This window comes from Cyprinus carpio, chromosome B12 (assembly GCF_018340385.1).
Source record: "Cyprinus carpio isolate SPL01 chromosome B12, ASM1834038v1, whole genome shotgun sequence".
In the NCBI taxonomy this organism is placed as follows: domain Eukaryota; kingdom Metazoa; phylum Chordata; class Actinopteri; order Cypriniformes; family Cyprinidae; genus Cyprinus; species Cyprinus carpio.
Genome location: NC_056608.1, coordinates 10,267,366 through 10,339,454, shown reverse-complemented (window position 1 = coordinate 10,339,454; position 72,089 = coordinate 10,267,366). Strand labels below are relative to the sequence as shown.

At 35.7% G+C, this 72,089-nt stretch overlaps 6 protein-coding genes and 1 long non-coding RNA gene across 8 annotated transcripts; 4 read left to right on the top strand and 3 right to left on the bottom strand.

Annotated features, from left to right (window-relative positions):
* Positions 1-18,750: 18,750 nt before the first annotated feature.
* On the bottom strand, positions 18,751-20,205 carry LOC109099486 (cholesterol 25-hydroxylase-like protein). Its single transcript, XM_019113007.2, has one exon. It carries the CDS (start codon positions 19,873-19,875, stop codon positions 19,114-19,116), a length of 762 nt encoding a protein of 253 aa, XP_018968552.1. The 5' UTR covers positions 19,876-20,205; the 3' UTR covers positions 18,751-19,113.
* A 1,064-nt stretch (positions 20,206-21,269) lies between these two features.
* LOC109099481 (interferon-induced protein with tetratricopeptide repeats 5-like) lies at positions 21,270-23,365 on the top strand. Its single transcript, XM_019113003.2, has 2 exons — positions 21,270-21,373; positions 21,710-23,365. Exons 1-2 carry the CDS (start codon positions 21,369-21,371, stop codon positions 23,127-23,129), a joined length of 1,425 nt encoding a protein of 474 aa, XP_018968548.1. The 5' UTR covers positions 21,270-21,368; the 3' UTR covers positions 23,130-23,365.
* A 1,556-nt stretch (positions 23,366-24,921) lies between these two features.
* On the top strand, positions 24,922-30,365 carry LOC109099490 (interferon-induced protein with tetratricopeptide repeats 5-like). Its single transcript, XM_042735275.1, has 2 exons — positions 24,922-25,798; positions 27,568-30,365. Exons 1-2 carry the CDS (start codon positions 25,704-25,706, stop codon positions 28,985-28,987), a joined length of 1,515 nt encoding a protein of 504 aa, XP_042591209.1. The 5' UTR covers positions 24,922-25,703; the 3' UTR covers positions 28,988-30,365.
* A 3,747-nt stretch (positions 30,366-34,112) lies between these two features.
* Positions 34,113-35,534, top strand: LOC122139085. Its single transcript, XR_006155985.1, has 3 exons — positions 34,113-34,270; positions 35,055-35,120; positions 35,385-35,534. It is a non-coding gene; the product is annotated as an uncharacterized LOC122139085 (long non-coding RNA).
* A 4,113-nt stretch (positions 35,535-39,647) lies between these two features.
* Positions 39,648-42,486, top strand: LOC109074532 (interferon-induced protein with tetratricopeptide repeats 5-like). Its single transcript, XM_019090552.2, has 2 exons — positions 39,648-40,000; positions 40,561-42,486. Exons 1-2 carry the CDS (start codon positions 39,987-39,989, stop codon positions 41,387-41,389), a joined length of 843 nt encoding a protein of 280 aa, XP_018946097.1. The 5' UTR covers positions 39,648-39,986; the 3' UTR covers positions 41,390-42,486.
* Positions 42,450-54,684, bottom strand: LOC109062472 (monocarboxylate transporter 12-B). Of its 2 annotated transcripts, none has more exons than XM_042735273.1 (7): positions 54,384-54,684; positions 53,133-53,373; positions 50,867-50,970; positions 47,895-48,038; positions 47,208-47,793; positions 43,186-43,445; positions 42,450-42,822 (listed from the first exon to the last, which is right to left on the bottom strand). In XM_042735273.1, the coding sequence occupies exons 2-7, from the start codon at positions 53,240-53,242 to the stop codon at positions 42,590-42,592; spliced, it is 1,437 nt and encodes a 478-aa protein (XP_042591207.1). In that variant the 5' UTR covers positions 53,243-53,373; positions 54,384-54,684; the 3' UTR covers positions 42,450-42,589. The 2 variants fall into 2 exon arrangements, with proteins under 2 accessions (XP_042591207.1, XP_042591208.1); XM_042735274.1 differs by having other exon boundaries at positions 53,133-53,370.
* Positions 54,685-56,754: 2,070 nt separating this feature from the next.
* LOC109081885 (pantothenate kinase 3-like) lies at positions 56,755-70,151 on the bottom strand. Its single transcript, XM_042735272.1, has 7 exons — positions 69,626-70,151; positions 67,409-67,761; positions 66,949-67,202; positions 64,533-64,729; positions 64,352-64,464; positions 63,791-63,916; positions 56,755-59,693 (listed from the first exon to the last, which is right to left on the bottom strand). The coding sequence occupies exons 1-7, from the start codon at positions 69,885-69,887 to the stop codon at positions 59,634-59,636; spliced, it is 1,365 nt and encodes a 454-aa protein (XP_042591206.1). The 5' UTR covers positions 69,888-70,151; the 3' UTR covers positions 56,755-59,633.
* Positions 70,152-72,089: the final 1,938 nt, after the last annotated feature.

Below are 72,089 nucleotides of genomic sequence, written 5' to 3'. Positions count from 1 at the left end.
ATTTTGCATTTAGTGAATGAACAAATTCAAAATGGCAAAACCAAGTAATGTTACTTAGTACAATTTTTATAATACCTGAATGTAAAAGTGTGAATGCATCAAGATGTCTTGGATTTAAAAAAAAATTCAACAATATATATATATATTTTTTTACAGTGCTGAGAATGAAAATTCAGGGTTAACAATGACTTTGAGAAGAGTTCTGAATGCCATTGTTTTAGAGACCAAATCAATTAAAAAAAGGACTTTAAATATAAACACAAAACTATAGTCTGTATAGGATAAAGTGAGTTTTGGTAAAAACTCAAGTAAATGTAAAGGTCCATATCAAAGAGTCTGAGTAGCAATATATTTCATCAAACTATTTACTCTCGTGTTAATTTCTCTCTTCCTCTCACAGTTTCTTCATGTGACCACATTTTACCTTCAAATGAAATTAATGCGAACTTGTCTATTTAAAACAATTTGACTCATTTCTATGGGGTCTCTTTGAATTAATAACAGGCTGTTTCAGGGACAGATTCAGTTCCTCATAGCTGAGATAAAGTTCAAGTACACGTCTGTGTGGCAATTATTTAACTCAGTAATATTAAGTGTGTGATAGCATAAAACAAATGGGGAAATGAGAATAATTAGAAAGAAATTAATATAGTGACACACATATAATTTGAGGATATATTCAAATAAGCATTTTTAACATACAAGGGTTGCTGAGTGTTTAGAGATGTATGAATTCAACATAACCAGACGGAAAGTCAGAGTGAGCTGGTGGAGAGAGTATGCTTGGAGTAGCAGTGGGGTTAGCAGCAGACATTGGTTAGTTCATATCTTCTCTGGAAATCAGCAGTCTAACATAGTATTGGAAAGTCTGATTCATTTGAGCCATTCTTTTCAATTAAAAAATTATTTTCAAAAGTCTCCATAAATTACTGTAGAGTAAAATCTAGTGTGTTAGTTTAGGCTTGCTGCTTTCAACCCTAATTAATCCCCCACAAGTAATGGAATTTTTCAAACTGATAATTAGAAACATGACAAATAAGTTGTTTGTTTAAATGACTAATACCTTTCACAATCATGCAAAATATGATTCAGCTAGTTCAATTTTCCACAGTTCAAGTTGCCCTAAAGGCTGACTGAAAAAAGCAGAAGTAAAGCTTTTAATGTACGTCTTTGGCCTGGGTGACGTTTCATAAACTCTATCACACCCTTCATTCACATTTTGTACTAAAATAAAAGCCTTTTGAGTCGCCTGACTGCCGCTTTGACATGACTGACGGTTTGACACTTCTTAATTTTCCAAGTTTATCTAAGGTTTATTGCAGGATTAAACCTTATTCTATGTATTACATGTTTTTCCCCTGAGGTCTTTAGGTTATGTTTCTACAAAAAAAGTCTAAATATTCAAGGCTTGGTATGCACTGACATTTGTGACAGGGCACATAACCAGTTACAGGGGATTATCATGAGCTTTTATCATTACACATGCCAATCTCATACATATGTCAGACAGGAAGTGAAAACATAGCTACAATAAAGGCCCAGGGGTACAGGGTGATACAGAGAGGCCCATCACCAATGACAGAAATGTCTGATTACAGCCCTTGGAGTATGAACAGTACGGACCCTGATGGATAATTGGTCAGAGGCCCTTTCATGACATGATCCAACACTGAAATTATTTTTCTTCTTGGAGTGAGTTTACAGTAAGCATCACACCTCAGTAAATAGTACAGTGATTATTCTCTGTGAGAGTAAAAAAAAAAAAAAAAAATTGCATAATATTTAAGTGCTGAAAAAGGTAGCACTCAGTATACAGTATGTCAGTTAGGGTGTGTTTCAGATATTTCTTTTAATTTTTTTGTTAGTGTTTTATTGTTGCATCATGTGTATGTATTGATCTGATTTTATTTCTCATTGACCAAAAATAACACACCTTAATTAAACTGGGTGTAATCTCCTGGAGTCACCCACAGTATATTTATAGATTCCATTGTGGTTTGGAACCTTAGGGCTGTTCCACCTCAAACACTCATTGTTTTCCATTTTCACTTGTGGTTTTCTAGTCATTAGGTTCCTCAGTTTGAATTTCCTTCTTTTAAGGGAGCTCCTAATCTAGTGAACAAACAGGTTCATGATTTATTACTTTAAAGATGTAAAAGTTTTTCTTTTTTTTTTTAAAGTCCATTAAATGTCTTGATTTAATATTAACCATAAAAAGTTTATAAAAATCACTAAAGATCCAAGATCAAAGAGTTTAGATACAAGATGAGTGATGCAAAATGAACGGGAAATACACAGACTTTACATTTACATTTAAGCATTTAGTAGACGCTTTTATCCGAATCGACTTACAAATGAGGACAATAGAAGCAATCAAACTAAAGAGCAGCAATATGCAAGTGCTGTGACAAGTTAGTCTAGTCTAATGCAGTGAAAAGTTAGGTTAGTCTAATGCAGTACACATAGCAATTTTCTTTCTTTCTAAATTATAAATAAAAATAATAAATAAGTAGATAGGATAGAATAGAAATAGAATGAAGAGAGCTAGTGATGGAGGGTCAAGTTATTATTATTTGTTATAATAAATAAAAGGAAAACAAGTAGATAGAATAGAAAAAGAATATAGAATAGTGTATAGAGGGTGTTAGAGGGTTAGAGTTTTTTATAGTTTTTATAAATAAATATAAATAAAATAAAAATGTAGATAGAATAGAAATAGAAAAAAGAGTAATAGTGTTAGAGGGTTAATTTTTTATTTTTTTTTTAATAAAAAGAGAAGTAGATAGAATAGAAATAGAACAGAGAGTAGTGTTAGACAGTCAAGTTTTTGTACAGTATATAATACATAAAAGAAAGCATGTAGATGTAATAGAAATAGAATAGAGAGTGTTAGTTTTAGAAGGTAAAGATTTTTTATAATAATAAGAAAACAAGTGGATACAATACAGAGTGCAAGTGCTAGAGGGTAAAGTTTTATTTTGTAATAAAAAGAAAACAAGTTGATAAAATAGAAATAGAATAGAGAGTGCTAATGTTAGAGGGTCAAGTGTAGATGGAAGATGAAGATGGCTAAAGACTAAAGAGTTGGGCAGGTAACAGTTAAGGTAACAGTCTGTGAAAGTGATTTTGTACCTCTTTGGGATGGCACTATAATTTGACGTTCACTTGCAGTACACAAGCTTCTGGAGGGCGCATAAGTCTGAAGTAGTGAATTTAGGTAAAGGAGTGCAGAGTCAGCAGTTGTTTCGTAGGCAAACATCAATGCTATGAATTTTATGTGAATGGCTATTGGTAGCCAGTGCAAACTGATGAACAGAGGTGTGACATGTGCTCTTTTCTTGTTAAAGCTCTTTTTTTTTGCTCTTTTCTTGCTGCTGCACTTTAATGGACACTAGGAAACTACTACACATTCACATAAACGTAGATGTTAATGCAGAATTCTGAACTGAGGAAACAGGGGACTTAAATACACTGAGACAGGCAATCAAAGAAACAGGGAACAGGTAAGCAACTAATTATAAACCTTGGTAACAAATGAACAAAAACTCAGCCAAAGTCAGAGACAAAGACAATATGCCATAGAAGAACCTTTTTGTCTAAATAGTTCCATAAAGAACCTTTAACAGATTCTTCAGATTATAAAAAGGTAAGAAAGTGATGGTTCTTTAAAAAACCTTTGACTGAGTGGTTCAGTTCAGGAGTTCAGCTCCAACCTCAGGCAAACACACCTGTACCAGCTAATATGGTGTTCACTGTTAATTGGAATAATTACAGGCAGGTGTATTTGAGCGGGACTGGATCTAAAGTGAACTGACGTGCAATTATTTTTAGGAAAATGGAACACAAGTCTAAAGTAGTCTGTGAAAGCGATTTTGTACCTCTTTGGGATGGCACTATAATTTGACGTTCACTTGCAGTACACAAGCTTCTGGAGGGCGCATAAGTCTGAAGTAGTGAATTTAGGTAAAGGAGTGCAGAGTCAGCAGTTGTTTCGTAGGCAAACATCAATGCTATGAATTTTATGTGAATGGCTATTGGTAGCCAGTGCAAACTGATGAACAGAGGTGTGACGTGCTCTTTTCTTGTTAAAGCTCTTTTTTTTTTGCTCTTTTCTTGCTGCTGCACTTTAATGGACACTAGGAAACTACTACACATTCACATAAACATAGATGTTAATGCAGAATTCTGAACTGAGGAAACAGAGGACTTAAATACACTGAGACAGGCAATCAAAGAAACAGGGAACAGGTAAGCAACTAATTATAAACCTTGGTAACAAATGAACAAAAACTCAGCCAAAGTCAGAGACAAAGACAATATGCCATAGAAGAACCTTTTTGTCTAAATAGTTCCATAAAGAACCTTTAACAGATTCTTCAGAATATAAAAAGGTAAGAAAGTGATGGTTCTTTAAAAAACCTTTGACTGAGTGGTTCAGTTCAGGAGTTCAGCTCCAACCTCAGGCAAACACACCTGAACCAGCTAATATGGTGTTCACTGTTAATTGGTATAATTACAGACAGGTGTATTTGAGCGGGACTGGATCTAAAGTGAACTGAAGTGCAATTATTTTTAGGAAAATGGAACACAAGTCTAAAGTAGTTCTAGGCAAGTCTTCACTGCATTCCTTGCTTAATGATTTCAGTTATTTCAAAGCATTTTAAGCATATGAAAATACAGAATATAATTACATCGCCAAAGTAATAATATAAAAGAAAAGGGAAACAACAACAACAAAAGGGGGGAAAGTAGACAGTATCTCTATCCTAGTAATAATTATAAACAATTACAACTGTATACAATAAAGATGTTAAATAAAGCAAACAAACACAATGGATGAACCATTTTGTATGGTGTATACACATAACATCTCTCTATGTCTCTCTCTGTCTAATAACTGTATTTTTCGAACATGAAGAAAAATTTACAGATTGTTCTGTCACTGAGCGATAATGATTATTTGTCCCACAACTTCATGATTTGAAGTGATTTGTGAAGTCTTTTTGAATGCAACTTCCCCAAAAACTGCATCCCCTAATTTAAAATGCAGTTGGCTAGCTAGGAAAAAAAGTAGATGGGGAAATTTCAAACACAGCCATTGAAGTAACCCCCACCCCCCTTTTTCTCTGATAGATACTTTATGGCGTTAAGCTGTAAATCTGTGATGCATAAATGTTGCCATACCCAAGAAACTCGAAAGCTTTACAGAGTTCATCTGCTGCATGGATTTCATTAAGGATTTAGCATGGCTCATATCCTGTCTAGTAATGACATATCTTTTTTAGGCCTACATTTACCAAAGAATCATGGAATCATGGTGTAAAAGTGCTCACTAAGGATGAAAAATGGACATGGTGGGCTCAGATATATGTGTGAATACTTTCAAGGCATGCAGTCTGTTTTGATATGGCTTAACAGATCCTTTCTACAATACTCAAATGTATTTAAGGGGTCAAATATTTCTCAAGAAAGTTTCCTGTGAAAAGTGTTTTTCACAATACAGACTCTGAGTGACAATGAAATAAGTTTAAACATTTTACAGTTGATGCCTATTTCTGTATTAATCAGTAATGAAACTGTAATATGCTTGTAGCAACTTGATTTGCTGTTCCTGATATGCTGCCAATAAAGCAAATGAAATATCCTTGGGCCTGGAAATGAATAGAACATTTGTGTGCGTGTTCAGGGCACTTTTGATTAAGATGAAGTCTTTTGGCAGATTCATGTTTTTTCTGTACAGAAGCATGATCATTGTTCACGTCACAAGTTCCTCATTTCATATTAAGAAACTGATGTCAGCACAGGCAGATGATGATAATTGTCTCTAAACAGAACTTGTATTTTCCTTGGAGGACTAAACCTGGTTCAGTCTATCCATTTTATTTTATTTTATTTTATTTTATTTTTTACATTATCATTTTACCATGAATGTGCAAGGCTTCTGGTCAGCCACTTCCAGTTATTTTATCTGTACAAAAACAGCCTTTCATGCTGCATGATACTGCAAACTTGTATTTGTTATTGGGAAATGAATCAGATCTCTCACACATTTACAGGAAATACTGTAGCTTTCATTAAATCTGTTTTGAAATATATGGTGAATAGGACATTGGTGTGTACTGTATAAACCATTAAATGCCTGATGTGAGTTAGTCCTGACTCTGGAAACCCCCTTGCACAAGGATAGTACACACGCATTAAACATTTCTGTCGATTATTACTTCAAATATCCCATAAAAAAAACTGCTGTTCAAATTCTGTCTTTATTTTCCTATTTACTATATACCAGAGTTTTAATATACAAATTTTGGGTTTGTAATATGAATTTTGTAACAAAGTTTGCAGTATGTTTATTGCATAAATTCAGTGTGATACGTGTTACCATAATGCCATTTGTATTTGGGTAATGCTGTACTTTTTTGTTATTACTAATCATCATTGATGGAGGCCCTAATCTGATGAACTTTAGTCCTTTCGTTATGTTATTAGTAGCATATTCTACAGCAAAACAGATTGCAATAGCTCAAAGAAGTTAGCAAATTAACATAAAATCATTAAATGCCATACAGTATACAGGTTCACAATGCTTGTATTTTTATAGCAGTATTTTATCACAATTTAACCTACTTTATAACCCATTACATGCCTGAGGTGAGTTGGCCCTTACTGGAAACCCCCTGCGCATGGACATTACATACACATTATACATTTTTCATTGAATTTTACTTGTCTGATGAGAAATACCCCATTTTTGTTGTGAAATTAAAACCGAAACTGTTATAATCCTGTCTTTATTTTCTTCAAGTATTTACTATATACCAGTATTTAATAAACAATTTCTGGGTTTGTGTTTTTGTCAGATCATACCACTGTTTAGTTGAGCACCAGTGTTTTCCCCCTGAGGTCTAAGAAATGTTTCCTGCCCACAACAAAACCCCAGTATACTCAAGAATTTTGCATTGACATTTGGTACAGTTCACATAATCAGTTACAGGGGACTATCTACCCATTATCTATTGATCACTATCATGCAGTGGAAAGTGTGAAAGATGCACTTTCAGCATCACTGTTCACATTATACCAGGGGTCCCCAACCTTTATCAAGTAAAAGTCCTCCTTATAGAGATAGAGCAGCATGTTACGTTACATTTTGGCCTATAATATCATATGTAGTTTTATATATATGTATTTACATTATCAAGATGATTACATTGCAAAGTCATTATTTGAAATAAAATATTTTAATTATAAGGGACAAGAGACATTTAGCTGAATTTTACCTTTTTATCATTGTTTCTTAGAATTAGCTTAGGTTAAACCTAATATTGCAGACCTTCTGTCTGACTGATCTTGGTTAGTATTAACATTGCTTGTACATGCACTTGGTAATGCAATGCAGTTTTAAAATGTCTAAATGTCAAAATCTTAAAGTCTTTATCATGAAATCTAAAAGTCTCATATCCTCAGATTGGAACCATATTGCGTAGAAGCCAGATCTCCTTTTACAAAACTGTCTGTCTGAACTTGTACAGGAAGTTGCACAATACGTTGTTTTGATTCAATCTCCCCAAAGGCAAGATCAAAATCCAACATTTTTCTCTCTGAGTATTATGCAAGCTTCATGATTAAGGAGGATGTGAGTGGTTAAATTTTTTACTTAGAGGAAATGAATTTTAAGCATACTTTCACTTTTGCTGTTTCTTCTTGTTCTTTTTCCTTTTTCACTTCTGTGGTTAAGAATAGCTGTCCTTGTCTGTCTGACTTTTGAAATTTCTCCTGTAGAAAAGCAGTTGCGACTCAGTGATTGTTTTTGCTTTAAAACATCTAAGTTTTCACATGCTTTTCAGGTCACTGGCAAATAAATTTTACAGTTTAATATTCTCTGATATGACACGATTTTCATCAGAACTGATTTTATCTCTTTTTTTTTTTTTTCAAAAAGCTTTGGGTTTTGTCTGTTAAAAAGGATGTGTGACCTCACGTCGGAGTCCCCCATACTCCTGGAAACCACATACAGATAGCAGACATGGTATTAGTGGTGGAAAAGTACTAAGAATTTGTACTTAAGTAAAAGTATTGCTACTTAAGGAATAATTAACTTGAGTACAAGTAAAAGTACTGAAAAATAATATGACTCAAGTAAGAGTAAAAAGGTAGTTTGCTGAAAAACTACTCAAGTTACAGAGTTACAAAGAACTTAAGCATATTTTTTTTTACCCAAAATGAGACAAAGTGAGCATCATGGAGCAGGGTTAACTCTAACCCTAACACTCATGTAATGTCTGTTTCACAAGTGAGACCCAGGAACTCCCTTATACAGACGAATGCATCAGATATCACTACAGCTGAATAACATGCAGATAGAGATGCTTTAACTGATGAAATGTGTAAGACAATAAACACACATTTGCAATGCAAAACTAATTGACATAGCTTGTATCACAGTAAAGATTTTTATAAAAAAAAAAATTTCTGTCTCACTGTGATAAGAAGCAACGTGGAACCACAGAAGCTAACTGTTTCAAACACAACTGATGTTATATAGTGATTTTGGAGCAAAAAATTATATTAGTCTCATAAATTGTCATGTTTGACACTATGTTAAGCAAACATACTACCTATCCCTGTTGACAGGAGCAACTGTTTTATAACTAATTTTGAAAAGTACATTCACGTATAAGATTATGTGGTTGTTTTTAAGAAGGGCAAAAGAAAAGGAGGGTAAGTGAGGGTTTAAAAGAAAAGAAAGGGTCTAAAACAATGTGAACTGAAATGTGCCTGTAAAAAATAATGTGGGGTATGAGTAAGGTTGGACATCGTTTTTGATTCTGATTCTTGTTGATTCCTAATTTCGATTCCAATAAGGTAAAATAAAATAAATAAATAAAGAATAAAAAATCTTAGATATCATTCACATTTATTCTAACTCTTATTGCAAACATTTCATTGCTAGCTGAATACTAATGAAAATCAACAGGCTAAAGAATACTTACACAAGGATGTGTGTGCAGCAGAGAAAACAGCACACGAGTCTTTTTGACCTGAATGGTTTAAAATCACATTGAAAGTGTAGTTTGTAATAATAACAAAGGTGGACTCCAGGCACATTTTCTGTAGGACAAAAAAGATCATTTTATTTAACATTTTAACACATACCTAGGCTTGGGAATCCAAAATCTATTCCAATTCTGGAATATGATGCTTCAGGTCAGGAATCGTCTAGACTCTAGTTGTTATAAAATTAAAATGTAGATTCCTCTTATCGATTCTTTTGTGCACATTTTAATATGACTTTAAACCATTCAAGCACAAGAAGACTAATGCATTGTTTTATGTACTGCACACATAGGGGCATAGCCATCATTTCAGAAATGAGGTGTACAGAAATGAAAAAAAAAAAAGGAAAAAAGAGAAAAAGTTTGACTTTGGTCTAGCTGACAGGCTTTAATTTTATGTTTTAATTGTATAAGAAATCAATTACACTGCTGGATGATAACCAATAATCTTTATTCTATAATATTTTATATATTTATAATATTTTATATATTTTTGTTTCTGTATTTTCCTAATGACAACTTTAGGATTGGTTTATACAAACACATAATAAGGCAGTTTCTATGCTCTATGCTGTAACATCTATGATGTTAAATGTTATGTCAATTAGCACTGCATTATTCATATACTATATTTATTACCTCGAAATTTGTGCATATTAGGGATTTCCTGCATGTCATAAATTATTACTTCTACTGAGCCATTTTGGAATTTCTGCGCTAGAGCGGCCTCAGGCTTCGAGTATGAATGAAACATGCACATAAATATATATATATATATATATATATATATATATATGATATAAATATATATATATATATATATATATATATATATATATATATATATATATATATATATATATATATATATATATATAAATCGTCCAGTCATTCATAGACTATCTTGTTTCTTGGCTCATGTGCTCACCGCACACATCCAATTCTAAAACTGTTCCCTCGGTTTAACAAACCGTGCCCACGAATTTCCAATCCGTGAGCTCAGATTTTGTAAACCGTACCTTCGGTTTTTGAATCCGTACCCACGAATTCATAATCCGTGCGCACGCTTTCGCAATCCGTTCCCTCGGATTTGTAAACTCACGGATTTGTGGCTCCGCCCCCACCGGCAGATTCATTTCTGTTTATTAAACATCATTTCTCATAGTATCCTATGAGACCATGACCCGCACTCACAAAATAGTCTTCTTTAAAAAGAAGAATATTCCCTGAATTTTCTCAAAAAAATAAAATAAATAAATAAATAAAAAAAGGTAAAAAGCAATGTTACAATAGGCCTAATTATTTAATAATAACATTAACAGTGAAGCATGCATCTAACTCTGGGGGGAAAAGTTTATTATTATAAAATCACCAAAATAAGTCTTCATGTTAAAAAAGAATATTACACAAACACATTTCCAAAACTGTAAAAGGTTATTTAAAAATAAAGCATTCATTAATTATTTTATGACAAACATTTTTACTGTCTTAAGTGCACTCATTTATTTAGCCTATAAATTAAAATAATAATAATAAAAATAACTATTATTTTTATTATTATTATTATTACATATCATTATACAGGTTATGCATAATAAACTTTTATCCAAAACGACTTACAAAAGAGGAACAAATTACTCCAAATTACTTGTGACTGACTCTGGAGTAATTTGTTCCTCTTTTGTAAGTCGTTTTGGATAAAAGTTTCTTATGCATAACCTGTATAATAATATATGATAGGCCTAATGATAAAAATAATAGTTATTTTTATTATTATTATTTTAATTAATAGGCTAAATAAATGAGTGCACTTAATACAGTAAAATGTTTGTCATAAAATAATTAATGAATGCTTTATTTTTAAATAAATTTAAATAACCTTTTACAGTTTTGGAAATGTTTGTGTACTATTCTTTATTAACACTAAGTGTAAAGGAGTTTTGAGAGGGATATACAGGTGGCTGTCTTGAGACCAGTGGAGGTGTCGGTAAGAACAGTCCAGTCCAGTCATTTCAATTACACAGCTTCTTTCTTTATTAAGTATGTACAGTGTATATGTGAGTGTGTGTGTGTGGTTTATAGTTCAATAACGCACACAAGGCAGGAGACACGGCATTTCCAGCAGCAACACACTAAATCCTCCATGTGGCATGAACAAAAAGGATGAGGCTGTGTATACAGGTGCTGCCTAATAAAGTCTGTGGCTGATTGAGGCTAATTAATTGAAGGTGTGGTGAACTGCATGGGAACTGAGTGACAAAGAAAACTGGAACATGGCAACTGCAGGACAGAGAGAAAAAAAACTTCCAAACAGCCGCAACAAAATTTGACTTGCAAATTTGCTAGAGTGAGAGGTCATGGGGGTTCAGGTAGGGCAGGGAGTGGGATGAGGCGGGCAACAGGTCTTGTATACTGTTTGTCCCCCACCTGGACATCTGCAACCCTACAACGGCCGTCCTTGCCGAGATGGAGGGAAATCACTTTACCTACTGGCCAGAGGGATCGGGGGAACTGAGGGTCAATAATGAGAACAACAGTATTTAGTTGGAGGTTAGAATTGTCAGTGCGCCACTTCTGTCTAGACTGGAGAGAAGGAAGATAATTTCTGAGGAAGTGGGCCCAAAAATGATCTGAAAGAATCTGACTATGACGCCACTGACAGCGGCTGCACAGCTCAGAGTCAGGATACGTTATTAAGGAAAGGGAAGAGTCATGCCGCCCCATGAGCAACAGGTTTGGCGTCACTGGATCAGGATCCGCAATGTCAGAAGACACATAACCTAAGGGCTTTGAATTGAGGATACCTTCGATTTCAATCATCACTGTGCGTAGCACCTCTTCAGTGACAGCTTGGGCACCTAGGGTGGTCTGCAGGGCAATCTTGATGGAACGTATTTCACGCTCCCACATTCCGCCGAAGTGGGGTGCATGTGGGGGTTTGAACTTGAAGGAGATCCTCTGTTTGGCCAGAACTGCCTGGAGATCAGGGGTCAGAGATCGGTAGACTTCCTGTAGCTCTCGGTTGCCTCCGATGAAGTTGGTACCTCTGTCAGAAAGCAGCTTGAAAGGTTTGCCTCTATGAGCTATAAAGCGCCTTAGTGCCATTAAAAAGGAATCTGTATCCATATGACTGAGTAGATCTAGATGTACACACCTAGTTGTTAGGCATTTGAAAATAATTCCCCACCTTTTCTCAACTCGCCTTCCAACTTTCACAGTGTAGGGCCCGAAACAATCTATCTCGGTGGAATAGAAGGGAGGTTTGCAGAGGCGTAGGCGAGCAGGAGGGAGATCGGCCATTTGGGGAATAAGGGGTTTGGCACGGGACTGCTGGCACTTAGCACACCTGTGCTGATGTTTCCTGAAAGCTTCACGACCCCTCAGGATCCTGAATCGTCTCCTCAGCTCAGCAAATAGCCTCTCTGGACCAGAATGATGTAGGTGGTCATCGCAATCTTTAATTATAAGTTTTGTGATCGGAATAACAGAGTCCAGGACAACTGGATGTATGGCATCAGGAGGCAGGTCACTGCTTTGTCGTAACCTTGCACCTACTCTAATGAGACCTGACACTGGGTCTAATTCCGGAGCAAGGGAGAGAAGATGACTGGAATGTGGAAGAGGCTTGTGGGTCTGAAGGAATGCCAGATCATTTCCAAAGGAATCCAGTTGGGTCTGTCTTAGGATATCAATCTCTGCATTAAGGTAAGTTGCCGCCGATGGTGTTGCAGGAGGCTCTGCCACCCAATTATGGGAGGCAGCAGTAGAGTCAAGGAGATCCTGAAAGGTGGTGAATTGAGTAGGGTCAAAGATGGAGGGATTTTGGCCAAGAAATACGGCACCACAGAACCTGGGCTTACGCAGCTCTACAGGATCTTCGGCCTGATCTATTGTGGGGTTAATTGGCCACAGATCAGGGGGTTTCAGGAGGAAGGCAGGTCCTTGGTTCCACCTGCAAGGCTTACTTAGATCAGACTGCTGCTTCCCTCTAGTCAGATCGTCAGCTGGGTTGTTCTTGGAATCCACATATCGCCATTCCTGGCTTTTGGTAAGTTCCTGGATTTCTCTGGTATAGGTCACCGCCTGTGGTGGGGTTTGAAGCAATTGCCTCTCACAGCTGCGAAGACGTGACATAACTGCTTCCTTAGGGGCCTTTAGGGGGAGCCAGGGATCTGCTCGGAGGAGAGGTGTGGCATACCGTAGGACGTCATCAACAGGAATTCGGATGGTTTGAGTCTCCAGCTGGTGAATTGCATCTTGGTCCTGTTTAGAGCAGACAGCCATTTTTGTGTTCCTCAGAGGTACTCTGTCCAGCTGCCACAGTTTTTGCACATTATGGTGGATGTCATCAGGTGGGCATTTAAAGGAAATATAATGACACTTGGTGGAGGGAGAGCTAACAATATCTCTAGCAGGGCCCTGTAACGTCCAGCCAAGACGGGTTTTAATTGCTACAGGGGCTCCCGGTGGCCCTAACTTTACAGGCAGTGTTGGAGTGATCAGGTGGGTATGATCAGCTCCTATGAGTTGAAGGGGGCTTACGTTATCATGCTGCTTCAAGGGAATCTGCCGGAAATGAGTGTAGCGTCACTGGAGGGATTTCACAGGATGAGAATGTTCGGACAAAGAAAGCTGATCAGCAGTGAAGGCATGCCTGATTGCATAGGATTTCTCTGGATGGGCCTTTGGAATAAGGGTGAAGGACACGGCGGTACCATTTAGAGTCTGGACATCCTGTCTCACCCTCCTCAGCTTCAGACTCTCAGACTCTCCTACCAACTGGAGTTTCTGGGCGGCAGGATACAGAAGGATCGTACGTTCTGACCCATCATCCAATATGGCATATGTATCTAAGGACTTGTTTCCATTACACAGGGTCACTTTAACTACCTTCAGCAGCACTTTATTGCAATCGCTAGGATGATCTAGGTAGAAATTCTGCACTTGCCTATGGTTGATGTTGCATAGGACCTGCAGATGTTTCCCATTGCATTGGTTGCAGTGTCCCTTCAGATCACACTGGTTTGGAAAGTGGTCTCGTGCACATCGCCAGCAGCATTTCTGTCCTGTGATCCAACTAATTCTCTGATCTTCAGTGAGCTGGTGAAAGTCATCACATTTACTGACATGATGTTCAGGGGAGTTACAGTAAGCACATACTGGACAGCGTGTGGATGTTGTGTTAGGGGGAAGCTGACTTGCACTATGATGAGCTATCTGGACTTTAGGGGAGGTCACTTTGGAAGTATTGCTACCATGGAGTATAGCTGTAGCTCTAAATGGGCTCCCATAACGCTCATCTAGGGCCTGAATAGCTTGAGTATAGGGATCTTGGGCATAAACATAAGCTAAGGCAAGCAGCTTCGCCTGATCTACCTTTAAGTGATCCAGTAAGATGTGATATTTATACTGCTCCGACTCTCCTGGGTCCAACAGGTTGGATAGGGCCATCTTTAACATCATATACTGACTTTCATCCTCTCTAGTAAGATCAGGGAATGAGGGACCTTCTATCTTGCTATATGACTGCAGCCGGCCTGAAGGGGAAGCTAAATGGCTTGATGGAGCTACAGAAGTAAGATGGTGAGGATGCACATTACGGGGCTGGGATGCTGGCGGGGCAGAATGGATCATAGGTCTAAGCGAAATTTGAGGTGGCGACATATGGGCTGGGAGCAAAGGATTACGTGAGACTGGGACTTGACAAGTAGCAGGGAACTGACTATGATCAGAAGGATTTGTGTGCTGCCAGGACTGAGCTAAGGGCTGAATGGCAGGGGCACAGCTTACAGGAGGTGGATAAGAAGACTGCTCTCGAGGTAGTGAAGAAAAGGGCTTATAATCACTTGTGGTAGCCTGGGGTAGCTTTGTAGCATGCTGGGCTTGTGATGCTACTAACTGAGGGCCAAGATTTTCAGAGGATAGTACTAAACAAGACTGTGAGGAGTGGCCTTTACCAAGCATACAGCGCTGGATTAGTCTACCTTGATTTCTTACTTCTTCTAGTAAACGCTGTAAGAGCTCAGTTTGAGGGTCAGGAATTGGGGCTACATGAGGGTCATGTGGGTATTCAGGGGCTAGGGCTCTTGCATAAGAGACAGATGAAGGAGGGTATGTTGCTGGCTCCAGCTCTTCCGGTGGTTCCGGCTCTTCCTCTTCCTCCTCCTCATTGGGTAGTTGAGGTGGCTCTTCCTCCTCCTCAGACTCATACTGTGGTTGATACTGAGGTCCAACGCCACAGATGTCTGCCGAATGAAGCGGTGGTGGCTCTACTGCTGCAGCAGAAGGTCATGGCCGCCGACCATAATCCATGACGTAGTCATCATAGCGTACAGGATGCGGGGCTTGGCGGTGAGGATGCTGAAGTAATGAAGGCAAGGAGTGACTGGACATCTCCACTGGTCATCAATGGTTCCGGCTCGAAGGACCATGTAAAGGAGTTTTGAGAGGCATATACAGGTGGCTGGCTTGAGACCAGTGGAGGTGTCGGTAAGAACAGTCCAGTGCAGTCACTTCAATTACACAACTTCTTTCATTATTAAGTATGGATATGTGAGTGTGTGTGGTTTATAGTTTAATAACGCACACAAGGCAGGAGACACGGCATTTCCAGCACCAACACACTAGGATTCCTCCATGTGGCATGAACAAAAAGGATGAGGCTGTCTGGAACGTGGCAACTGCAGGACAGAGAGAAAAAATTGAGGCTAATTAATTGAAAAAAAAACTAACAAAAACTAAAACTAATAATAAAGAAAACTGGAACGTAGCAACTGCAGGACAGAGAGAAAAAAAAACTTCCAAACACTATTATACTATGCAACTGCGGCTGGAGAGCAATTGCGCTCGACTGCTCAGTCCAACACAGCCGCCTCGCCGTCGCGAGAGTTTTTTGGCACACGTCAGCATGATATCAGCGCAAGTCGGACGTAACTCGGACACTTTTCTAACTGGCATGCATCTCGCGGTGATCACCGGTAATCGGATCCGCGCAGATTTTGCTCATCTCAAATAAGCCTGTTGACAGTCAAAGCATAGCGCGGTTTTGAACGGCCACCCCCGCAGTAAAACTGGAAGTTTTAATTGGTTTTGCAACCGAGTCAAACCTGTCTGTTATTGGCTGAAGCGCAGGGCTCCACCCCAGCAGTTTGAAAAGTGCCCATCAAACGTCGGCTCACTCTGTTTCTCCATCGGCGCCTTCTTTGTCCATTTATTTATTTATTTATTTGTTTATTTTTGTACTTTGTACTTTTGGTGAAAAATAAATGTACTCAAGTACTGTAACGAAAGTATTTGTTATTAGTTACTTTCCACCTACATGGTATACAAGCACTTATCTGTCTTTGCACTGTCTTTGCTTTTACATTGCTAACTTCTTTATATATATACATATATATACAGGTATTCAAAATTTACTGCAGAAAACTGACACAAAAATGCAATTTCAAACCATGCCATTTTCAAATATTATATTGATTTTTGAATGTTGTTGTATATTGAAATGCAGCAAAGAACTATACTGTGATTGTTAGTGATTTAAACTGAAAACAAATGTATAAAGTGATATTATCATATAGTACAGTATGGTAAACATATCTTAAAAGACTTAAAAAATATATTATTTAAATGTAAAATATTTGTTACCACTTAAGAGTATGCATTATACTTAAGAAAGCAATACATTGTCAGTAAAATATTTTCAAATATATTTTAAGTAAAAAAGTTTGAATTCCCTTATAATTAATGGGGAGAAGGACATTCCTATAATTCCGAGCATAAGTCATCACATTCATTTAGAATAAAAATAAAAAATAAAAAATTGTTATAATTTAAGTAAATTTTAGTGTTTTCTGTTGTAATCAGGGGTGTCGCTATATGGTTTTTGCGCTCCCACGTTCCAGGGGAGGGGGATGTTTTGGTCTCCCTCGGCAGAACTCACATTACCCCCTTGGGGGCCCCCTCTATCGCCGGGCCCTTGAAATCGTCCTAACCTCCCCAACAACCCCCAAACACCCCCCCCCCCACTTCCCCACCCCAACGATGCCCCTGTTTGTAATACACATTCAGTTTATGTTTATTGCATTCATTTAGTGTGATACATGTTATGACATGATGGTGTTTTTTATTTGTGTGAGTAACCCTGTGCTTTTTTTTGTTATTATTGGCCACCAATGAGAGAGGCCTTAATGTGATGAACTTTAGTCATTCCATTATGTTATTAATAGCACATCTTACAGCAAAACAGATGGTAACAGCTCAAATATGTTAGCATATTAACATTAAATCATTTAATGACATAAACAGGTCCACCAAAATGATATAATGCTTGTATTTTTGTATGATAAACAAAAATATGTACAAGTGTATTTGAGATTGAGACTGAATGCAGATATTATTAACATAGTGATGATAATTGACAGCTGTGCATTTAAATCTGTTACTTCCTCTTAAATTCAGAGGTTAGTGACTGTCATTAAAGCATACAATTTCTTCCCACACATGAAACTCAAACTAAGGTGTATATTAAGATTTTAAGATTACTTCACAAACTGCTATAAGTGGTAAGGGCAGAAAAACACGTATGAAGATAAACAGGTTTCACAAGGATGATTGGAAATTCTGCTGATTTTCATTGTTGGAAAAATTTGTCAGCTTATACACATAAGATGTATAAGCTGTCACACACACACACACACACACACACACACACACATGAATGAATGAATAAAGAACATTATAATGGTCTTCATAAAAGTAAATATGAACTAGAGAGTTCACAATAATAACGTGTCTATGTACAGTGGCCCTAGAAAAGCTATTTGGAAACTTTAGAAGTCTATGAATATCTGGGTTAAGTGTGCAAAGGTCTCCAAATACTGTTTGGGGCCATCCACAGTAGATTTGATCAAATACTAAATATGAACTCAATCACCATAATAATCAGAGCAAAGAAAAAAACATGCTTGGATTTCAATTAGTGATTGACGGGAATTATGGCAATTCTGGGAATTCTCACATGACTTGGGAAATTCTCCATTGTGTTTTACAGGATATCCGTTGTTATAACACATGCACACACTCTCTCTAGAGACATGAGCTACTGGAACTGTGAGTTAATAATACCAAATGACAACCCAGTCACTGATTATTATTATTTTACAAATAATATTATAAAATTTAAAATCTTAATCTTTTTATTTATTCTCCCCCACCCACCCCCATGAGCCACAATTGCTAGACCTGAGCCCACAACATAGTCATATTTCATTATTTGTAAAGCATGATTTAAAAAGATTGCAGTGCATGTAATTTTGACTGTTATTTGGTATGGTTTCATAATGTATCTGCACATACTGTATGTGATTCAATAACTTTTTACTTTAATAAGATAAATAATATACCCATGTATAATTTCAGTGTCTTATGTTAGTCATTTAATTGTTGGTTAAATACATTAATTATTGAATACAATTTTAATAAATATGGGAAAGAATTAATTTTATGTGCCATTAATATTGGGTTATATATATATATATATATGTGTGTGTGTGTGTGTGTGTGTATTTACCTAACTTCCCCAAATAAATTTATTCAGACTTTATTCTGAGAAAAAATTGTAACATAAGTCATGATATAGTTACATCATTTTCTTTTCACTATCCTTAATATGCGAAATGAAAACACAAACATAGAGTAATTATTTACTTCATAGCTTTATTGCCATTAGTTAGATTTGTTCTTCATGTTCCTGCTTAACACATTCAGTATCAAAACAGGCTTATAAATAAATAAAAAATATTAGGTTAAAATTAACAAATATACTTCACATACACCTTAGATATTGCAGTCATATCTCTGATAACTTTTCTTAGTCACACTTAAATACAGACATTAAATAAATATTACATTAATTTAACATGAATTAAAAAGCAACTTTAAAAAAGTTTACTTTTACTTTTAGAGTCAAAAGTATTCATTCATAGAATGGTAATGCAATTTTTTTTTTACAAAAAAGACAGATGAAATCAGTTCATGTAGTTTGTTCCATTTGCTCAGTTCATTCTGAGTGCAGTGTCCCAAAGAGCTTGTCCCAGTGAGTGAAGTATGGAGCATAGTTGGACTTGAACTTCTGATGGTGGACATCATGGTGCGGAGCTCCTCCATACAGACCAAAAGGCACCAGTCTGTGTGTCGCCCATGGCAGGTCATAGCCACAGTGGTCCTCAACTGACAGCCACATGTTCAGCATATGGAAAAGCATCTCTGTCATAGGATGAACCCCCAGTAACATAGGATTCACAGCAGCAAAGAAACCCAACGACAGAATCTCCCAAGCCCCTGAGTACTCAGTGGCCAGAGCAAAGGTGGATGTGTATTTGTGATGCACCTTATGGAAAGTGCGGTAGAGCCAAGGTACTTTGTGATGGAGAAGATGCCATACAAAGTACTGGAAGTCAAACAGAAGCAGGCAGGCAGCAAGGTCCCAGATGACTCGCAGGAGCCCAGGTGCCATCGCAGGGTAGCTGACAGGTCTCCAGTACCAGTGCAGGACACTCAGTGGGAAAATGTACATGGCATGGTTGTAGAGCGAGAGTGCGAGGCAGCTCCACATCATCGTCCAAGACACACTGGTCTTCTGTTGAATCTTGTATCTCCTTATCAGTGCTACCCTAGGAGATAGGACATCCAGAACGACAAAAGGCAGGCAGAAGCTGAGGTAGACGGTAATTGAGAAGAGAACTGGGAAATATGGAGACCGTAGCATTGCCTCGTACTGCAGAATGCTGTCCCAGATGTACTGTAGTCCAAACATTGTCATTTCTTTTCAGTTCTGTTTTCTGAATGGGAGCACATGTTCATTTGTGCCGCTTATAAAGCAAATAGCCCGCCCCTTTCCACTTGCATGCGCTTCAACTACCCTAAAATGGTTCTTCCTGTTGGAATTTCCAGAATACTTTGCAACAGTGTTCTCAGAGAGTAGCCTATCTTTTATAATTTTAATCGGATAGGTAACTATATAAATCCATAAATATAAAAATCCTGCAATAGACTACTATAGAGACAGAAAATTGTTTATTAGCCTACAAAAATACTATAATATAAACGATGATGGAAAGACAGTGCGTTAAATCACACATGCAGCGATAAAAGCGTGAGGTAAGATTCCGAACTTGTAAACGAACTTACCAATAGGAAATGGCACTGTGTTTTTCTGTAAAGATAGCAGCTCAAGCAGTTAATCTCGCCCAGTCCCACTCGAAATTGCTATTCCACATTCCGATTTTTTAAACCTGACAAAATATATATTAATCCGACAAAATTTCCGTGCGTCACTTTTAACTTCTCCAAGAGTATCTCCAGGAACAGCAATGAGACGGGCAGTGGAACAGTTATTCCAGTTTTATCAAGTAAACACCGCCGTCTGCTGTTATTAAGAGGCAAGTGCTGCTGTGAAACTCGAGCTCTCAAGATTTTTGTATTTGTTTGACACGTTCTATTATATATGCATACAAACATGGAATATACATTTTCTTTCCAACTAATTCATTTTCTAAATACCCCACATCATTAGGCACATATCAAACTTGATAGTTCCCTCTCTAACTATAATAGTACGTCTCAAAATTTAGAATGAAAAGTATGATAATACTAACCATTTTCTGCATCACTATTAAAGAGACCTGAATGATGTCACATATGTGTGGAGACTAAATTATTATGGGCATAAAATAGTGTGACAGGGTTTAGTTCACACTAAGGGACATATTTTTCACAAGAAAGGAACACAAATAAATGCTTACATTACTAAAAAAAAAAAAAAAAAAAATCATAGAAACGATGCACAGTTAATAAATGTCTAACTCAGTGAAGTGCCTCAGGGACATGACAAAATGCTTGGTTTAAGACAGTATTATATGTTAAAAATGATTAAAATTCAATAATTATTTTTACACACACACACTTTTATTTTATATATATATATATATATATATATATATATATATATACACACACACACAGCCCCTGCTTTATAAATGCTCTATTTGCTAATTTATTTGTTTGTTTGTTATTGTATTTATTTATCAAATATGAAACCCGGCGTATACAATAAAAACTGACAATAATATACTTTCATACATTATGGGTTTATGACAAACAAAAATCAAAAGTAATGTGAATTTAGATCAACACGTCTCCTTTCACAGCGTATCACGAAAGCGAAACCTATCTTTCTGCCTTTTTAGTTTCGTTTTCGTGACATCGAATCTTTCTATACGCAGACCGAAGGGAAAGAACGCATCCTGAAATAAAATGAGGTAGGAGTGAATATAACATACTGCAAATAACACATTTAACCAAACGTGCAGTTTAAATGTAGCCTATTGACTCCGCATGTGCTGACTAATCTTAAGCAAACTTGTCTAAAACACGCCTAAATCACCCTGTAGTCAATAGGTAATCTGCATGTTCGTTGATGTAGGCTGTATCTCGTAGTAGTCATATTTTTTCATAACATATCTATCTAATCTTTCAATCTACATTTGTTTTGCAAAATAATGTGCAGTACTGTGGTTATTTATAAAAAATATACTTCCAGTCCTACCTTGAGTATGTTATACAAAACAGATCATTTCTTTTCCTCATGTCTCCAGCAACAAAGACATGGAAGCTAAGCTCAGGCAGCTGGAGTGTCTTTTTACATGGGGAGTAGAAAAATCTGACATAAGGGATTTGAACAGCTTACCAGACAGACTCCATGATAGGATCAGATTTTGTCCACAAAAGAATCATGCTACATATTTCAACCTTCTGGCTTTTATCAGCCACCTGGAGGGTAAAACTGAGAGTGCACTGGATTACCTTCAAAAGGCTGAATTGGCATTAAGGGAAGACCAACGAAAGAAAGCGGAGTTCCTTGTGACGTTCTCCAGTTTTGCATGGGTACACTATCACCTGCAGAGGTTAAATGATGTGGAAGATTACTTGAACACCATTAAAAGTATATGGAAGGACATACCAGGTTCATCAGATTACTCCTGCAGCTTGCCCGTAGTACATGGTGAGAAAGGCTGGAGCTTTCTGAGACTTGGAGGAACGTTCTATAAACAAGCAAAAGAAAGTTTCTCTAAGGCTCTTGAGGCAGAGCCACACAACATGTTTTTTAATGTAGGCTATGCAATAGTGCTTTACAGGATAGATGGCATGAACAAAGCAGAAGAGACTGGAACAGCTACTGAACAGCTAAGAAAGGCTCTCAGCCTGGAGCCCACGAACACTGAGATCATGGTACTTTTGGCTCTGAAACTCCAGAGGTCAAGGAGACAGGAAGCCCAGAACCTAATAAAAGAGGCCCTCAGGTTGTCTCCTGACATCCCACAAGTCACCAGATATGTGGCTAAATATTTCAGGGCAGAGGGCTCCATTAAAGAATCACTGTCTGTCCTCACTAGGGTAGTGGAACAGGCCCCAAATTCCTCCTTCCTGCACCATCAAATCGGCCTTTGCCATAAACAGCTGCTTAATCAGATGTTTGAGGAGAGGAGGCCCGGTAGACGCGTTCCTGCTGCTCAGAAATCTGCTAAGGTGGCTGAATGTATCCAGCACTTCTCAAAGGCTGTAGAGCTGAAGCCTAGCAATATTTATGCTAAAGTAAATTTAGCAGAGGCCTATGGGGAGGACCGGCAACTTGAACAGGCCGAGAAGATTTTCTGCAGCCTGATAGATGACAAGGCTCTCAGCGAGTCTGATAAGCAGCACTGCTACAAATCCTATGGTTTATTTCTGCTCTACAAGAAAAAGGATGAGGACCAAGCCGTCAGTCGGTTCAAGTCAGCATACATGATTCCTATCGACAGCTACGAAAGGAAACAAGCTGGCAAGAAGCTCAGACTAATCGCAGAGAGGAATCTTAACACCAGGCGGAAAGTCAAAGAAGCATACGAGATTTTGGCTTTTATATCTTCTGAAGACAAGCAGGAGATGCAAGCAAAGGAGTATCTGCGGAGAGCCCATCAGCACTGCTCACACACTGATGAGCTGTCAAAAAACTTTGCTAAGGGACTGAAATTGTAACTTTCTTACTTGTACATACTTTTATCAAAAAACTTACGATAATGCTTTTAATGTGCACTTAATCATCTATATAAATTGTGCAGTGGCTGAATAATGTTTATACAAATAATAGTGTACTAGTGTAAAAAATATTGTTTTAAGTCTATTGTTTAATAATTATTATATTGCTGGTTTAAAATGGACTGAAACACACACACACACACACACACACACACACACACACACACACACACACACACACAGAATTATTAGAGGCAACAGCAATAATCAAAAGATGAACATTTATTATTAAGTAAGAACACATGGAAAAAATACAAAACAATTAGAATTTATTTGGGTGAATACAGCATAGTTTACAATATAACATACATTTAGACTCGTTTAACAAGCATTTTAGACATAAAAATATAGCATTTAAAAGTAGTAATTTAATTTTCAACCGTTGTCTGTAATCACTTTTTACCGAAATTCTTGTGCTGTTGTGTTGCCGATGTCTGAGCTGGTGATGAGTTGCTGTTCACAGGGGAACTGCGAACTTCAGACCGCGGCCTCGCATTTAACTCGTAGTTGAAAGATGCCGTGACTGACTCCAAAACCTGCCCATAAACAAACAGAACTGATATTAGAGAACGTATTTTAACATCAAATTAAATTAAACTCAGTACGATAACGAATAATATCCATTTATGTTATACAAGGCAAAAGGCGTTTCCATCATGCAAAGTGACCGCTGCTGACACAGCAGACTGACAGCTCTTCCTTATTTTGCATTGTCTAAAATAATATAATTCTTAGCACAGTAAAGACTTTATAACTGAAATAAAATGTAAAACCGCTCTTTCCTGTAGAGGACTGTAACTCAGCTGCTGGGCAGTTGGGTAGAAAAAAAACAACCCAAGCTTTAAAAATGACCCAGCAACTTAGTTACAGAAAAATAACCCAGCACCTGGGTAAAAATATTAAAAACAACCCAATAAAATGACTCAAAGGGCTGAACCCAGCATTTGGGCTAAAAGAAAATAACCCAGCATTTTTTAAAGTAGTATTTAATAGTATTTGAATTTGACAAACATTCTGGGTGTTAGTGATGGTGATTTTGACTTCAGTGCAGGTGACATTGTTACACCATTAGATGGTGACAAGACCATGAGTCCAGTCAGTGAGTGATAGCAAACTTTCTTTTACTTTAACCCTTATGCGGTCTTCGTTTGGGTTGTACACTCATGGTCTAATACAACATTTTATTTAGTAAAAATAAATAATTATAATTTTTGTTATTTTGTAACAAAATAATTATTTCTCATAAAAAAATAATTTTACTCTGTTTATTAATGTTTTTACTCCTTATTTGTGCAGGTTTTGGAGGATTTATGATATATTTTCAAATTTATATAAATGAATAAAAAAAGAATTTCGAAATAGGTTTTTATACAAAAACGGACAAATTCACTTCATAAAAGACCCACTTTTCTAACTTTCATTCATGGGGATAACATTGATAATTTGACATGGTTTAGTTTAAGATTTTTGCCCATCTTTTGGAAAATGATGATCACATTTAACCACTAGATGGCTGCACAAATAGCAAATAGCAACTAGTGGAGCTCTGCAGCCATCTGGTGGTAAAAGTGATATATATATATATATATATATATATATATATATATATATATATATATATATATATATATATATATTTTTTTTTTTAAACTACATTTTCAAAAGATGGGCAAAAATCATACACTAAACCATGTCAAATTATCCATTTTATCCCATAAATGAAAGTTAGAAATGTGGGTCTTTTATAAAGTGAATTTGACATAAAAACCTGTTTTTGTATAAAAACCTATTTCGAAATTCTTTTTTTATTTGTTTATATAAATGTAATATGACCAAAAATGTTGTCATCATTTACTTACCCTCTAGTATGAGTTTCTTATGTGGAACACAAAAGAAGATATTTTGAAGAATGTTGATCGTACCTATTGACGTCCATAGTATCGTGGGGGAAAATAAAGTCTAAGTGGACCACAACAACATTTTTCAAAATGTCTTATTTTGTGTTCAGCAGAAGATAGAAATTCATACACGTCTGGAACAGCTTGTGGGTGAGAAAACTAAAACAGAATTTTCAAAACAGAACAGTCCCTTTAAACTTCTTAGTCAGTGCAGCTGAAGACAAACCACTCAATAAATAACTAAACTGGCCCAGCTGGATCACATGAGATATGAAAAAAATAAGACAAAAATAGCTCATTTGACCCATCTTGAGCACAACTGTGATTAGGCCTTACAAATATATGAGAACTTTTAGTTATGTCACGTCTTTTATCACTTAATGCCGCTGAGAAGGCTCGTTATTTGCCATGAAACTTTTATTGGCGAGTAAGTGGAATGCAGGATTTATCAGCAATTTGCACAAGCAAAGTACAATTCATGTAATTAATTTTAGGATGTCATGAGTTGCTCCTAGAAAGCATGATGTTTCTGGATTTGATTTGCCTTTAGTGCATCTCGGAAACAGAAACTGGCAGGCAACTGAACAGGCATGAGTCATGACGCACTTTTCAGGAAATGAAAGCTACCGCATATACTGAGCTAGTGAGAAACATCGCTGTCCCATCCGTGTACTTTTTCACATCTACAAGTAAAAGGATGTCAGAGATGAGGTGAGTGCCTTTTCTAAATATGAACTAAAGATTTGTCTGTCTTGATTATCCGAAACTAAATGAAAAACGGTAGGCTAATGGTAACAAAGGCTGAACATTTTGAAGAATATTGTTTAAGGTTTAAGTTTTTCGTTTAAATAACTGTTCAGGTTATAGGCTACTTCAATCTCAGTTACCATAATAACAGTAGCCTACTGTGGTAAAGAATAAGAAGCATTAAAAAAAAAAAAATGTATGCAGTAATAATTTGTCAATTTTATGATATAGTAATGAATGTTGAATAAAAGAGTGTCGTTTGAATCAGACGACTGTCTTTTTTTCTTTTTTTTTTTTTCTTTTTTTAATCTAGGATACTTCTTAAAAAGTAAAAAAGAAAATGTCGCTGATCAGGATCTCATTACCAAAATATGACGCTGCAGCTCTCTCCTGATTTCTGTTAAAGCCTTTGGAAGCTGCATGCCAAAAGATAGATAGATAGATAGATAGATAGATAGATAGATAGATAGATAGATAGATAGATGAAAATAATAAAAATAAATGAGTTTTTTTTTTTACTTATATTTCCTTATTTGTGATTTTATTATTATACATATTTTTCATTTATTTATATACAGTATACGTTTATTTATACTTGTATTTCCATATGTATTTATGTATTTATTTCCACATTTTTCTTTTACATTTATACTGAATATTTCCTCATGTATTTGTCCATATGATAATGAAGGTAACGTGTTTTACTTCAGATGTAGCAATCAATTAGCAATCAAGAGTCGCGGACTTGAGAAGAAAGAAGCTTTGAAAAGCTTTGCAAAATAGCAAACATGAATGTAGTACAGAATTTGCAGTTGCTTACATAGACTGAGCTGCTGAAACTGATTTTCATCATGCGTATTTTATCCAAAAAAAGAGTATGTTCATCCTATAGTATACTATGCAAAACAGCTACTTATACCAGGATATAAGATTTTGGCCATATCTCCCACTTCCATGCCATTCATTCATAGACCTGCACTACTCAAAGCCCTCATAGCTTGAATGTTGAAAAAATGCATTTATACATAAGGAAATGAAAGTAGAAATATATTTTTTTTGTGAGTTTTTAAATATCTTTTTAAGTTTATGTATTTATTTATTTTTGTTGTTGTGTTTATTTATTTAGGCAGCTTTGTCAGTCAACACTGCATGGGAGATTTCTGAGCTCGTTGGTGTATAAGGTGTTAATACAGTCAGCAGGGGGCGAGCTCCCTCCACCTAAATTTACTAGTATTGTGGTAGGACATAGCCTACTATAAAAGTCCCTGCAGTTAAAATTATTTTTTAAGGTCCTGACACTCTCCGGTTATCTAAAAACCCAGGGCATTTCCCTAAACGACTATAGAAGTGTTGTCCTGGCATCCTGGTCAAATTTATCACTCCATTTATCACATCTTTGTGGAGTTCAAGAGTTTCTCCTGTCACTCTAAAGCACTTTGAATTATATGTCTAAATAAATAAATGCGTGTATTTGTGTGTGTGTGTAATTAATTACAGTGGAAAGCTATCGCTATATATAAACATTCAGACAGATGTTTTTGTTCTGTGGTGGTATTATTATTTAATAAACAATATTTAATATACAGTATTTTTGCTATATATTATTTAAAGCTAAATAGTTAAGTGGGTGGGTGTTCACATGGGTGCAGCTTAAGTATAATATCAAGACATTCTGTTACAAGACAAAATCAGTTCTTTTTATCTTTTAACCAATTTATTTGTTTTCTTGTCAGTTCAATCCAGGACAGTTTACAATCGAAACTGAATCAGCTGGAGTGTCACTTCAATTGGGACATTAAAAAAGAGCATCTAGTCTTGACGGATATCCTCAGTAAGCTAGAGGAACAGGTCGAGATGGGTATAGGGAAGGAGCAAGGAGTTGCACGAACTCACTGCTCTTTAGGATATGTGAAATATCTTCTTGGGAGCAAAGAAGAGGCCCTTACTCACCTGTTGAAATCTGAGACACTCATTAAAGAAAACCTTGGCATCAGCTGTGACAAGACTCTCATTGTCACCTATGGAAATTTAGCCTGGATAAACTACCACATGAAGAACTACACAGAGAGTGAAAGTTACCTGATGAAGATTCAGAAGATAAATGAAACATTTCCAGCTGAGCTTTCCTCTGAGGTGCTTGGGGAGAAGGGATGGGCCTATCTTAAAATATCTCACAAATATTATAACAAAGCCGCAGAAGTTTTTCAGAAGGCTGTGGAACTTGATCCAGAAAATAGCGAGTGGAACGTAGGTTATGCCATTGCTCTGTATCGTACTGAAACTGAAAAAGATTTCACTGTCGATTCACCTGCAATCAAGCAGCTGAAACAGGCCATTGACATCGACCCAGATGATGATGCCTCTAGAGCTCTTCTGGGAGTTAAATTTTTGTTTTGTTCCAAAGAGTTGATGAATGAGTCTGAGAAACTGATAGAGACAGCTCTGAAGGGCTCTCCAGAAAATCCACATGTCATAAGATATGTTGGGAAATACTTCAGGAATCAAGGATCATTAGACAGGTCAGTTGCACTGCTGAAGAAAGCACTTGAAACATCACCAAACTCAGGTTTCATACATCATCAGTTGGCAATGTGCTACAAGACCAAGAAAATTAATTTAAAGAAAGAAAAACGAAAAGTAAATAAGTCAGAGGTAAATAATGCACGAAATCAGTGCATTTACCATTTAGAAAAGGCAATTTCTCTAAAAGCTGGCTTTATCATTGCCATGAGTGAGCTTGCAATTCAATATGGAGAGAAACATGATCTGCCCAAGGCAGAGAAACTGTTTGATAGAACATTTAAAACAGCTAGAGAGAAAAATGATAGTGTGCATGTTGTAAATTTTTTCTATGCTGAGTTCCAGCAGTATTGTAACAGATGTGAGGACTTAGCTATCAGCCACTACAAGCAGTGTTTGGGAATGAGTCCACATACTAGTGAGGGGAATAGAAGCGCACAGAAACTGAAGAACATTGCCCAGAGATATATCAAGGATGACCCAGGTGATTGGAAGGCCAATGAAATACTGGGATTCATTTATCAAATGAAAGGGGAAATGTTTGGGGACACCAAGAGCTACGCAGCCACTTCAGGCAATGAAGAGGATGATGAGTCCCTAAGTAATCTGTGTGAGATTAATTGTAAAATATAAAGTTTCTACAAGGATGCATAATTAACTGTTAATGGAAAAACAACGGGCCTTATTTGTGTATTTATGTGCGAAGAAAACGTACATAAATTTTGTTTGTTCTAATGTTACTTAATCTAGGTGGTTCCAAATGAGGGAGCGAGTCTCTGCTGCTGATTTGCATAATCATGTCCAACCTATGTGAACATAAGGCTTTTTTCCTTTTTTTCTATATAGTCCCACATCTCTCATTTGCTAGTTTTTTTTCTCATTCTCACAGACACTCCCGTCTGAGTGCATGTGCGGGAGGATCTTTGAGTATGGCATTCTCAAAACTAGTTGAAGACAAAAACGCTTTTATATAGTTTTATATAGTAGGCTGTTGGGCCTAAATTTTGTCATACATTCAGAATGCATTTTTGGACACATGATAATTCATGAATTCTGTGTGAAGATGCTCGGAAACAGATTTAAACTAGTGTGGATAGTGAACAAGGCTTAATGTGAAACCAGAGTTATCTATTAAATGTTACTTTTTACGTTACAGGTCTTTTTGATTTATTCAGTCTTAATTATAGTATATTGTGCTGTAAGGCAAAAAAGCACCTGTTGTTATATAGTCTTTCAGAATAGTATAATTATGTATTCAGATCTATAGCCTCTTCTTTGAACAGAAATTAAATGAAGGTGATCCGGGGTCAAGAGAAGAATTCTTTCAATAAAACAACTGTAAAAATCTAAACCTAATGCAGCCCTGTTAATCTTAATTCATACTGTATGTCAGGTGTTACGTCTTCTGATTATATTTCTGATTAGAATTTACTCATCTTTTCTCTGTATTTTATTTTTCTTGCATCTTAACAAGCTTCTTTAGTCATTATGCTATTTCATTTGAAGTTTGTTTTTGAAGTTATTATCTATGTTGCATAATAGAATCTGGATATTTAATCCCTTATTAGGCATACAAAACTAATTTTCATAAAATCATGAGGTTTAAAGGAGCTGAAGATACAGATAAATGTATGTGTCCATTGAATCAGATAATGTTATTGATAATAAATATTGTTCATAGATACTTATCCTACTACTGGGGCTTTGTTTAAAATACTGGGTATTGTTGATTACAGTGGCTAAAAGCAGTGTTATGGCAGTGGTTCATATATGAATGATATTGTAGCTGTACTTTGTTCTTTTTAGAAGTTACTTATTTTTGTCCCTATTTTAGCTGTTGGGTGTTTCTCTGTTTTCTATACCTTTTGACAAGTTGACAAGTTCTTGTGATGGTAATTATTCATGAGCACCTGCTGGTTGATTTTGAATGTCACTAAATGTATTTGTTGTTTTGCAATTTATCTTGTTATATGTTCCACAGAAGAAAAAATAAAACAGATTGTGAACAAGATGTCAGAATTTCATTTTTGGATGAACTGTAACTTCAAGTGCAATTATAGTTTTTATTACTTTTAAACGTGCATTACTTTGACAAATTAAAATATAAACAAATAAATAATATAAAACCAAACTGCTTTCTGTTCACTGGATGTTAAAAAAATTGATAAAGGCCAGTTGTAATTCTTTTATCGGTAACTATAATGTAAACCACACTTCATAATTTTGAAATTTGAAAATATATGCTTTTTTTAAATGGATGTATGTAGTCAGTTAAACCAATTAAACAGTTTAGATTACTGTTTAGCAGCTAAAAGTTTAGTAATTCATTCTTACTAAAGCACTAAACATTTAGTTGAGAATGTTAACATTGAATTCTAAAGGTTTCAGGTATTTTAGGTATTAAATGCAGCCATATCACCCTGCAGCCCAAGACTGGTTGCCCACTGAAGCTAAGCAGGGTTGAACCTGGTCAGTACCTGGATGGGAGACCTATAGGAACTAGGTTGACACTATACTGTCAAAAAGCACTGTCCTCCACATGAGACGTTAAACCAAAGAGTATAGAACCTAACACCCCAGTATAGTGATTTGGACACTATACTGTCAAAAAGCACTGTCCTCCACATGAGACGTTAAACCAAAGAGTATAGAAGCCCAAGAGGCGAAACTCTGTTGTGTTATGGGTAACAGTCTGTAGATGGCGCTGCGGAGGCGCGGCCGCCATTATGGACTGAAAGCTGCTGAAATCGTTAGCGCCAGTTTGCTATAATTTTGTATAGAAAATCTATACAAAACTTGAACTGGCTAGTAGCTGGCTAGTAGTACACTAGTTTCCGAAAGATGGTCAGAGTTCTTTTTTGTTCATGTGTGCATTTGCTAGATTAAACACCTTTTTGACTAATGCTTCCATTCTATGTCAATGTCTCTTCTCTCACAAAAAGAAAAAAAAAAAATACAAACAAACTTCTCATACACAAATGCACACACAATAGATGGTGGTGTCTGATTAAATTACTGAGATCTTATGGCACCACTTCCATTTTAGTACTGTTTATAGTTCATGTGTGCACTTGCTAGATTGCACATCTTTTTTTTTGTACCTTTCCGTCTGTAATAGGACATTCACAGATTGTTTTTGTTCTTGCCATTGAAACGTTCACTGTGTGCACTTTCACTGAAGATGCTGAAAAACAAGTTGTTAATATTTTTGTGAAATTCTATGTAAAAGATGAACTATCTTTAGAAATGCTCATTTATAATTTTATTTATTTTTCCAAATCATATATATGGTGATGTTCACTAATGTCAAAATCAACATTTGAATAAATCTTATTACTGTGTGTCTGCCTATATATATTATTTCATGAATTTCTGTTATTCATATAACAAGGAAAATGCATAATAGAACATAAATATTGATAGATTAAAGGTTTGCAGTAATTTTATAATTGTATCTTTGCAAACCATAAGTGGTAGACTAATGAAGCCGATTCGGTGGGGGACATACCCTTACGAAAAAGTACTATAGGAATCTTATAGTATTTTGGGACAAAATATTATAGTAATCTTATAGGAATACTAGGCCTATAGTAATTTGGGACATGCTACAGAAGTACGATAAGACTACTATAGAAATACTATAGCAGCTTAAAAATATTATAGAGGTATAACAGAACATCACAGAAGTATGTTATGTTCTGTAATACCTGTATAATATCCTAGAGCCGCTATAGTATTTCTATAGTAGTCTTATAGTATTTCTATAGTAATATTTTGTCCCAAAATACTATTTTCCTAAGGGTAATTAGGCCATGCATAACCGACACATAGACGTATATTTTCTGTCATTTAACGTCGGTCATCCTCATTAATGTATTTTAAATTGTTTTCATATTTAGATATGACGGCCAGAAAAAATTAAGTTATGTTTAGTTTTTGTTATGTTAAGTTTTTCAGTGCCATTGACTCCCATTATTTCTCGGCGTTTTGCTTCAGTTTTCAGTCCACAATGGCGGCCGCGCCGTCACGTCATGGGGGCAACTGTTGCTATGGAGCGTTCTATTGAGTTAAACCGAGGTCCTGACTATGAAGGTATAATGACGTCATAATGATTTGCATACGCAGGGCAATATTTGTGGAAGTGAACATAAGACTGTAAGCGTAAATTAAATTTGCATGCGCAAGAGAAGCTTTGTAAAGGTGTAAATCGCGTTTCAAGCATAAGAAAAAATGATTTGCAGCATTTTACTGTTACTCATAAGTGTAATTCATGTATTGTGAAACTGCAGCTTCATGCTGAAGCAAAATAAATATGATCTGCATGCTTCTGACTTCCATTTTTCCGCGCTCACACTTTTGGCACGTTTTTTTTTCGACAAAAGACGGTCAAAAGCACTGCAAGCATGTGAACGGAGATTTGCAAGCGAAAACAACAGTTTAAAGAACTGCAAAACGGATTGACTGCATAGAACCTATCTGTAAGTGTAAAAAAACAAACTGTTGCAAATGTCTAAATGACCTGTTGTGCATGTGGGACAAACATTTCCCCAAATAATCCGATATGTACAGCTCCGTCTTTCTTTTCTCTGCGCTTACAATTTTGGCACGATTCTCTCACTAACTGAGATTTGCAAGCTTGAGGGGGAGGGCGGGGCCACCTTCTTCTTGTAGCCAATAAAAAGAATCATAATAAGAATCATAAATAGCTTTATTCTGATTGGTTCAATAAACACATCATACGCCAAGACCAAGACATTAACCAAGACCTTAATCCTCATTTAGTTCAAAATAGTTCTTGCTGCAGGAATGGTTCTTTTAACGTACACATACAGTAATAAATAAATAAAAACTAACAACTTAATTAAAACTTGCTCCTTTTATAAGCTGTGTTCATACTGAATTGTGAGCTAGTGTTAACATTATTTGATTTGGATTTACATTGAACTTTCATAATCTGCTTACACCACTGAGCTGATGTTAAACTTTATAATCAAAATGATGTTATGTGACAATACTCAACACTGAGATATCAGAGTGCTATACTTTGTAAAACCTTTTTACCATGCCAATAAAGCTACTTAAATATGACATTGTCAATTTTTCAGACCATGTTTCTGTTTATGGTATTTAACACTGATTACTTTCATGTGACTGATCAAGCTATTATATGAAGCAAAAATGAGTAGCAAAATGCTTTCTTTGTGTCCAGATTTGACTAATGCAAAAACTTTGATAAATATGTATTTAATAATGTCTAAATATATATCCAATTCAAGTAACTAATTATGTGGGAATCCAAAGTTTCCAGCCATTACAGGGAACACACAGCCATGTTTATATATTTATATATAGAGAGAGCGCTAAACAGCCATCTAGTGGTTACACGATAGTATTACACATGATAAATGGTGAATAAGTTAGAGAAATTTTTTTATAAATATTTTAGTAATATTTTGTAAAATCCCCTTTTATTACAACATGTTAAATAAAACATTATCACTGTTGGTTATGTGGGTACAATTGTTGTTGAACCAAATTTGTGTTTAAAAAATGGTTGAGGGAGAGAAGGCAACTACACAGCTCCAAATTCAGTAAGAACATAGCCTAATGGTACTTATAAAATATCATGTTTTATTTTTTTTTATTTTTTTTATTTTTTTTTTTACTGTATGTGTACGTTAAAAGAACCATTCCTGCAGCAAGAACTATTTTGAACTAAATGAAGATTAAGGTCTTGGTTAATGTCTTGGTCTGGCGTTTAATGGAGAAGGGTATTCCTGCACAACCGGAGGCTGCAGTTTCAGGACCACGGTTCTAGGACCGCAGTTCTAGGACCCTAGTTTTTTTGTGACAGCGCCACCTACCGTAATGGATCAACACTAATTAAAGATGGACGACGTGGACAGCAATCAGACGGTGAGTACCGATATTTAATTACGTTTTATTTTATAACGTTTAAACGGTGCGAAGTTTACATATTGAGAACTGCTAACTATGAATTAATAATTAATTCTCACCAAATTAAGAATTCGTGAGCTAGTTTTATTATTTACTACGACGTTAATTCGTGGCCATGATTTCATAAATCCTTGTTGAATTTTAATGACGAAGTATTATAAGTGAATCTAGCCAGCACATTAATTAAACTTATCAGATGACAAGAGCATGGCTGATGTAAGGTTTGTAAGATTTTTACCTGCAGCTTAATGTATTAGTGGGAATACTGGCTTAATACTCGTTGTTTTACCATATTTAAGTATAAAATATCTTTCATAATTAAACTGCACTGACTGCCTAGTTGCACTATGTGTTAGCCTGTTGTTTTGGCATTGTTTTGCAATGATGAACGAGGCGTTTGGCAGTTTTTAATAGCTTGTTACAATTTGGCCTAATCTGCAGGCCTAACGTACTCCACATACAGTCCATTGTTATCATGTGTTAGTTTCTGTCATGTTCTGCATGGCCAATATGAAGTGATTTTATGGATTTGGTTAGGCTCATTGTAGGAAGGTGATTTAAAAAGGCACTAGGGATATTTTCATGATCTCAAAATATTCTAACAAGTATTCTTTCTGGTCCAGATTATCATTTCAGGTCAGAGTACAATATGAATTATTTTTTGCATAATGCCTAGTGCACCATTTTGCTACTGATATTTCCTGTTATCACAAAAGTGATTGTTATCTGATAACTATTTCAGTGAAGTGGAAGAATTTAATAGAAAGATTGACAAACAATTGAGGAAAGAAGGGAGATCATTCAATTGGTGAGTATTGCTCTTATGTACTTACACATTTGAAGTTTGTGATTAGATGTCAGTAACATGTATATTCTGTTTGGCTCTCTCTCTCTAAAACTCCAACAGTGCATAAGTGTTAAATCATATATATATATATATATATATATATATATATATATATATATATATATATATATATATATATATATATAATGAATTTCAGTTGAATATGTTAAACAAATGTTTCTTATTTCTCTCTCTCCCTCGGTCTCTCGCTCTCTCTTTCTCTAGAGTTGAAGCCTACAGCCATTCTATCCATGCAGCAACTGATGGAAAAGGGGTTCGCTTTGGTGCTGTTGTCGCAAAAATGACATATATATATACACTACCGTTCAAAAGTTTGGGATCAGTAAGACTTTTAATGTTTTTAAAGAAGTATCTTCTGCTCATCAAGGCTGCATTTATTTGATCAAAAATACAGAAAAAAAAACGGTAATCTTGCAAAATGTTATTATAATATAAAATAATGGTTTCTATTTAAATATCCTTTAAAATATAATTTATTTCTGTGATCAAAGCTGAATTTCCAGCATCATGACTCCAGTATAAAGTGTCACATGATCCTTCAGAAATCATTCAAATATGATGATTTATTACTAAAATTATCAACAGTTGTGCTGCCAAACATTTTTTTGGAAGCTGTGATACTTTTTTCAGGATTCTTTGATAAAAAAAAAGTTAAAAGGAACAGCATTTATTCAAAATATGAATCTTTTCTAACAATATAAATCTTTTCTATCACTTCTTAACAATTTAACACATCCTTGCTGAATAAAAGGTTTAATTTCTTTCAAAAAAAAAGAAAATAGAAATTTACCGACCCCAAACATTTGAACAGTAGTGTATATTGTTAGAAAAGATTTATATGTTAAATAAATGCTCTTTTTTTACTTTCTATTCATCAAAGAATCCTGAAAAAAAAGCATCACAGCTTCCAAAAAATTTTTGGCTGTTGCCAACATTGATAATTCTAATAATAAATCAGCATATTAGAATGATTTCTGAAGGATCATGTGACACTTTAAACTGGAGTCATGGGTGATGGAAATTCAGCTTTTCATCACAGAAATAAATTATATTTTAAAGATTTTTTAAGTAGAAACCGTTATTTTATATTCTAATAACATTTTGCAAGATTGCAGTTTTTTTTCTGAATTTTTGATCAAATAAATGGAGCCTTGATGAGCAGAAGAGACCTTTTAAAAAAAAAAAACATTACAAGTCTTACTGATCCCAAACTTTTGAACGGTAGTATATATATATATATATATATATATATATATATATATATATATATATATATATATATATACACACACACACACATATATATATATATATATACACATATATACATAATTTATATATAAATAAACATTCTTGAATCATTCTTGTGTCTTGCTTTGCCTCTTAACAACCTTTAAAATATCGGCTGTAATTTAGTGACTGCATACGCTGATTCCAACTTTAACTTACCTGATAATGTGCTAATTCACCTTAAGGAGGTTAATCAGTATACTGTATAATTCAAGAGACTAAGACTTTTAAGGTTCTCCATTTTTTTACAATTGTTTTAAAATTGATACACAGATTTCATTTATATTTTGTGTAAATTCATGTTTAAATTTAAAATTGTGACTCAAAGCACACTTAGTAATTAACCTCTGATGCATTTTAAATCAAAAATCACATTTAAAAACAAATACTACTGAGATTAATATATTGATGCTATATACAAACATGACTACAAACTAAACCAACAGGGTCCTAGAACCGCGGTCCTGAAACTGCAGCCATCGCTATATCATCCAGTACGGTAGGTGGCGCTGTCATGAAAAACTAGGGTCCTAGAACTGGGGTCCTGAAACTGCAGCCTCCAGTTGTGCAGGAACATACTATTGGTTTAATGTGTTTATTGAACCAATCAGATAAGAGTAAATGAAGAGTCATCGAGAGGACCATTCGATCCACTAAAATAAAAACATACCCACGCCAACCCCCCAAACCTTAAAAACAACATTTAAGGGGCGGTCACACTGCACTTTTCGTTCCATTGACTTCCATTCATACGTATGCGAATGCGTCAGACCGCAAACGCAAGCTCATGCGAAAAATTTCGCATTTCGCTGCGTTCCAAAGTTCAAGTTTGGTGAACTCTGACCTGCGAATTCGCATCACGTGAAGACTTTTAGCCATAGCGCAGCATCCTATTTTACATAATACATCTTAAAAAGATTATTAAAAAAAAAAAAAAAAACCTGCATGGTTCGGAGTGTCAATGGAAACAGGAACAGATGGTACATTTGAATGAGGACACATTTTATAATTTTTTATTGCTTAGTGTGTATGTATTTATATAGAGAGAGAGACAGACAGAGAGTAAAACATAATAAAACACTTTCGACGCCGTCGCAAAAGGCACAGTACAAGCACATTAATCCATGTTGTGATAACTGAGGGGAGACCGTTACCTGCTCCCGCCCATATTCGCAGCGGTGTCCGAAAAAATTTCGCACGTTCAAAGTCTAGTGTGACCGCCGCTTTGCTGATAGAATCGTGCCAAAATTGTAAGCGCAGAGAAAAGAAAGATGGAGCTGTACATATCGGATTATTTCGGGAAATGTTTGCCCCACATGCACAACAGGTCATTTAGACATTTGCAACAGTTTGTTTTTTACACTTACAGATTGGTACTATGCAGTCAATCCGTTTTGCAGTTCTTTAAACTGTTGTTTTCGCTTGCAAATCTCCGTTCACAGGCTTGCAGTGCTTTTGACCGTCTTTTGGCGAAAAAAACGTGCCAAAAGTGTGAGCGCGGAACAATGGAAGTCAGAAGCATGCAGATCATATTTATTTTGCTTCAGCATGAAGCTGCAGTTTCACAATACATGAATTACACTTACAAGTAACAGTAAAATGCTGCAAATCATTTTTTCTTATGCTTGAAACGCGATTTACACCTTTACAAAGCTTCTGTTGCGCATGCAAATTTAATTTATGCTTACAGTCTTATGTTCACTTCCACAAATATTGCCCTGCGTATGCAAATCTTTATGACGTCATTATACCTTCATATTTTGGCGAAAAAAACGTGCCAAAAGTGTGAGCGCGGAAAAATGGAAGTCAGAAGCATGCAGATCATATTTATTTTGCTTCAGCATGAAGCTGCAGTTTCACAATACATGAATTACACTTACAAGTAACAGTAAAATGCTGCAAATAATTTTTTCTTACGTTTGAAACGCGATTTACACCTTTATAAAGCTTCTCTTGCGCATGCAAATTTAATTTACGCTTACAGTCTTATGTTCACTTCCATAAATATTGCCCTGCGTATGCAAATTTTTATGACGTCATTATACCTTCATATTGGTGATTAATGTAAAATAAACGCTAAAAAGAAGACTATTTTGTGAGTGCGGATCTATGAAAAACTAGAATTGAAAAATAATGTTTAATAAACACAAATGAATCTGCCGGTGGGGGCGGAGCCACAAATCCGTGAGTTTACAAATCCGGATTAAAAAAACGAAGGCACGGTTTACAAAATCTGAGCCCACGGATTGGAAATTCGTGGTTACGGTTTATTAATCCGTGGGCACGATTTGTTAAACCGAGGGAACAGTTTAAGAATTCGTGAGCACGGTTTATAAACTGAGGGGACGGATTTATTTTTTTTCTGGTGACGTGCAGGGCTCCGTACGGGACTCTGTAGAGATGTCAGCTTTTAGTGATAATAAAGGAAGCACGCTGCTAGCATTCTGCCAAACCAAACCATGCATGCAGCAGCCCATGCTTTCTTTTCTGTAAAAATAACAGTTGTTTGTGAATGTTGATGCTTAGCCTAATAACAAATATTTTATCGGGATTTATGGAGCTTAGGAGATGTTACAGAACCATTTCATGTAAATTTCTTCTATGTAGCCTACTGAAAAAAAGTATATAGATTACTTATGCGGGCGGGAGCGGGACAAACATGAATGTCGCGGGCGGGAACGGGGCCAGATAAGATATAATTCTGCAGGAGCGCGCGGGCGCGGGACAGCATCTTGCGGGAGCGGGACTGAAAAATCCATCCCGCGCAGGTCTCTAGTTCAGACTGTCCAGATATCTAGGCATCAGCATCAGCACTGCCCTCTACTGACTTAAATAATATACTACAACAGGAGCTCCAGTTAAGCATGCATTTGTAATTATATAAAGGAAAACTCACTGGCTGCTTTACTATGAAATTTGAGAGACAGAGTAAATATATTCAAAAACGACGAGAATCCCCCCCCCCCCCCCCCCCCCCCCAGGGTAATAAAAGGCACATAAGGCACATTTAATGCACAAACAATTCCTCTGTCAATTAAATATTATTACTGACTCTGTAAATGTTAAAATTTGATTAAAAAAACAAAATACAATAAGTAAAAAAATACGAATTGTTATCCCAACGCTATGAAGCGGCTGGTATAATTATCATCAAACCTTTTTATTTAGAAGTATAATAGCTAGTCTACTTTTTTGCCTTCTCATGACACCAATTTTGGGTCTTTGCTCAGACGCTTAAAAATGTGTTGCGCGTCTACATAGCGTTGCGTGGTAGTGATGGCCATACAGCTTCAAAACCTTCTCATGAGAACAGCAGGAGAGAACTGGAGATCAGGGCAAAGCCAATCAGAAAGAATGTCGTTGTAATTCCCTGTGGTGTCTACCAACCAACCTATGAAAGTCATGACACTTCTTTCGGGGAACAAAAACTGAAAGTAGGCTACTGCGCTGGATCTACTAAGATTGTGACATCACTTTTGCCTATTATTTCCCACAAGGTAGGCCAAAAGAAAAGAGATGTCCGAGATGAGGTGAGTGCTGTTTTGTTTCTAAATGTAGGCTAAATCTAAATATTTGTCCTTTTTTAGAACTAAATGAACCAAATGAAGTTTGAAATCAACTCATGACTTGCAGTTAAAACACATCTCGCTCGATAAATTTGCAAAATGGAAGTGTTGATGATATTCTGCTTAGATTATATTCATAAAAAAAAAAATCTGTAATGCTGCTTTGGAAGGATGTGTTTTGTTAAAAGCTGTATAGAAATAATCTGAATTGAACTAAATATCTCAAACTCAATTATAACAGATAATCTGTAGGAAGAAACATATAAATTAGCTTTGTTCATTTTTCCAGTTTTAATTGTCTACGGCTATTTCATATTTAACAGCTTTACCATGGAAGATTGTGGTAAGAAATCAATGGACATGATTAAGCTATAGAGTAAACAACAACAATGACAAAGATAATAATAATAATTTAGCTAATAAAAATATCTTAAGTAATTAAACCATGAAGGCATGAGTTTGTAACTAGCATAATATCATATGTTGTTGTTTTTTCATTTAGCTAATTTATTTAATTTTGTCAGTTCTATTCAGGATAGTTTAAAAATGAAACTGGATCAGCTGGAGTGTCACTTCACTTGGGACCTTAAAAAAGATGATGTAGACTTGCCTAATCTGCTCAGCAGACTAAAGGAACAAGATGAGCTGGATCCGGGGAGAGTGGAAGGGGCTGCACGAGCACAGTGCTCTTTGGGATATGTCAAATTCCTCCTTGGCCATGAAGATGAAGCACTTAAACACTTACTAAGATCTGAGGAACTCATTAAAGAAAACCTCAGCGAGAATTGTGACAAGGCTCTCATTGTCACCTATGGAAATTTAGCCTGGATAAAGTACCATATGAAGAACTACACAGACTGTGAAAGTTACCTGATGAAGCTTAAGAAGATAAATAAAACATATTCAACTGAGTCTTCATCTGTTCCAGAGGTGCTTGGGGAGAAGGGATGGGCCTATCTTAAATTCTCTCGCAAATATTATGACAAAGCCGCAGAAGTTTTCCAGAAGGCTGTGGAACTGGATCTGGAAAATAGCGAGTGGAACGCTGGTTATGCCATTGCTCTGTGTTGTACTGAAGCTGATACATCTTGCACTGTGGATTCACCTGCAATCAAGCAGCTTAGACAGGCAATTGACATGAAACCAGTGAAACCACATGATGATGTTCTGAGAGTTCTTCTTGGGCTTAAACTATTGTTATGTTCCAAGATGCTGAAGAATGAGTCTGAGAAGTTGTTTGAGACTGCCTTGAATGGGTCTCCAGAGCATCCACATGTCATGAGATATGTTGGAATAGCCAATGATGAGAATGGTGAATTACTTGGTAATCTTGGTGAGCTTTTTTCTAAGTAAATAATATACTTTCTAAGAGGATACATAGTGTTTTAAAAACAGTGGTCTTCATTTGCATATTTTTGTGTGGGGGAATACAGGTATGTTATGTATGCACATAAACATTTATGTTTAAGGAAACATTTATGTTAAAAGTTTATGACTATTCTAAATGAGGGAGTGAGTTCCTTCAAATGGTAATTTGCCTAAACACCCCCAAGCTTTGTCCATTTATGGGATTTCCTGTACAAATTTACGTCTCCTGCCTTTTTTAAGTGTGCAGTGTGCACTGATGATTTGCATAGATTTAAAATTGCGTGCTTAGTGAAGGAGACCCTATGTGTAACAAATGACAATAGTTATTGTTACCTCTTAAGTTTTACTTTATATAGCTTATGGAGTTTTGATGTATTTAGCTGTTAAAATGACAGAATATTGAGCATCTATGGGGAAAACTGTAGATCAGCTCTCTTAATAGAATGTGAAGGCCTACTGAAATCTTTCAAAAACATCTGTGTTACCATATCTTTGTTCAAAACGGAGCATCTCTTTCATTGTTTAATGAACTGAAGGTGGTCTGAATTGAATTTCCCATATTATGTCTTTTGGACGTATATTTTACTTATGCTATGTTTTTCCTCTGTTGAAGTTGTATTTGGGTGTTTTTCTATTTACTTACCTTTCACAAAGTCACTTTATACTATACAAATTTTAAATGATTATTTTTTGTTTGTTTTTATGTAGTCTGTTTTTTAAACCCTTTGAAACTAGAGAGATTACTGTTTACTGCTAGTTACTAGTTAAGCTAATAGTTTAGTAATTTACTATTACTTAAACTATTACTAAATACTTAGTTGTGAATGTTGACATCAAATTCTAAGATTATTAATCAGATATCATGACTTTCATTTGTAAGTGTACAGAGGAAAATGCAGTGACTGCTTCCACATTATAACTATGAAATTTGAGAGATGGAGAAAATATATACAAAAATCTTGACGTGTGTGTGTGTGTGTGTGTGTGTGTGTGTGTTTTTATTTAAGTTTTCTAATGTAGATGAGGATTTCTTTTGAACAGAAAGTCAATAAAAGGCACATAAGCATTTTTATTCACAAACAGTTCCTCTGTCAATTAAACGTTATTACTGAGTCTATATACTGTATGCTAACAAAATTTGATTAAACAAACTAGGCAAATAAAAAAATACAAATTATCCCAATGCTATGAAGTGGTTGGTATAATTATCATCAAGTCTTTTTTTTTAGAAGTATAATAGTCTACTTCTTTGCCTTCACATGACACCAGTTTTGGGTCTTTACTCAGACTGTTCGTTTGGTTTCTCTGACAACGGCGAATGACGGCGACTGAGAACAGCAGGAGAGAACTGGAGATCAGGGCGAACCCACTCAGAAAGAATGTCGCTGTGTAAGTCCCTGTGGTGTCTACCAACCAACCTATGCAAAAAAAAAAAAACATAACATGATTACTTGAGAGCTAAAGTAACCTTTATCCTTCCAAGAAAATAACATGATGTGGTGAAATTGAAAGAGTTTGGATGGTTAATGTGTCTCTGTACATTAATAGATAACCACTTATTTTAATAGAATCTGTCTTACAAAGTGAAAATGTAAAATCTTTAAAGAACATTCCAGGTAATCTTTAACATAATTTTTATGTACTGTATCTAGGGCGTGTTGTTGATTACCACAGAAAATAAAAACTCATCACTCAATGTGACAAGAAATAACATGTTTATTATTATAATGGAACTTAGAACTGACCAAAATAAAATAATTATTTGAATTAATTATACTTACCTCCAATGGGTGGGCTGACCAGATAGGGAACAGCGTGGAGGAAGTACACAACTCCAAGAGCTGAAGACAGGTATGCTGTCCCAACAACATCTGATGTTACGACAGGAATGAGGGCAACATAGGCACCATCAAAGTACCCATAGAGCACAGAGAAGGGTACCAGCAGGACAAATGTGTGCAAGAGGGGGATAAAAAGACAGCATAGTCCTTCCATTCCCACAGCAAACATGTAGCATATATTCCTGTACTTCTTCAGACACCTGGGAGAGATACAGAAAGTGTCAGTCAGCATGATCAAAAGCAAACAATCAACAATCTTTTTCTGTTTTCCTAAAACCTGAGCATTTTTTTTGTAATCTTTTTGACCTCTATGAATCATTCATCAGACAAGAAACCATGACATATACACTCTTGTCAAATTTAACTCTTAACTGACAGCTGGGTCAAAAGAAAAGACAGCAATTTTTTACAAATCTAAAAATGTGTCCAAAGGTATTAAAGTGTAGTCTGTCTTCGTGTTTTACATAATTTAAAAAAGGCTTCAATTTGATGACTCTAAATGTGTCGAAAATGTTTCCTTACACCTTGAATACGAGTGAGTATTCAAATTTTAATAATTACTATTTATTTTATTATTAATTTGTCATAAACATTATTTTCTTAAATTTTTTATTTTGTCAATGAATATGTGACGAAATGGTTCAATTTAATGGTTCAAATCATACTTATCTGAGTGCCATCAATTCATAGTAGTGAATGAAGAGGTATCATATCGATATCACAAGTGCAGTATGGAGTACCTCAAGGCTCAGTACTAGGACCGTTACTTTTCACGCTTTACATGTTACCCCTGGGAGATACAGTATCATCAGGAAACATGGTGTTAGCTTTCGCTGTTATGTTGATGACACTCAGCTCCATATTTCTTTGTGGCCCGTCGAAACATACCAATTTGAAAAACTAGCGGAATGCATAGTCGATATGGATACAAAAAAAACTGGATGAGGAGTAAATTCTTACTACTAAATTCTGAAAAAAGTGTTAATTATCGGACCTAAAACCTCCGCATATAACAACTTAGAACACTGTCTAAGACTCAATGGCATCTCTGTCAATTCTTCGTCATCAGTTAGGAACCTACAGTCGAGGTCAAAAATATTGGCCCCCTTGGTAAATATGATCAAAAAAGGCTGTGAAAATTCATCTGCATTGTTAATCCTTTTGGTCATTTATTTAAAAAATTCACAAAAATGTATCCTTTCATTGGATAATAAGAATTTAAAATGGGGGGAAATATCATTATGAAATAAATGTTTTTCTCCAATACACATTGTCCACAATTAATGCCCCCCTTTTATTCAATACTTTTTGAAACCTGCATTTGCCAGTTTAACAGGTCTAAATTTTCTCCTATAATGCCTGATGAGGTAAGAGAACACCTGACAAGAGATCAGAGATCATCCCTTCATCCAGAATCACTCCAGACCCTTTAGATTCACAGCTCCATGTTGGTGCGTCTCCTCTTCAGTTCACTCCTCTCATTTTCCGTAGGGTTCAGGTAAGAGGACTGAAATGGCTATAGCAGAAGCTTGGTTTTGAGCTCAGTCCCATTTAAAGTTCCAGTCATGGCTGATAACTGAATATGCTTTAGTTTGTTTTTGAATGAGCTAGGATAATTTTTCTTGTAACCCTCCCAAACAACATGTGTTTATGTAGGTTCTGTTTGACAATTTTTTAAAGGTTTTCTGAACCAGAGACTCAACTATTGTCTGCAGTTCTCCAGCTGTGACCCTTGGAGAGTCTTTAGCTATTCAAACTCTCCTTCTCACGGCACATTAGGACGATATAGAGACACGTCCTCTTCCAGGCAGTTTTGTAACATTTTCTGTTGGTTGGAAATTCTTAATTATTGCCCTGATGGTGAAAATGGGAATTTTCACTGCTCTAGCTCTTTTCTTAAAGCCACTTCACCAATTTGTGAAGCTCAATTATCTTTTGCTGCACATCAGAAATATATTCTTTGGTTTTTCTCATTGTGATGGATGATTAAGGGAATTTTTGGCTTTGTTTTCCATCCTCTTTATATTTCTGTGAAACAGGAAGCCAGAGCTGGATGATTTCATGTTTATAATCATGCTGGAGTGCTCAAAATTGTGAATATGAATGGGAATATACTTCAGAGATATTTTACTCATAAGAATTTATAGGAGGGCCAATAATTGTGACCAACGAGTATTTGAGAAAAACATTCCAAAGACCAAAAGGATTAACAATGCAGATTAATTTTCACAGCCATTTTTGATCATATTTACCAAGGGGGCCAATATTTTTGGCCTCGACTGTAGATGTGCTATTTGATAGCAATCTTTCCTTTGAAAGCTATGTTTCTAGCATTTGTAAAACTGCATTTTTCCATCTCAAAAACATCTAAATTAAGACCTATGATCTCAATGTCAAATGCAGAAATGTTAATTCACGCGTTCATGACCTCAAGGTTAGATTATTGTAATGCTTTATTGGGTGGCTGTTCTGTACGCTAAATAAACATGGTCCAAAATGGTCTAAAATGCAGCAGCTAGAGTTCTTACTAGAACCAGGAAGTATGACAATATTAGCCCAGTTCTGTCAACACTGCACTGGCTCCCTATTAAACAATGTATAGATGTGGTTTAGCAGCTCAGTATTTCAACGAGCTCTTATAACATTATAGTCCTCCACGTCTGTTGCGTTCTCAAAACTCTGGCAATTTGATAATGCCTAGAATTTCAAAATCAACTGCAGGCGGCAGATCTTTTTCCTATTTAGCGCCTAAACTCTGGAATAACCTACCTAAAATTGTCCGGGAGGTAGACACACGCTGTCAGTTTAAATCTAGATTAAAGACCCATCTCTTTAACCTGGCTTACACATAACACACTAACACATTTCTAATATTCAAATCCGTTAAAGGATTTTTAAGATGCGTTAATTGAGAAAACCAGAACCGGGAACACTTCCTATAACACCCAATATACTTGCTACATCCTTAGAAGAATGGCATGTACGCTAAGTCTGTTTCTTTCTTATTCCAAGGTCAACATAGCCACCAGATCCAGTCCAGATCAGATGGTCGCTGCAGTCACCCGGATCCAATACGTATCCAGCCCAGATGGTGGATCAGCACCTAGAGATGACCTCTACAGCCCTGAATGTCAGCGGAGACCAGGACAACTAGATAAGCCCCAGAGACAGATCCCCTGTGAAGACCTTGTCTCCTAGACGGCCACCAGGACAAGACCACAGGAACCAGATGAGTCCTCTGCACAATATCACTTTGCTGCAGCCTGGAATTGAACTGCTGGTTTCATCTGGCCAGAGGGGAACTGGCCCCCTAGTACATATCATCGACTTGATTGCACAGATACTTTTTAAACTGAACTGAGCTGGATGATGACATCACTGAATTCAATGATGAACTGCCTTTAACTGAAAATTGAGTGTTTACTATTGTCATTTTCCATTATTGACACACTATTTTCCTATTTAATACTGTAAAGTGCTTTGATACAATCTTTATTGTTAAAACCGCTATATAAATAAAGGTGACTTGACTTGACCCAGCTTTTTAAAAAAAACTAAATATGTGCTTAAATTTTAAATCTTAAAAGATTAAAAAATCCTAAAGATTAAATCTCAAGTTACAGAAGAAACAAACAACATGTGGCTCAGTCAATACATGATGAATTCCCTTTTTTGACTGTAATGCAATACTAATAATGTACAACCCTGTTGAAAAATCCAGCATATGCTGGTTAGGTATGTTTTGAAGCATGGCTGCTGGTTTGAGCTGGTTTAAGCTGGCCCTTAGCTGGTTTAAGCTTGTCCTAAGCTGGTCATGTTCTGTTCCTAAGCTGGTCCTAAGCAACTAGCTCCTGCTCAGGACCAGCACATGACCAGCTAAGGACCAGCTTAAACCAGCAGACATGCTTCAAAACATACCTAACCAGCATATGCTGGATTTTACAACAGGGAAAACAACATACCTCCTGTCAGTGAACCAGCCAAATGTGATGTTGCCAACGATGTCAATGACCCCTAGTATGGACATCAGGAAGGCAGCATGCTGATGACCGATGCCTACATCCAGTGCGTACGGTACTAGGTACACAAACGGGAGACTACACCCACTGGCCAGCAGCAGGAAGGAGCCTGCCAGCACCAGGAAGTCAGGCATGAGCAAAAAGTGGTATTCCTGCATGGACTGAAGGCAACTTTGTTTAGAGTCCACTTCTAATTTGTCATCCACAGCCTTCCCCATAGGAACGCCGGGTGGCTTAACACCATACTCGCACTCTGAGTCTACTGGAAGAGGACAGGCCTCTTCTTCTTTTAGAATGATAGGCCGTAACAGAGCTCCACATACACACAGGTTAGACACAAAGCCCCCTAAAATAAGGAGGGCCCCTTGCCACGAGTAGTGTTCGATTAGCAGCTGCACTACTGGGGCCAGGATGAAGGTACCGATGCCACTACCAGACATGGCAATGCCATAGGCCAAAGCCTTCCTCTCACAGAAATAGATACCAACCATGGCAATAGCTGGAGTGTAGCAAAGGGCGAAGCCAAGCCCTAAAAAAAGAAGAATATAAAATATAGAATAGTAAATATAGAAATATAGATAGTATAGAATATGGGTCTGTAGGTCAGTGTTTTATTCTTAGGGCTCTTACCAGTTAACACTCCAAGGGTAAGGTAAAGATATTCCAGACTGGTTGCGAAGGAGCTGAGGACTAAACCTATGGAGGCCAGGAATCCTCCTAGTATTACAGCTACACGGCATGACAACCGATTTCCGATCAGGCTTCCGAGTGGAGCTGCGAAAGCAACGTGAATAAACATATTGTGCAAATCATATTGAACAATTTGATAGAAAATCATATTTTAAATAATATTTACTGTAAGATGGGTTTCCATCAACGTCCACTACTATAATTACAATTTGCGCCCAATTTCTTTATAGACACTGACACTTGTATTCAGCAAAGATGGATTAAATTGATCAAAAGTGACAATAAAAACTTTTACATAATTACAAAAGATTTCTATTTTAAATATAGGCTGTTCAAAATTGATAAGAAATGTTTCTTGAGCACCAAACCAGCATATTAGAATGATTTCTGAAGAATCATGTGACACTAAAAACTGAAATAATGGCTGCTGAAAATTCAGCTTTGCCATCACAGGAATACAATTTGAAAATGTATTTAAAAATAGAAAACAGCTATTTTAAATTGTAATAGTATTTCGCAATATTAATTGTGTTATAATTATTGTAATAATCATAATAATTGTGTATTTAATATAAATAGTGCATTTCTGAGAATGTTTCTGAGAAAAATGCTGGATGGAAACAACAAGATATGAATGTGGATTTTTTTTATTCAATAAGAGGGCATAAACTTAAACAAAAACACGTTTCTAAATTTACATTCACACAAAAAATGTAAAATGTCATGCTACCAACCACTAAGCAAACATAATTTTGTCAGGTTGTTTTGTCTGTGTTTTAAATGGCCACTAATTTTTTAAAGAGCAGGTCATATGGGTTTTTGAAAAATCTCTTTTTTGCAGTTTATAACATAGCTATCCTTAAATGAAAACAATCTGCAAAGTTGTTAATCAAAAAAGTGCATGATAAATAAAGATATTGTCTCTCAAAAGAGAGCGTCGGTTCTGAATCGCCGTAACGAGTCGTTATATTTTCAACTCTTTTGCCTGTTACGTCACTGGGTAACACATTTGCATAATCCCCGCCTGCCCGCGAAATACATCTCTGCCCACAAACACTTTTGCTATTAGTGCGTTTACATCATGTTGAGAAGATGCGGTGTTCAAGCATACCACAGAAATACAATTCGAGCCTTTTGTTGTGTGCTTGTCATTTTATCAAGAACTGCTTCTCTAATCTGGGCTTTTATCTTCGTTGGCTTCTAATCTTCTTAATTTGGACTAACAAGCTCTCTGAACCACGACCTGTAAGTAGTACGATTGATACGTTAGGTGTACATTTTCAATTGAGTGCTCAAAATATAATTTTTTTTTGTGCCAATATGTGATGTATACCTAGTGCAGCTTTAGGTTTCCAGGTAAAGCATGATATTACTGTCTTACTGAAGTAGTTCTAAAAATTCGTAGTGAACCTAAGAATATGTCGATTATTGTAGACACACGTTGTTCTAATTACTTTGTTTAATAATAAAGAATGTAGTGTAGCACACAGACTTTATAATAATTGTGAAACTGAAACTGCTGTTTATTGTGCTGCACTGGCAGTTACAGGGTTAATGCGGGAGAGATTAGTGATTTCGGCTGGTGCTCCTGTGATACAACTGTTCTGCATTCTGAGTAAAAGTTAAGGCCAAGCGTCTTTTGTCTGTCGTTCTTCAAACATTACAGTAGACATATTTTGGTTTACAAACTGTATTGTTTAATCAGTTAGTCACGTTAGCACTCGGCTAACGTATCCACCTAGTGTTCAAAGTTTAGCAGCTAAACTTTAGCTGTGGGCACGATTCGCTTGCATAAGTGTTTTTGTATTTTATGTCATTATAAGAACGGATTGGACTATATTATTGTTTTATGTAAAGGTGCTTTCTCAATGGTAGCGCTCGCTAACTTGCTCAAGGACTCATCTCTGTGCCAATCACAACAGGTTTGGCCAGCTGACCAATCAGAGCAGAGTAGGCTTGAGGAAGGGAGGGGCTTGCTCCGAACTTGCTTGAAACGAATCATTTCCTAATCATTGGCAAATGACTCTAATATTAAATGTATATTCTGAGAAAATTACAATGTTTTCTGACCTTAGATGCATTTAAACCTGATGTAGGGGACTCCAATACAATATTGGGACACTTTAAAATACCATATGACCTGCTCTTTAATATTACATTACACATTTTGCCATACTACATTACACAACATTCACTACAAGAAGTATTTAAAATGTAAATTTAAAATTTAATTAAACAGTCACAGTGGCAACAACTTCCATTATTTTATTGCAGCAGTTTCCTCAGGAGTGGCAATATTTTTTATATCTTAAGATTACAATATTCATAAAATTGTGAATATTCTACTAATGACCTGTTCTCTCATACTACAGTACATGACATCATACAACATTACATGATATGCAACTATGTGTCTCTACAGACTCCTGCACAGACCATATCAAACATATCGGCTTTGTGATAAAAGAGAACATATTGAACGATATTGGAAAGCTTTAAATAATAACAGCATTTCTTTTGTTTACTAGTCAACTGCCTAAAAACGCCCTTTCCTTAGCAATGTAATTCTTAAGCTTGCTGTACTGGCAACAGCAGATAGCACTGGGTGTAAGGAAAGCAAACAGGCCTGTTTTTTTGGGTCAAGCTTGCGACACTGACGTGTCCTCTCAAGATGTTCGCTGTGTGTTGCTGACTTCAAGAGAATGTTTTCAGCCTCCCACACTGCAGGTCTTTTTTAGTGTCTTATGCAACAGTATTGTCTCAGATAGACAAAAATTCTGAACCAACTGTGTGACCAATCAAGAAAAGAGATTTTGTGACTGCCGGAATCCCTACTTCAGACCGGGCCAATAATGATGACTGTGATACAATAATGTACAATGACTTTAGTGTCCGATATGATCATTACATACCACACAGCATGGTTGTGCAGTCTACCAATGAATGAATCCATGCCGTCCCAGAGTAATCTCTTGCAAAGTGCATCTGAAACTCAACGAAGAATATGGAGATGCATCTGGAAAAGAGAAAAAGACAACTCTGATCAGACAAAACACAAACAACACACATTTGAGGTCTTTGAAGGACCATATTGTGACACTTCAAACTAACAGCACGCTTTAAAGTCCAGTGCCATTCACAGTCAGTAACAACGAATAGCCATGTGGATCATGGGTGCCTGGATATGAAAGGCTGAGACGAGGTAATGAGGCACAAGCCTCTGCAGTGCCTGTTCTGCACCTGAACAAACAAAACTAGATCACCATAGAAACTCTCACATCTTCCACCACTAAGACAGACGTGTCTGGCCATCAGCCATCAAAAAGGAGCCACTAAGACAGACGTGTCTGGCCATCAGCCATCAAAAAGGAGATGTCCTTCAGTTAACTGTTCCACAGACAGTAAAAAAAAAAACTCAGTCAGCAAAGCAGAGTTGCAGACTCAAAGGGTAAAATCTTACTCTGGGACTTGAATAACACATATGGATGATAAGAGCTTTCAAATGGTTTAAGGGCAAAGAAGAGAATATCCATAAGATAAAGAAGAGGTTAAAAAGGCTTTTTTAGTTTTATTTTTTTATCTGAAGACCACCAGCTGCCCTTTAAGCTCTAAAAGAGTTTCATCATCTGGTACCTCTCTAGCTGATCATTACCACTTATCTTAACAGGACTTAAGAAATGGTCAAAAGAGTCCTTGTTTAAGAGGTGAGAGGTCACATAAACTCTTTTGTTTCTACCAGCCTGCTTGCAATTTCATCCTACCGATTACATTAGTGAAATCTTGCATTTCACACCTTTCCATGTCCGTCATGTACTTGAACATTTCAATTGAACAATAAAATAATTATACGGCGTAGTCAGTTCAGCACATTCCTTGCCTGAGGGGAAAAGACAAAATACTGCTAAACAGAACAGCTTGTTCAAAGCAGTATAAAAGGAGAGAATCTCCAAACATATTACAGAAAAACACTTGTTAACATAAACAAGTAAAAACACCCAAGAGTTGGAGGCCACTAGATGTAAAAAAAAAAAAAAAGCAACACTGTGTTATCTATATCCATGTGTGAAGGCCTGAAAGTTGTTTACGAGTCTGTCAAATGTAACCTGACCTCAAAGGCTTCCCTTTAGAAACGTCAGATAGCGCTTGTCACTTTGTGAACCAGTGACTCATTCTAGGTAATTCTCAGCGTGGAATGAACTAAATATAGTTGTGCCTCATGTACTGTACTAAACAAAATTATGCACTATTTAACAGGTTAAACCCAGTGTTGGGGGTAACGCATTACAAGTAAGTTACAAAATCAGATTACTTTTTTAAGTAACTAGTAAAGTAACGCATACTTTTTAATTTACAAGAGAATATCTGAGTTACTTTTTCAAAAAAGTAACACCAGTTACTTTTTCCCCCATTTAATTTATTGAAAAGCTCTCCTGTCCCCATGTTGTGAGAAATCGAGAGTAAGATGTTACTTTAGTTCTAGAATAAATGTGAACATGCATTAATTAATCTCTCTCTCTCTCACACACTCTCTCTCTCTCTCACACACACACACACACACACACAAATCTGATTTAGATTTCCTCAAAATTAATAAAAAACAACTAAAAGCAACTCGGAATATGACTCAAAGCTGCAGTAATTAAATATGTTAAATAATACCAATATCCTTTATGTGTTTAATCCCATTTTATTAACCAATTTGCTGCTGAGCTTCAATGGTCCAATTCAACCATACTAAGCAAAAATTACACAAGATAAACTATCATTTGTTCTTTTTATTGCTGAAGAGTGTTGTTCTTTCTTCTTCTGCATTCTACTGTACAGATGTGAATTTACATTTCATTCAGCCTGAGCCTTTTGGTGCGAAAGGGCTTTTACAGTACATTTGCCAAAACTTTTTATATTAAAAGCAAACAACCAAGCCTAGCCCAGATTTAAAAAGTAACGCAAAAGTAACGTAACACATTACTTTCAATAAAAAGCAACTAAGTAACTTTCCCCAGCACTTGTTAAACCCATTTAAGAAACAAACCATGACAATATTTGGTAATGAACATCATGTTAAACCCTATGGTTTAATTATAGCTGAAAATCCCCCGCCTATCACTAAAGTTATCTTAAAACTGTTCTAGTTCTACACAGGTATGAACAACAGCATACCCCTTACAAAAAGCTTACCTTGTAACAGCTCTTGTGCAAACAGTTACCACAAAGCAGCCAGCCACGATCATCCATCCCCACCCTCCATCAGGAGGAAGGACCCCTCCTTTCTTCTTTTCCTGAGCCATGGAGTCTGTCCTTCCCACCGCTTTTATTTCCCTCAAAATCCAAAACTTCCAGTCCCAAACACACGTTGCACCTCTCTGCCGCCACACTATGGAATTCCTTCTGCAGATGTGAGGCCCGGTCAGTGACTCTGCTGAGCGCAAGATGACACAGACAAAACAGGCAGGAATAAGTAACGAGCTCAGCTAAAATGATTAACAGGCACAATGTTGTGTAAGTACTCAGAAAATGTGACATCTTCCAGGGTTTGGGGCTCCTTTTTGCTCTTACAAATGATTTACAGTGAAAAGTGAAGTGATGCATGACTGCATTCATGAGAAGTGTTTATGAGAGAGAGCCCAGTTAAGCTGACAGGTTGCCATATTAACTTGAGACCTTGCAGTCTACCTTCCTGACCCTTCTGACCAATCTGTCCCAATTAAAATGCGTTTTTCCCCCTAAATACCATCCAGTTTTCAAAGTCATGAAAAGCTACGGTAAAAACAATAAAGTGTGTCCATGTACACAATGTACACAGTCAGGATAAGATGATACCATTTTTTCTCCCTCTTATTATGCAACTGAACTTGAACTGTAGTTTATCACTCTTTTAATCTAGATATCAGTCAACTGTGGGAACAGCACCAATTGCACATTATTTCAGTGCATCATGAAAAACACTCATCAACAGATGTCTTTGAAGGTAGGCTTGTCTAATTGTCTAACTGTTGATCTCTAGGATTATTTACTATCCTCTTCCTATATTTAAAGTATGCTTCTAGCAAATATTTTTATGTGTAGAAAGCAACACAACCAAAATAATCTCCCATTCATATTAGAATTACATATTATTATTACATTTTGCACCTGCAAATCTTGTCATGAATGTGCCTAATTATCAAATAGGTTACCTTAGAGAATTTTTAAATTATTACATTTGGCATAGTTAAAACCCAATATATTAATATTGTTAAAGAATGCGTCAAATCGTAAGAAAATTAATAATTACTTATAATAATTATAAAGTAGGAAAACTAAGAAAGATTCCTGTCGTGTTGTTTTTCTTTAAACAATGGAATATAAATCCACCAGTGCACATCATGCGCTTGTTGAAACCAGATGTTTGAAAAACCACTCAAAGTGGTACTAAATAAAAGCACTTACCATTTTATAAAACAACCGCAAACACGGTCCAAACTTTCCCCATTCAACTCCTCTGCAATCGCTTGAGCTGGTCCAGACGTTTGAAACTCTTCTGCACATTAGTTTAATTAAGTTGGTGCAGGATGTTCATCAACATCCTGCGGCTTCCACCAGCGAACAAGTTTGCAGCTGTCGGAACATCAAGACCAGGGTACACTGACATGTTTAGACGTGCGAGCTGTGAACCTATTTACCTCTGACTCCACTCCCCCTACACGTGAAAAGAAAATTATGCAAGTATGCATGGCAGGACATAAGTGTGGATTTCCCTCTCTAACTTGTAAAACTGGCTGCTTGGGAGTTGCCCTAGTTTCAGTTGCTGTTAAGAAACAACGCCACAGTTTACAAACGTGCTCCGCATACAGCAATTTATCATTTTATAAGAACTATTATCAGGCCAATCTGTTTTTAATTTCTGGTAAATAAATGTAGAAGTACTGCAACTATTCAATAGACATGTAAGGAATAATGTACACAATTTGTCAAAGTAGTAAATTAAAGTTTAAGCTTAAGTTTATAATAATTATTGGTCCACTTTTTCAAAAATAAATAAATAAATAAAATAAATACTATTTCAGTCTTTCTTCAAAATTTCAGGTTTAATTCAATGTGTTTCTTGGCATTTCTTGTTCTGTAGTGCTGTCCAACAATTAATCGCAATTAATCGCATCCAAAATAAAAGTTTTTGTTTATATAATGTGTGTGTACTGTCTATATTCATTATGTATATATACATAGACACACACAGTATATATTTTAAAAAATATTTACATGTCTAAAAGTGAGTCCTTAGCCATCTTCAAGAATCGGCTTAAAACACATCTCTTCCATCTTTATTTGACCCTCTAACTTTTGCACTCACTATTCTAATTCTATTTAAAAAAAAAAAAAAAAAAAATTCTAACTACCTTTCTAAACTTTTTGTATTGTATCTATTTTCTTTTCATTTATTATACAATTATATTAAAAAAGACCTCTAACACTAGCTTGCTCTATTCTTTTTCTATTCTATGTGATTTCTTTTTATTTATTATATTATTTAAAAAGCCCTTGCTACGTATACTGCATTTAGGCTAACTGAGACTTGTTATAGCACTTACTTATCATTGCTCTTTTATTGTTTTTGATTGCTTCCATTGTCCTCATTTGTAAGTCACTTTGGATAAAAGCGTCTGCTAAATGACTAAATGTAAATGTAATGTAAATGTCTATATTTCTATTCATATAATTTATAATATATATATATTAATATATTAAATATATAAACAACATATTTTTCTGAAATATATACATACATGTGTGTATTTCTATATAGTCTACATTATAAATATACACAGCACACACACATATATTATGTAAAAAAACCCCGAGGCTACATCATTTAAAAAATTGTCATCATTTACTTTTCAAACCCAGACTGTCATTAATATTCAAAACAAAACAGGATATATTTTTATTAAACCTGAGAGATTTCTGTCCGAACCATGATTCAAAAAGTTCATAAAGACATTGTAAAAGTTAAAATAAATAAATAAATAAATAAGAATTTGTTTGTTTTTGTGACGCAAACATTTCTGCTTCTGCAAAAACCATGTCTGTTCTCATGTGTCAACAAATATCTTCATTTGTGTTACAAAGATGAATGAAAAACTTGTGGGTTTGGAATGACAAGAGGACACAGATGACAGCATTTTTATTTTATTTTTATTTTGGGGGGTGGGGGGCTATCCCATTAAGCATTTTAGACTAACACGTAATAATGACTAACACGTAATAATATAATAAGGAATAATCCAAAAGTGACTATGTTTTAAACCTGTCACTATAGCAAACATTTGCTATTTGCTACTAACCATCCTGATAGTGACAAGTATTTATTTTTATTTTTAACAAATTGCACATTTTGTCATTAAATTCTATAGAGATCTGGGGTTTGTAACTATTTAACCAACTAGTATAATTTTCAGATTTCTTATCCTGAATAAATAATAGGGTCTACCATTTTTAATATTTTTCCTCATGAAATTGCAATTTGTTTCCAGTAACATTTGAATAGTTGCACGTCAAAACTGGATAGTAAGAAAGTAATAAAAATATTAAATGAAAAAGTACTAGTTTGAATGAATTGATATAAAATATATATTTTGATATTATTTTTATATTTTGATATGAAATATAAGTGGAATAAATATTCATATATAATGAATAAAATACTAGTATGTAATGACAGATGCAGCATCTCTCTTGTCATGTTTGTGAATATGTAGTAAAAGCATTGATTTTTGTATGAAAAGAAAGAAATTAAATGATAACAGTAGCCACAACAGTAAAACAATTTCCATAATTAACACATTTATTAGATATTTACAAAATAGTTTATTGACAAATGAAGTTAGCTCTTCACATGGTAACTCAAAACCAATATAAAAACTTCTTAGTGACATTTTTCAGCCAGTAATATGATTTCTTCATTCCTTAGGAGGCATAAGTAAATCAAGGATTTCTCTATGACCAACATCAAATGTTATACCATAAGAAATACACTTAAAATTTGTGTAGTGATACAGTTTGAGATTCATATGATTGCCTGAACACTGAATAAACTTAAGTTTAAAGGACTTTAAGTATGGAATTAAACGTACTCACTCAGATCACATACATAAGACAAGTTTGTCAGGAGATTAATGAGGAATATTAGCAAGGAAAAATAGCATCTAATTATCTAAAATGAGATGATTTATAAAGACACAATTTAGCTCTAAAAAATGTATAATTCAACTGTAATGGCGCTTCAGCATTTATAATTTAGAACATGCTTCCTGAAAACTAGGCAACAAACAAACTGTCTGTTTGGGACAGACAGAATACATTTATGAAAGGAGAGAAAGGTTTTAATACAATTGAACATATATAGCGAAATGAAATGAACATGCGCTGACATACCATCCAAGCGTTATGCTGGTTTACAAGAACAAAACTTGATAGAAAGGCAATTTGACTACATTAGATGGAGCGATCCATCCAAGAACAAGGAAATGACACACCTGTTCAGAAATTGCTTACATGCTTTGCATTGGCTCAGTTAAAATACAATGTACCGACATGCATTCAGTCTGCTGTGGCATAGGTAAAGCAATACCCCCGCAAAGAAGAAAAAGAAAACACCTCAAATATACTGTTAAGGATTAATGTATACAATGACATCTGGATTTAGCATTAGCAACAATACAGAGGATACAGAGATAAAGCCTTGTCTCTATCAGTAAAAGGCACCCCGTAACACTTGGAAGTTACTTTTGTGGCTCAGAGAGATGTTGGGGTGCCATTGTGCTTAATCCAGACATCCAAAGACAAAATGGCACCCCACTGCATAAGGCAATTCTAAGGACTGAGCAGAAGAAGTAAAGCATGAATCAACAGACAGAAGGAACAGATGTAGAGGCAGTGTGCTTAATGTGCTGTTACAGATCTTACCAGCAGTTAGAAGACACTTTAATGTCAGCACAGGTCTGTTGTTTAGCATGTAGTAGGTTCAGTACACTCACAATAGGTAATTCTTTTTGACACAATCCTCTAAAAGTAATTGCATCATGATAATATTCCTCATATTACCTCATTTTAGGAGTTTTGGTCTTGCTTGCATTTATCATGATCAACACAATGTATTAGTGCCGTTAAAAATAAAGGATTAAATGAACGTTTTAGTTCATATTTACAGTGTTGAGGAGGCAAAATGAGAAAATTAAATTGGTACAAATATAATTGCTGTCATGCTGTGTTGCTCAAAGGGAGGGAAAGGCAATACATTTTTCTCTAAGAAGTGCTTGTGTTTCTGATCTTACATATTTAAACAGATTATAGTGACTTGGAATTTCTGATTCCAGCTTTAGGAGCACATGTTTAACATACATCTGGTTCTGAAAAACAACCTAGAGAGTTCACAGTCAGACCCAGCTATCCAGTATTAATACAGAGAGTTAAAAGGTGTTTAGGCATCTCAAGTTGATACATGTGGAAAAAAGGCAAAATATTTTCAGTAATAGATGATGTTTAAGCTGAAAATGTTTAGAAGGATGAAGGTGTTTGTGAGGAGATTTGACTAAATATATGTCTTGGTTAGCTGTCTCAAATGAAATGTAACATACTACAGTGTATATACGCAGGGTAAACTGTTAACACATTCAGATCAGAGAAATCTCAGCATTTGGGACTGCAAAACCAAATATAAATCATTATCAGGGGAAGAAAGGACTTCTCCATCTGAAGAAGATATTCTTTTCCAGTCAATATAGACAATTTGGTCCCAACACAATCAGTGTCAGCTCAGGTGCATATGTTCTCTGTTCATTACTCAGACCAGTTAAAAGGAGGTAAAGATATCTTGGAAACAGCTACTCAGGCCAACAATCCACTAATCATACAAGGCCCAAATGTAGATAAAACAAGTCTACCTGACAACATTTTGCTAATTCTGTAAAAGTGTTTAAATATAAGCTTTATCTAATTGAAAAGTACTGAAATTCAACTGGTGTTTGATGTATTATTGTAAAAAAATAAATTAATAAAAAAAAATATGATTTTGGACTCGTGCTTAAGTGTCCAAAATTACTTTACGTTTAATAATACAACTTAGCATTTTTAATGTAATACAGATATTATAAATGCTTGTATGTGACTAGAACCGGGAGAGCAAAGTCTTGCATAAATGGGTTGCTCTCACAGACTGCTCATCTATGCGTAAATATAAATCTGATTTGTGGTTTAAAGCATGATTTGTTTAGAGGGGATTGGGGAAGGCTGTTTTTACACAGCAGGCCTAATACACATAATACTCACCTCCAAACTCTTTTAATATGTTACAGTTGTTTTCATAAAGCTCACAAACAGGGAGAAGAGGGAGTACACAAGCATTAGTGTCCTAAATCATCTTTCAATCAAATCATCAATACATGGGAAAGGCAAAGATGTGCTGGGATTATGGCAACGGTGACAAGGAACAGTTAGAATGAGGTGCAGCTTACGGTGCACTTTTGCATCATAACCTCTTGATCACCTGCTCCTGCCACGAGCATAGAAGGGCCAGCATGTAGATGATTTGAAGGGAAATGGAAACTCGTCACATTATTAAATGGCTTTTCCTTATTAGGGGATGTGGCTTTCCTGAAATCTTACAGCAGCTTCTGGTTTAAAGGTTGGCGTTTCCTCAGTGTCTCAGGAGTCTTCAGTCATCTTCAGTAGCTCTAGGAAGGCACCAACAGCTCCAAAATAACCCTGCAGTTAAAAACCAGAGCATTTCATTATATTATATTTAAATAAATATATTTAAATGATAAATATAATTTCATGTGATATAATGGTATTTGTTGAGGCCTAATGAGAAATCTGTGACTGATATTATGCATTAAAAAAAAAAAAATTACTTAATTTCACACACACACACACACACACAAGTATGTATGTATGTATGTATGTATGTGCGTATGTGTATATATATATATATATATATATATATATATATATATATATATATATATATATATATTATATAATATATATATATATATCTATATATATATATATATATAGAAAACAGTCATTTTAAACTGTAATAATATTTCACAATATTATTATTTTTTCTGTATTTTTTATCTAATAAATGCAGCCTTGGTGAGCATAAAACATAATAATAAAAAAAAAATCTTACCAACCCCAAACCTTTAAATGAATATAAAATCTCTTAAGAGATGTACACTTTTTTTTTAAATCTTAAATCGTTTTTAATTTACATAAGACTTTCTAATTAATATTTTCTGATAAATAAGTTGACAACAGAAATCAACATTATCCATTGACAGATCTGAGGGTACATTTCGGAACTGACACAAGGGGGAGCTAAAAATCCTGTTAATCTGCAAAGAGGTCATGCAGTGACAGCCGCTGACCATCACAGGGTATAAAAACATGTATCAGGCATGTGATCAGCTAGAGACAAAAAAGAAGGAAAATCTGACCATGCCCACAAGTCACGCCCCCAGCACTCACTATTAAAAATATATATTTTAGCACATTAAAGATATATCTTATATTGTAAAAATACATACTGTCCTGTAAAAAATAAAAAGCAGCATTTTATAATCATGACAACAATATAATATATTATAATAAAGTACTATAATATATTATAGTAAAGTATATAGAATTGTTATTATTATTAAAGTACCTGCCAAAAATTTGGAAACATTACAATTATTAATGATTTTGAAATAACTATATTCTGCTCATCATGGCTGAATTTATTTGATCAAAATAAAGTAAAAAAATAAAAATAAAAAATAAATAAAAAAACAGAAATATTGTGAAATATTACAAATACAAAAAGGTTTTCAATTTTAATACATTATAAAATGTAATATTATTCCTGTGATGCAAAGCAGAATTTTCTTCATCATTACTCCAGTTTTCAGTGTCACATGATCTTTTAGAAATCATCAATTTATTTAACTCTCAAGAAACATTTCTGATTATTATCAATGTTGAAAACAATTTTGCTGCTTCATATTTTGTGTGGAAATGATGATGCACTTTATTTTTCAGGGTTTTTTTTTTTATAAATATAAAGTTTAATGAACAGCATTTATTTGCATTCATCAAATATATTAATTAAATTTTGTTAATGCATTTATTAATAGAAATCATTTTAAATGTCTTTACTCACTTTGGTCACTTTCATGCATGATGAATAAAAATTATTAATTTCTCTCTTTTTTAAATCTTATACAAATGTTTGAGTGGTAACATTGTTTCCACAAAAATATTAAGAGCAAAACTGTTTCTAATATTTATAATAATGAGAAATTTTTCTTGAGCAGCAAATCAGCATATTAGAATGATTTCTGAAGGATTATGTGACACTCAAACTTTGTGAACAACAACAGATTTATAACCATTTCTAATGATGAATGTTGCGTTCCCAAATGCAAATTAAAGCGGCTTAAACCAAGCGCAGCACTAACAGTGAATCACAACTAAAAACAGTACTGTAACAGCAGACATGTAGCGCATCACATTCAGGGGCGGATTTTGTGAACTGGGGGCCCCAGGCAAATATAGGAATGGGGCCCTATACATTTGCACACATTTACTGTACCTAGATCAACCTTGAGGTTGCTTTTTTGATGTGATGCTTGCTGCTGCACAATGGTGCCACATTGTTGTGTCCAATGTTCTCTTACATTTTTATGTACATGTTATTAATTGGATTCTTTCATTTACATTTACATTTATTCCATTTAGCAGACACTTTTATTATTTCATGTTGTAGACCCACGAAATAGCAATTGATTTACCACTGAGATACAAGTTTAAAAAAATAAAAAAAATAAAATGATAAACCTCACAATTTGAACCTTTAAACCATTTTTTTTTTTTTAAGAAAAGGGATGAGTCTCAGAAGTATAAATTATTATATTATTTAAAACGGACTTATGTGGGTGAATTTTCGCATTGGTCTGAACAAAAACTGCAGACTGGATTATTGAAAATGCACATTCATTCTCTGCCAGTAGGAGGTGCTTTGGAACGTCAGAAATATAGTGGTTTCCACCCGTTAAAGGCTGTAAACAAAGCAGGGGCTCAGCTCATAAATGATATACTTTATCAGGAAAAAATGCAAATGATACATTGATACATCTGACTATTTCTGTTGTCAGACAACAGGATGAATATGGAATAGTGACTGAAACGCGACCCATTAAGACTAACCAGCTCTCCCTTCCAAGATGTTAATCTGCACAAAAATCCTGATTTATAATCATGCTGTCGTCTGATAAAAACAAATAAGCTACACATGAGATAAAGCCAGTAGCTGTGCTGTGATTTCGGCTATACTTGCATGTAAAATTAGAGAAGCAACATACCCTTTCAGAAACTGAAAGCGGCAGCTCCTTTCACCCGCTCGCTGAACAGAGCAGAAGCAGAACGAGAGAGAGATGTGTGCGCATGCGCTGGGAAAGAGAGACCTTGCGCTTGTGCAGCAGTCAGCTTCAGATGCCTAATATTTTCATTTGCTACAAGCAAGATACACAAGAAGCACATTCAACTCGGACACGCAGGTGGTTGCCGTGGTAATAAACACCGTACACAACAACCATTCACGTATCCCCACTTAAAGCACATCTCGTATATGACATTAAAGCATTTTAGGGGGCCCTTGGCTTTTGGGGGCCCAAGGCAGTCGCCTACCTTTGCCTAATGGGTAAGTCCGCCCCTGGTCACACTACAGCCTATTATGTAATTACAGCACAAGCGCTGTGAATTTTATGACAGCACTACCAATGTCAAATTCTCACCGCCATTCATATGTCAATTCTCACACCACGTTTCAGCGCTTCTGATTCTGCCATTTCATAAAAAGTCACCGGAACGCTTGAGTAACTGTCGTTTCAAGCGCGCTGATTCTGCTTGCGTTTGGCGCTTTGAATCATTTGAACGCTTTGAACTGTCCTGTAGATGGCGCCACAAGCCCGTGCAGCGTTCTCAGGACCATTCTGTCCGCGATGTTTCTTTTTGCAGTATATTAGGTAATAGCTTAAGGCCATTTACACAATTTCAATTATCAATCAGTAACAAACCTACACAACCCCCCCCCCCCCCTCCCCCCCACCCCCCCCCCCCCCCCCCCCCCCCCCGCCCCCCCCCCCCCCCCCCCCCCCCCCCCCCGAAAAAACCTCAGATCTACGCAAATCACATGGGTCTACCCTCAGAGGTCGGAATATACAGAAAAAAAAAAAATCACATCCCTGAAGTATAAGCAGTACTTGCACCTTGTTTACTTTTAACTACATTTAAACATTTATAATTTATTATAGACGCATAAATAACGCGAATTTAGCGCAAGAGGCCGATTTATCTATTGTATTTTTTTTTTAATAAATCATCATTCAACAGGTGCTCATTTTCATCTTTCTCCCTAATATTTACATCCTCACATTCATCTTTAGAAACACCTCGTATAATAACACACCATACTCATTTCTGGTACCGTCTATATTTTTGTATGAAAGTTAACTGAAAGCTACAAAAACAAAATTTTGATTTCATTGGCTGTCTAAAAACACCTAATTGTAACTTTGTTAATATTGCCACCATTTAGAAAAATGTGTATTAAAACATTAATGACATGAGTGTGTTTATTGGCTGATTCCAATAATTTTAAAATATACTTTAACATACACTTGCTTGGCTGATATATTGATTGACCACTATAAAGAATGTTATGGTGTAAGTCCAAGATGGACAAACATAATTAATGCAACTGATTCCAGCATTGGCAAGGAATTACAAGTGATAAAAAAAGGAAAAAGACTTACTTCATGTTCTAAGAAAAGGGCTTTCAGTTGTCCATTAGACCAGAAGTCCATGGCATAGGCTAGCAGCTTAGTTGATACTGTGTTGATCCGAAGGAAATTCCCAACAAAAACCACTTTATCAATATTCTGAAGAAAATGAAAAAACAGACAGTCAGAATAAACAGTAATATTGCTCTATTTTATTTCTGAAGAAGAGAAAATATCTACATTCCACTTGTTCTTGACTTTTAAACCAGAGCATTTTAACAAAAAAAAAAAAAAAAAAAAAAAAAACATTTATCCATCTTGTGGCTGTTCAGTGTGCTGTGATAGCCCTGTACAATGCTGCTTGATCTCCATGCCACAAGACAACACTGTAAAGAAGCTCAGAGCACACAGAGTTCAAGGTCATCTTAAGCACCACGGACTTGGTCTTAATAGTATATTGTTTATTTCACAGGGTAATGGCAACTGAATTTATCTTATGTATTCTAAATAAAAATCCATTCTGAATAGAAACCGTAAAAACCATTCTTAAACAGAACAGATGAGCTTTTGGATTAAGAGAAAATGTTTTCAAACCTCGTTCACTGCACACATGCGGGCGATGGAACCAATGTTGTTTGTGATGGTGACAAGAGTGGCCCTGGCCAGGTCCTCTTTACTTATACTGTCACATTTCAAATTGAAAATCAAAAAAAAAAAACACAAAAAAAAAAACACTTGAAGATCGTCTTTCAAACATAATTTTTACATAGAAAATTATGGCAAATCTGTCTATACCTGGATGCAACGGCGGAACCCTGGAGACCGAAGCGTTCGTAATCGCCTCCATAGATGTCCTTCACTAGTTTGTCCACATTTGTGCTGTCCCCTTTAGCTGCCATCTCTAAGGCCTCCTCAAATGTCTCACAGCCAGTCAGCAAACAACACAGGCCAAGAAACGTACCACCTCCTAAACTGAATCACAACCAATGAAGCACATGAATGGCGGTGTATTTAATTTTTTTTGCATTACTTTAGGTAGATTACAAATCTTGTTTCTACAACATATTTGACATATTTAAAAAATTACATAAAAAATAAGTAATAAACAAAAAATACTTTACAATTACAGTAATATACAACTTTATACTATAAACACCCATCTGCAGCCCAAAGATCGAGGCGGGGCTACACCTCCACAAACCAAGCTTTGGTAAGGACTTCACACATGACCTGAAACAAAATTAGACAATGTGGCCACAAACCAAGAATTTCTTTTCCTTAGTTTAAGTTAAAATGTGGCCACATTGTATTAATTAGTTCACTCATTGTAATTTAGTTGTAAAAAATAAGGCTTAAAATGACTGATTTTGCTGTGGCTTTTCTCAAAATTTGCGGTGATATTTGTGGCATTTCTTATTGTTTTAAAGTGAAAATATACCACAGACAACATTCTTCTAACACTGTTATAACTTTTCTGACTTTGAGAACCACTGTAGGACTCCAGACTAACGTTTGATGACACCAACACTGGTGCCATTAAGTTGTACAGATGGTGGCACCAGCACCTGACAGTAAAGCACTCACCCTAATCGCACATGTACATCTCGGAGACATCTATTTAATGTCTGCATTTACATATGCAAGATGCCTTTTTAAGAGTGCTTGTTCATCTGCAGTACATCTCTTAAGATGTTTCCTGTCAGATGTCAAATAGACATTTATTAGAATGCATGTAAAACTGCTTCTGAAACATTTATCAGAGTACACAGCAGATGATTCACAGATCTTTAGCAGATGTCTTACAGATGTAATAAATATATTACATCTGAAAAAATGTATTTTTATTACTGTCATTCATTATGTCTAAATATAATTTAATGAATACAAATATATATATATATATATATATATATATATATATATATATATATATATATATATATATATATATATATATATATATATATATATATATAGATATATCAGGGAGTGGAAATGGCCTATAAGTACTTCTCTGCAGCCATCTACTAGTGGTAATTTAATATCTTTTTTATTTTTAAATAAATGTTTGCTTTCCTACATTATGAAACTTTTTGTTTTATACATGGGGGAAACCTATGAAGGATGAACAAATATCGTCACATTAAAAATAACTTTCTAATTCGGTAGTCGTAAAGCTTTGAACTGCTGGGAAAAGTTGTGTGAAGCATTTAAAAACACTCGAAAAACAGACCATTTCTGCCACAAGTTGTTCCTGTAGTTTTACTATGTTAAATCAATGTTGAACGGTGGTGGAGATTTGTGTTTATTGAACAATGTTTTTCCTGGTTTCCACATCAGTGGCGTTTATTCTGATATCTGTAGCTTTAACAGAATTCTACGCCGAATTTGAAGGCTTCTCACAAGATTTAACATAGATGTTGATTCTGTGGCGAATTTGACTGCTTTCTTCACACTGTATCTCCCAGTGCTGTGTATAGCAGGGTCACGTGATCGAGATCAGCCCACGGCTCCGGCTCGAGCAGATAAACGGGCTGTGCTGTGTAGCCCAAACTAGTAGCGCGGTTCATTCCGCTTTTGGTTCGTTTATCCAATGTAGCTCTTGCAAATTGGTCATGATGAGAACGCAAGACTGTTTATTCCATTTTTGGAACTGAGAAACAACCTTTCTTTGACTGAATGTGCATTGCGATGATGTCACGGCATGCGTCTAAGCCCAAATTCTGTGGAAAACTTGTGGCAATTACGAAAATGTGTGAGCTTTTGAGAAAATTGTGGAGTTTGCTTGATTTTGCGATAAATTCAGCGATTGCAAATCCTGGAGGGACTGAAAAGGGGAACAATTTAGTATGCGATTTAACTAAAATGACAAAAGTCGTGGCAACAAATTTTTAATTCATGGCCATGATATCTTGTTTTTTTTTCCCACTGCATGTCATGTGCAGGACTCCGTACTTTTCCAATTCTCTTCTGCGTGAATAAATCATCAGGTTTGAGCAATATCTGTGGTTCTTTGATAACATATCTGATAAATGTGTCGTCTGGTTAGTAAAAAGCATATCTGCCACTGTAGTAACCATATCTTCTTTCTTTACTTTTGTGAGTGATATATACAAGCAAGGATGAAAGGCATAAACCTGAAATTAACCTGTTTGCTTAACTACAAGAAAAAACATGATGCCGGAATTCACCTGGTGCCTGTGACTCGCTTGTAATCATCCTTGGAATAGACAGCCAGGATGCTAACCCCCGAGCCAAGGTTTACCAGCAACATAGGGAAGGGGTTCTCCAGGCTAAATGGCCTCTTGACACAGTTTTCAGGGTCAGAGGGATTTTGGAAAAAATAACACTCTGGATGGCCATCGAACCCAACTGAGTCAACGTACAGCAGACCTTGAATAAGACAGTCCAGTTCATCTAGCTTCTGCAGCTCCAAACCAGCCACCTGCGGGAAGAAGCAAATGCACAATCATTAATGTGATAGGCATAGCTAATGTTAGCCATTCATTGTCCTGATAACAGTAACAGGATAAGTGGCAGTAAAAGACATTACAGTATGTCAACAAAACACTAGCCTGCTACGGATCAACATATTTTTTTTACATTCAATCAAATTTAATAAATTCCATTATTATGTCGCCATTAGCATACCGTTCTGAAGTCATCCTCAAACTTGTATGCACCCCCACCCGTGGCACACAGTGTGGTGTGCAGACTGGAGAAGTTTTTGTCTCTGCCCATTTGGATGAAGCGGTGCATGTCTTGTGTGGGGAAACGAATGAAGTGAAGGTTGCCTTTCCGGCCACACATGGTGAGGTTCTTCAACTCCAGGTGAACATCTCGGATACCTGTGTTTCCATAGGCCACGTTGGAGGTCAGATATCGGCGAATGCTCTTCAGGCTCTCCACTTCCTCTTGTTCTTCTTCAGCAGTTATGTCCTTGGGCTCAAAGTAAACCAGCTTTACCAGGGTGCCTCCGATATCCATTCCAAACCATGGAAAAGCTGGAAAAAAAAAATCTCAAGTTTTAGAAAGGGAAATTTTGATATTCTTTCTTGACAAGCATTACCTGCATCTTTCTGCATGGTTCTGATGAATGTGAGAGAAATATGTGTGTAAAATATTATAATGTATATTATAATGTAATAATTAAATGCTTAAAATATATATTTTTTGGCATATTTTAATGAATAAAGAATGAATATGACTGCTTTGGGAGGGGGTGGGGGTGGTATTTTCATCTAATCACACTGCATCTTGTGGGCCCTTTTGTTGCCATGGTAACAGTGGTTTAAAAGAGATTGCCTGGTGATTCTGAGAAACATCCTGTCTTCAAAATAAAAGTTACACATCAGGTTCCCACAATCTATATATATATTATATACAATATAATTTCTAGGTAAAAGCCATTTAGATCTTACTGATACAACCTCAGTATCTTCTGTAATAGTGAATCAGTGAAATATCTTTGCAGCATTTGGGAGAAAAAAAGTTTCTTATGTCATGGATTAGTTAAGGGAGTCTGAGTTTAGATCGGTGATGATAATGTAGCTGGCAGATGCACATGTAGGCGAAAGGTGTGTGTACTTCTTGTCTCAAAGTGCAAAGTACTCCAAAGCCACCAGGAACCCAGTGATTTCACAGCAGTTAATGGACAAAAAGTAAAGTTATGGCAGTTTACAGCCAACAACCCAAAATGTAGTAACGCAATGGAATATAAATTTAAGATAGACTTATATTAATATTCAAAAACAACATCTAAAACTATAAATACTATAACTTTAAATATCGGATTCTGGAAAGTGCAATTGCTGTTACTTCAAGTACTTGACTGTCAGTAGACAGTAAAAAGATGCCGAATAATTCATACCAACCAAACGGAATCACGTTTTATGTCGTGTCTTTTATTGATTTAATAATATTACGCAGGACCTTACCTGATTTCTTGGCAATTAATTTCATACTTTGTAGTTGAGACAGAAAGGATAATGAAGACAGCAATATGAAGCACACAGCGATCTAATCAATATATGTATATAACATTCAAATGCTGCTGGCAGAAGAATAAACGTCCTTATATCACTTGGCAGATGTAAATAGTAAATTTTATGTTAAATACACAAGTACTGTAAAGACTGCCAGTTCGATTTCCCCACACCTTTATGTGATCCTTTCCTCTCATTGGATGAAATCGCATGTCCTTCATATCTGGCGTGTTTTGGTCACACCCTCACAGTCTGATCTGGCCAATGAAATCCGCTTAGAGAACATCACATTGATTTCACAACACTAAATAACCCGGTCTTTCAAAACAAATAAACCTCTTAATACAGGCAAGTTTGAAATGTGTTTCCTCTTTCCTCTTTTAAATAGGCCTCTTCTTTCATTTTTTAATTGCGAACAATAGTCAAATAAAGCACAAAAAGAAAACAAAAAAAAGGTTCACTTCCGGGACTTGACACTAAAAAATCTCATCTTTCACGTTCTTGGTACAAATATGAATACGAACGAAATAGAACGACGAATGTAAAAGAAAAGAGAAAAAGATTCTTCGCTATAAACACTGACCAAAAAGTTAAATGGAAATTGTAACATACAGTGATAAGTTATTTCAAATGACGAACGAAAAACGATTGTGTAAGATAATGTCTGTCAAGATTTTATTGTACTGAAGAAAGATAAATAAATAAAAACAAAATGTTTAATGCGCTGAAATCGTTTCTTTAGCTGCTTAAAATTATGGATCTTTTAAAAGAACCAATAACCCTTACCTCTAAAATACCTATTTACAATATGTTGTGATAATTGTCACTGTTCAGTTTAAGTTACAACTGAATACATTAATTAAACACTGAAAACTCGACTTACGCGGTCTGTTCTTCTTTCCCGAATCCACGCGTCTTCGGAGTCTGCAACGCTTTGCAGGCGAACCATTGTTGTGTACATCCTGATGAAGATGGTGGAAATTTTCAATACCATTATGGCCACCGCTACTGTCACTAGCACCCAGACCAGCTCCGTTAGATGAAATACACTCCCCGTTATCGGACTGAATGGTGTGAAATCCGTTTACTAAACCGTTCGTGTAGTGCGTCGTTCCGTTTTGATCGGATGTTTCAGCATTTTCCATTATTTTACGCAGCAAATATGAACGCTCGGAAGACGGACAGATGCGTAACGACTCGACGTTTCGAAGACGCTTCCAAATGTACAATTGTTTTATCAGAGTTTTACATAAATGCTTTAGTGTTATAAAGAGATGAAGACAATAGACAGGTCTTCAACATCTTACTTGAGGTCACTGTCGGTCATTTCTTCTTTACACACTGCATGGCCGTTTCCGAGTCAAACAGCCGGTATATGCGACGTCACTGAGAAAAATGTCTCCACTCCCTCTCGCTGAAACGTCATGGTTTAGAGCCGCCTACTTACATATGCGACTCTGGCTCACAAAAACAGCCAAGAGGGCCAATTTTTGGAAATGGAGATTTATATATCATCTGAAAGCTGAATAAATAAGCTTTCCATTGATGTATGGTTTGTTGGGATAGGGCATCATTTGGTCGAGATACAACTAAAATGAAAACCTGGAATCTGAGGGTGCAAAAATTCTAAATATTGAGAAAATCGCCTTTAAAGTTGCCCAGTTGAAGTTCTTAGCAATGCATATTACTAATCCAAAATTAAGTTTTGATATATTTACGATAGGAAATTTACAAAATGCCTTCATGGAGCTTGATATTAATTCCTAATGATTTTTGGCACAAAATAAAAATGTATAATTTTGACCCATACAATGTACTGTTGGCTATTTCTACAAATATACCCGTGCAACTTATTACTGGTTTTGTGGTCACATATGGCATACTAGGCTACTAACTATTAATGTTTCCTACAGGTAGCCTATTTAAATGCTGACAAAGTTTTCACGTTACCTACGTTTATTTAATAAGTAATATTTAGGCCACCTGGTAAGAAAGTCTTGTTCAAATGCCACTTTAAACTGAATATTGTCTAATTTGCACTACTTACATGGACTTTGGCATAATACCCATCTGACAAAGAAGAGTGTAGATATTCATAAGTACTGAATGAATACACTTTGTCTGTGTTGTTAAACCAGTTATTAAATAAAACTGTAGGAACAATATAACATAATAGCCATATGTGGCTAAGAGGAAAAAACAAACATACAACACTGGCAGACAATGTACACCATTCTAATCAATATGTGAAAAATTGTTTGCCCTATTCAGTTTTTGAATTGATTTCATATTTAGAGCAAGATTCTTTGTCTTCTACAGCAATGTGACGACTGTTAGCCTATTTCTAATGTGTGGGTAGAAAAATTGTTCAAGAGCTAACAAAAAAGCAAGTTTTACATGGACATCAATGTTCTTCACAAACTGAACTAAGTTTACTTATTTATTCTAACATAAGAAAGAAAAACAAGTTTATGATCAACGGAAGCATGCAAACAATGTGTTATTTCAGCTGGCTTATACCTTTTAGGTATTCTCAACTATTGTCTCAAAATAGTTGTAAGTAATATTATACTTTATGTCATTTTGAATTTGTTCATTCACTAAATGCAAAATGCCTCATTCAGCTAATAAATTCAAGTTATTACAGATTTCATGTTCAACAAATTAGTTGTTCTGCAAATTAACACAATAAATTGAGCTATTATTTTGATAATTGGCTATATAGTTTTATAAGCTATTTCACTTGTGAAGTAAACTGTTATCTTTGTTTCTGTTGAGCCTGATAAAGCAAAGATATTCATTACTATGAAAAGGCACTAACACCTGACAACTCTGACAACAAATGTAAAAAGATGAGTTCTTTAAACCACAACACAATAAATAACTAACAATAATGATATATATATAAATATATATATATTTTTTAATGTCATTTCAAGTAATTCACATTTCTTAGTATTTAGTACTTCAGTATTCAGTGCAGATGCAGATGTATACCGAATGGACCTGGTCCTCTAAATGAAATCTTGGGTTGCTCCTTCCAATACTGTATATTCTGCAGTTAATTACAGTAAATATGTGTACTGAGGATGCAAAGACCTGAGAGAAGAACAACTGAACTTTATATTTACCCAAAGCCTTAAAATAAATTTTAAATGATATGAGACATTCTGTTTGTTCTGTCCTGTTAAAAATAATGTAAACACGTCTTTAACCCTATGAAGCATATATTGTCTCATATTTGATACACAATTTTTTAAAGTCCTTTAAATGATTAACATCATCAAAACCTTTCTTAAAAACCTGTTGAACACAATCTTCTACATGCTTTCTGTCAGTTCTTGCCT

Excerpts from the sequence above, each read along its gene's own strand:
- LOC109062472 (XM_042735273.1), bottom strand. The coding sequence starts at position 53,242 with ATGGCTCAGGAAAAGAAGAAAGGAGGGGTCCTTCCTCCTGATGGAGGG. Across the intron at positions 47,794-47,894 it reads TACCCTTGGAGTGTTAACTG|GGCTTGGCTTCGCCCTTTGC; the intron begins GTAAGAGCCCTA and ends TTCTTTTTTTAG. Across the intron at positions 43,446-47,207 it reads GGCTGGTTCACTGACAGGAG|GTGTCTGAAGAAGTACAGGA; the intron begins GTATGTTGTTTT and ends TATCTCTCCCAG.
- LOC109081885 (XM_042735272.1), bottom strand. The coding sequence starts at position 69,887 with ATGGAAAATGCTGAAACATCCGATCAAAACGGAACGACGCACTACACG. Across the intron at positions 64,730-66,948 it reads AAGCGAGTCACAGGCACCAG|TTTAGGAGGTGGTACGTTTC; the intron begins GTGAATTCCGGC and ends GTTGTGATTCAG. Across the intron at positions 59,694-63,790 it reads CCCTTTTCTTAGAACATGAA|GGTTATTTTGGAGCTGTTGG; the intron begins GTAAGTCTTTTT and ends TTTTAACTGCAG.
- LOC109099490 (XM_042735275.1), top strand. The coding sequence starts at position 25,704 with ATGAAAGCTACCGCATATACTGAGCTAGTGAGAAACATCGCTGTCCCA. Across the intron at positions 25,799-27,567 it reads AAAAGGATGTCAGAGATGAG|TTCAATCCAGGACAGTTTAC; the intron begins GTGAGTGCCTTT and ends TTTTCTTGTCAG.
- LOC109099486 (XM_019113007.2), bottom strand. The coding sequence starts at position 19,875 with ATGACAATGTTTGGACTACAGTACATCTGGGACAGCATTCTGCAGTAC.